A 72089-nucleotide genomic window follows, 5' to 3' on the forward strand; every position below is an offset into this window, starting at 1 on the left:
TAAGATGTATGCACTTATGACTGCATAAGGCTCTGCAAGCCCTGGGGTCATGAGTCAAGGCACTAAGTCAGGGGATTTTTTGATAGGAAGTAAAAGGAATTTTGGTCACTGAAAGTAACTGAGACATTTAGCACCTTAAACACTAGGACAGCCTCTGCAGGTGCAGGTTTTTGGCACCAACAGTGATCTTAAATGAGTTCCAGGCAGGGCTGAAGGTGGAGGATGGTCTGCTCTTATGCAAACTCATGGTTCCCACTAAAATGGAGTGCAGAGCATAAAAATCAGGTGGTACTGGCAATAAGTTAATTACTGAAACCAAATAACTGACATTTAAAGATATATGCAAACCAAAGTATTTAAAATATTAAATGTTAGAAATAAAAATGTTTACGGATGAGACAAATGTTTGAAAATATAGTTTACATTTTTTTAATCTTGTTTTTTTTTTTTTTTTTTTTATGGGGGTGGGGGTCCACAGAATAAATTACATTGTCCTAGGGGAGGCTCACTTGCCCACACCTTGAAAACCCCTGGTCTAGAGGTTTGCTAAAGTTGTCAAATAAATAAAAATGTAAATTCAAGCATAGTGGGTGATTAAAACAAGTGCGTGTTTAAAGGCCACTTAATCAGTGTTATAATAATGCAAGTGATTATTTTACTCTGCTCTGTGCTCACTGCTGAATTACAGCAAAATACCAGAGAGGAAAATATTACATCTGAATAATATAATTACCCCATAGAGCATGCTTTGAAGACTTAATGCCACAGTTCAGTGTAAAATGTCAAATGTTTCTTATGCCTTTTGGTTAAGTAGCTGCAAAAGCGTGCTATTTTAAAGCAGAAAATTCTTTGAAACAAAAACACATCAGTGTGGCAGTGACTTTAAGAGAAGTACACACACAGATGACAGGGCAGAGATGGTTGAAAAGCGTCATCAGTGTGCTTTTTAAAGACTTCTACAACCATTACTGAAGAGTAGACAGCCTTCAAATGGAGTCCTGGCATTATTTCTTTGTCACAGGACAAACAGTGGTGCAAAATAAACATGGGATGAGCTTCACTCTCATCAATTAAGCGCTTATGAAAGACACTTCAAAGCTTTTTGAGAAGCTGTTTGCCACGAGGGTTTTTCACTTCATCATAGGTCTTCTTTTCTGGTCAGATGAAAGCAAGATGAGACGAGCAAGGACCCCGTGCATTTCAGCCCAGATAAAACACAAAAGCTCGTAGCTTTGATGTATGTACTTGTACCATCATTTGCATTCTTAAGTGTTTCTGATTTACATTCATGACTCTGTGTATGGAATGTGTTGTCTGCATGCATAATACACTAAAGCTGCTAAGGTGTGACTGCTGGCCATGCTAAAAGAAAATAAAATTTATTTACATTCTGTGTGAAAATGGGGAAATATTGAATGGTGTCTGCAGCATTGTTATTATTCACTAGTTTTTCAAGGTGCAGCCTTATTCCATTAACTGAGTGATAAAGTAAACACAGTGGAAACTGGTATTAAGACAAAAACAGTGGGTTGTTTAATCCTTTCTTCATTGAAAGCAGATAATGGAACAATAAGCTAGAGCATTAGGAGCAGACAAATTACTCTAAAATACATGGGCATGTGTTAGCATTGTTTTTCCAATGGAGAGTCATCCTTAAAGCCTTTTTAATTGCAAACAAAGTGCAGTTTTAGTAGAGAGGAAAGTAAGAAGTTAATGTAATGTAGATCAAGGTGAGTACAATCTGAAAGATGCATAAACAACAATGCAGTCATTTGACATCACTACCCAGAATGCACTGAACAATGGCATCTTAATTATGAATTTATTTCTTACATTTTCTCAAAAAGCAGACATCTAGTGTCTTTATTTGTACAACATACAATACTGTGCACATAAAAGACATGATTAATCTGTTAAAGACAATATGTTGTAACATGGTTTTATCAATAACATGATTCAGCATAAGTAAACTGAATTTCCCTTTTGTGGTTCAAGTGTACACACCAAACTTGTCTTTAATTGTGATGCACACAATATAGACAAAAGTATCTGGCTTACTTGTTAATCATTGAATTCAGGTGTTTCAGTCAGATACACAGGTGTATAAAATCAAGCACCTAGCCATGCGGTCTCCATTTTCCAACATTTGTGATACAAAATGGGTTGTCCTGAAGAGCTCAGTGGCTTCAAGCAAGGTACTATGATAGGATGCCACCTTTGCAATAAGATAGTTTGAGAAATTTAATCTGCATTGGATATTCTGCTGTGAACTGTATGTGATATTACCAGAAAATGGAAGTGTGTAGGAAGAACTGCATCTCAGCCATGAAACTTAAGATTGTGTGAAATCACATAGTGGGGTCAACAACTGCTAAGGTCTATTGTGCATAGAAGTTACCAACGCTCTGTTGATGCCATAGCTGAAAAGTTCTGAACTTCCGCTGGTATTAGTCAAAGAACAAAAATGGTGTGGTGGGAGCCTCATGGAATGGGTTTCCATGGGCGAGCAGCTGCATGCAAACTTCACATCATCAAGTCCAGTGCCAAGCGACAGATGGAGTGGTGTAAAGTAGACTGACACTGCACTGTAGACCAGCGGAAATGTTCTGTGGAGTGACAAATTAAGCTTCTCTGCTCAGATGGGCAAGTCTGGGTTTAGCAGATGCAGGCTGAATAATAATAATGATAATAATACATTTTATTTATAAAGTGCTTTTCATAAAACTCAGAGGCACTGTACGCTGCAGAAAGACAATACAGACACTTATAAATGAACATTAAAATAGATAAAACCAACATAAACAGACAAACACAAATGACAGAACATCACAAACACAGATTAAAAGCCTGTCTAAAGGGAGGGATTTCAGCAGTGATTTAAATGTAAGTAAGTCTGTGCAGTTTTGAATATGTGTTGGGAGTGAGTTCAAGAGGAAGGGGGCAGCTATGGAGAAGGCTCTGTCCCCCCAGGTTCGGTGCTTGGTTCTAGATGGTGGGGAGAGGAGGTTGGTGTTAGAAGAGCAGAGGGTACTGGTAGGAATGTGAGGGTGGAGGAGGTCAGTAAGGTAAGGGGGGGCTGTTGGTTTAGGCCTTTTTAAGTGAGGAGGAGGATCTTAAATTGAGTATGAAAGGGGATGGGAGCCAGTGGAGTTCTTGACAGGGGTGATGTGGTCATGGGATCTGATGTGGATGAGAAGGCATGCTGCAGAGTTCTGAATGTGCTGGAGTTTATTTAGGACTTTGGAAGATGTGCCATATGGAATGCTGTTGCCGTAGTCTTGTCAGGATGTGATAAATGCATGGATTAAAGTTTCTGCTGCAGGGAAGTAGAGTAGTGGACGGATGCAGGCTATGTTTTTAAGTGGAAGAAGACAGTTTCGGTGAGTTGTGTAACATGCTGTTGAAATGTGAGTTGGGGGTCAAAAATAATTCCAAGATTGGGAATTTGAGGGGGATGAGGTGGATGTGTCAATATGTAGGCTGAAGTTTTGAGTAGATTTGGTGAGGGATTTGGGGCCAATGACATTTCAGATGTACTGTAATTTAGTGAGAGAAAGTTGTTGGTCATCCAGGTTTTTATGGCAGTGAGGCAGTTGTTTAAAGTGGAGTGCATGTCTGTGGTGATGGAGGTGGTGGAGATGTAAAGTTGTAAGTCATCAGCATAACAATGAAAATGGAGACCGTGGTAATGTATGATATGGCCGAAGGATAACAGGTATATAATGAACAGGAGAAGACCAAGCACCGAACCCTGGGGGACGCCTTGCAACAGAGGAGCTGTGGACGAGGAGCAGTTATTAATGTGGATGAATTGTTTTTTTTAAAGATTTACTTTTGGGCCTTTATTAGATAGAGGAAGACAATGGATAGATAGGGAAGAGAGTGGGGAGAGACATGCAGTGAAGGGCCACAGGATGGGTTCGAACCCGGGCCCCCCACATACATGATGCACGGCTCAAACCACTCAACCATCTGACCCCAGGGGGCTGTTTTTTTTTCAGGATTAGGCTAGGCCCCTTATCTCCAGTGAAGTGCATCTTAATACTTCAGCACACCAAGATATTTTGGACAATGCTATGCTTTCAACATTGTGGCAGCAGTTTGAGGAAGGCCTTTCTTTATTTCAACATGACTGTTCTGCAATCACAAAGCAAAAACTATAAAGACATGGTTTGATGAATTTGGTGTGAAAGAACTTGACTGACTGGCACAAAGTCCCGTCCTCAACCCCACTGAACACCTTTGGGATGAACTGGAACTGAGATTACAAACCAGGACTTTTTGTCAAACATCAGTACCTGACCTCATGAATACTCTGCTGAATAAATGGACACAAATTCCCACAAAACACTGCAAAACATTACAGAAAACCTTCCAAGAAAAGTGTAAGCAGTTGTTGCAAAAAGGAGGCCAACTCCATAATAAAGTACATGAATTTGAAAACAATGCCAATACATTCCCTGATGGTGTAATGGTCAGGTGGCCAAATACTTTAGTTTCTATAGTTAATGTAGTTTCAGGGAATGAGGTGTGATTTACATTAATACTCTGGGTCTGAAAGTTTTTATCTGATTAAATTACAGACAAATTAAATTAATGCTAATGTCTTTGTGTGAAGCAAGGTTTGTAATCGCCATCTCTTCCACTGGATCAGTCGGATGACAGTTTTATAGCACTTGGCCCTAAAGTGCAGTGAATTATGATTTCTATGTAAAACAGAGAATAAGTGATATTATAAGTGAGCAGGATGTTTTCAGTTTGAAAACATTAGTTATACATAAGCAGTGAGTAAACGAAGGACCTATCATTTGTTTAGAGGTCACAAAAACTAACACGGAAATAAAGATTCTGAAATTAGTGCCGACTTTTGGCATGACCGCAGCAAAGTTCAAGAGAAAATAGTTATTTTTCAGAATCTCAGTTTTCAAATAATAGGATTTATGGATATGAGATTTATCCCCAGGCTTAATATTTCAGATTCCCTTTAACATTAACACAGGTTGTTCAAAGCTGAAATTCAAGACAGCAAAACAAATTGTGCCAAATTAAAGTCATATAAAGCTACATGTGGCTATTTTTCTCCGCCTATTTACTATCATTTGTTAGTAACAGTTTGTACTGAGCAAAATCTGAAACCTTTATGAGAAGATGCATGATTAGTTTTTGCCATTCAATGGTTTAATACGAAAAAACAGAGCTTATAATAAAAAAGCAGCTCCCATTATCAGAATAGCTGTAAAATAATTTATGAAATTCAATAACAAAACTGCTAAAAAAAACCCAGTTATCTTTATTTTCAGACAGGCAAAGCAACAAAATGCAGGATACAGTATGATGTAATCAAACAGAAACACTTTGTCATGTGCCCTCAGTGAAATCAACAGTAGCCTCACACAGATTTAAGTAGAAATTTGCTGTCTAAAGCACAATCAGTGGAAATGCTGCTTTGAATGGAATAAAGAAAAAAATATTTTAAAACTGTTCATAGAATTCCTTAAAAGGCTTGCACTTACTTCCCTTTACTTACATGCAATTTGCCACACCACCAACATCACCATCACCTTAGTCACACTAATGACTTTAAATGAACAAAAAGGTAACATTGAATGCTAGATTAAAAAAAATACTCTCACCTTAATGATCTATCAAACATCCATGAACATTTCCCCTCCCTCTAGGAAGAAAAGAGTTCTGATAAAACGGCCTGAACCTCTCACTCTCCTCGGGCTCAGACACAGATTAAGACCCTCCCCCTGGTTTAGGCACTGTGAACAAGGCCACCTCAAAACACATCCGAAGATCCCCCACACTCGGCAAGGGAGGGACATCAGCGCTCTTGCTTCTCTTTAACCAAAAGGACTGTGTGCTGCCCCCCACTGGAGGCCATCAGTACTGCACGGTTCTCCAGCTGCTTCCCTGTCATCTTCACGGGGCTCCACTCATCGTCCTCTTCTCCGGTACCCAGCTGCATGTTGGTGCCCATACCCCAGGCGTACACAGATCCTAAAGTTAGTACAGCAAACAAGAGGTAGAGTCAGCATCTTTTGTTCACTCTTGGCAAAATGTCAACCAACATATGAAGCTAACATACAAACATGCTATAATACAAGAAGTCTTGTTATCATTCCATGTGTACTTGTTGAATTAAACTCTTTCCAAAAGTCAGCAATAAAACACTGAGAGGCTGTATTTCCCATTTCTCACCATCTCTAGTGACGGCGTAGCTAACAGATGCTCCACAGGTCACTCCACAGGCCGGCTCCATCCCCATCACCGGTGTCGGCTCGGCTGTCTCCTCAGCTTCTGGGCCAAGACCCAGACGACCGTACTCTGCTCTGCCCAGGCTGTAAACCTGCCCTGAAAGGAGCAGAGAAACAGGATTCATGTCTTGAATACAGACAGAATTCTAGACATAAATCTTTCCCAACAAGTTACTTCACATGGATTTATCAGACAGTGTGAAATTTGAAAATATATTATTGTATTCAGTCTTTTACACAGAATTAACCTGTACCTGGGTGGTGAAGTTAGTGGGTGGGGATGGAGGGCGCTGTACCCTTTTTATATCATGTTCGGTGTTATCCTGATGTTACACATGCAGTTAAGTCTATTAATTATACTTTATTCTCCAATTTATTTCAGTTTGTATCTGATGATCTGCTCGTCTGTGCAAAGAGTGCACTGTGGATTTCACATTCTCCAGATATGGAAGAATGAGCAGACATAAATGCTTAGTCTGCTACGTGAAAGTGAAGTCCTTCAGGTAAGATAAAAAATGGTAAAGGTCTGTTGTCTGTTTCATTTCAATGACCAGTGTTACCATTTAACATGTGACTGTGTTATTCAGTAACTTCACAATGAATGGGCTTTTGATTGTTTAGCTTTTATATAAAATGCATATCTGCTAAATTATTTCATACAAAATAAAAATGTTCAGTTTTAAACATCTGTTCCACCAACATTTTCAGCTGAAATACACCAGTTAACACGGTCACAAGTTAAACCGTAACATCTCTGCTTCTGCAGCATAATCAACTGGCTTTAGATTTTTCATCACAACATTTTTTTCCATGAAGTGTCCAATAAATGGTTAAATTTATGCTTAATTTAATGTTTTTTTTTTGTTTTGACTTTTTGATTTACATTGTTGATTGCTAGTGACATTAGAATATATAGCAAATATGAAGGCTGTATAATAATGAACATTTTATTATGCTTTTAATGTCAAACTATATTTTTCAGCTTCTCAGTGCAAAAACTGGAGGAGATACTGAAAGAAGCAACTGTTTATTATTAATTGGAAATGATGATACATGTTTTATTCCACTGGTTGTCGCTGTTACCACAGGAAATGCTCAGATAGAAGAAGAACAAAAAGAAGAGTCTTGCTGTGTTGTTTTGTGAAAAATACTGAAATTACTGAGTCTGTCATGGATGACAAATTATTTTGTACTTAAAAGCCACTGGCACTTTACCAACAGGAGGGGTACAAGTAAGTGTGGCAAATGGGAATCTTACAATTAGATGTTACCAATATTGCCAGTTTTACACACTCTACCTTTAAATCAACACTGTCAATAACCCCTATAACATAGAGATTGCCCAGCAGCACTGTAAAAAGACCCATCATTATTCCACCTACTTTTTCACTGAAGCATAAAATGGTGTTGACGCTGGTTCCAGTTGATGATCAATACAGGCACGATTTGTAATCAAACGCTGCAAGCTTCAAATACACACATATTATATACCATATATTCATCTAGCTGGCCCTGGTGTTTACACTAGGGGTGTAAAGGTACATGTGTTTATACCGTGCCAGTACCGGCCTCTCGGTACAACACAGACGTGTACTGAACGGATACATGTTGAATGAAGGTCATACACAGACAGAAAACCAGTGACCAACTCACTGTCACACTGTCCTGGCAACGACACAACCACAGCAAACAACAGCAACAGCCTGAATATTCCCAAATGAAAGTGTCCTGTTTAGGAACACTTTGTTTCCCAGTAAAATACAACGGAGGACAAAGACAACAACAGTAGCGCTGACATTATTCAGCAGGTGTGTCACTGTCAGCACATCGTCCAGCAGATCAATCACAGCATTTGAAAAGGCACCACTTAAACAAGACCGTCACTGTCACGAGGAGGAAGAACAAAAAGTGTCACCAGCCGGTTATGACTTTCTCATGTTTTAAGAATATTTTATTATAACAATGGTGCTCTGGTTTTGTGAATCAAATTAATTCTAAATGCGTACCTTCAACTGTCAGCCTCGGAGGGGGGAGAGAGAGGACCCCATCCTGTCTGCAGCTGCATCATTGGTAAAGTTAACCTCAGATTTCACACGGCTCTAAACTCTTTATCCGCCAAGATGGGCTGTGAAAAGTTATCCCAAACTTTGTAGTAGGTCCCATTGGTTAAAAAAGTAATCAGTGCTGAAGTCCATGTTGAAATCGGCAGGACAGACGTTAATTAGCATACTTAATAAGCTAACTTACAGTTGTATGATGATGTGTTTAAGTTGGCTGGGAAATTTAAGTGTTTAAAGAATGGGTAAAAATATGTCAATACATCAATTAAAATATTCTAGTAATTAAAAAACGTATTTATTTATTAATATTTTTTTAAGTGAAGACCTTTTGGAAGGAAGTAGCAGCATTATTAATAATTTAATACAATTTCATACAATAAAAAAATCTATTATTTATAAGCTTTAATAACCGTACTGAAAACGTACCGAACCGTGACTTCAAAACCAAGGTACGTACCGAACCCAAATTTTTCTGCACTGTTACACCCCTAGTTTACACCGATGCTTTTAGCCTCTGTTACTACCTCTTGTACTCGCTCAGAGGCAGAAAGACAATGCTCCATCTCCATGCCTTCTTTTTTACACAGACAGCAAGATGTAAACTAAGTCCTGGTTTAGTCCTGTCTCTAACTGGCTGAGTAAAATGGGCCAGGATTAAGTCTTGAGAACACACTTGAGTCATGCCTGAAGATTTACTAATTGCACTGGTTCCTTGTAATTATCTGCTTACATAAATACCGTCTCTTAGGCATCACACCCCGATAGGCGCACACATCATGTTTACACAGCTATGCAGTGTTATCTGGCGAAGCAGCAACATGGAGCTTACCTTCAGAATCAAGGCAAAGTGAGTGGTGTTGCCCTCCATAGAAGCCCACCCAGGAGGTGGTGGAGTTTTTGAAGCACGTCAGTCTCACAGGGAAGAAACATGGCTTGGTGCTTTTAGTGCCTGAAGGGATTGGTTCAAGAAAAGAGAGTGAGAACACATAATAGCCTCCTGATGGCTGATGCAATTGCTGCAGAACTTGCTCATCTACAGCGATAAAGCAATGTCAGATATGAACACAAGTTTTGACACAATTAATAGACTTAAAGAGGACTAACAGTGTTGTGTCACACTGACCCAGCTGGTGGTAGTTGGAGAGCCCAAATCCATAAACATGGCCTTCACTGGACACAGCAAAGGTGTGATATGACCCACAGAAGGCATCAGTGAAGCAAACCTTTTTTTTGAAGTGGATCATCCTTGGCTGCAGCAAGTTTTCTGGAATCACACATGCATTCACAATACATCAAATATCTGCACCTGCATCATCAAATCTGGCAGTTTTGACCCAGTATGATTTTGGGAGCGTCATTACTCACCAAGACCTCTTCTGCCTCCTCTGTCTGCAAAACACCCAGCCACTCTTCCCAGCTGCCCCTGCTCTGCGTTCCCCAATGAACAGAGATTTCCCTCCAGTGTTACCATTATCAGGTGGTCGTTTCCTGTTGAAACATCCAAGAAACATTTAAAATCAAACAGGAACAGTGTTTAAGATCTTTAGATTAGTGATGCACAATAAGTATTTTTTTGAACCGATACTGATAATTTCCTACTCCTGATGGCCGATAACTGATGATAACTGATCATTTTTTCTCAATTTTTGATTAAAAAAAAAGGTTTATTTGACGTATTCATGCATGTCTGGGGGTAAGAAGAGGTTTAATATGTAGTGAGCAAAGATCTCTATAATGAATTCTAACTGACATCACTCTTGTTTACATCAAAAAACAAAGAATTATTCTGACTTTACAACTGTTTTTCGTTAACTTTTTTTTTGTTAAACATTTGTGTTCCAAAGTACAACATACACAAACAACTGACATATTTTTGCTTGAAATGAATCTAAGTATCTTGTCAAGTGGTCAAATCTCACATTTCAATAAACTAAACAAGAATTCAGCTGACTCATGTCAAATCAGACATAAACCCAAATGGTAACAGGCTGTCATGCTTAACAAATGGAGATGTTTGTTTTTTTTTCCTTTTTGCTGCATAAGTCAGAAATAAAGAGAGCTGATGTTTTACATAAAGATTAAAAATATGCACTGACAGAAGTCATATCAGATATAGATTAAAATGTTAAGTGCACCGTGGTCTGTGGCTAAAATTCGGTTCCTGTTGTCGATCAGACTGAATGAAAGCACATCAAACAGAGAGCAGGCAGGGATATGTCTATGAAAGTAGCGGTGGATCAGGAACCCGTCAGACTGATTTTACCATTTATTAGTGTTGCACCTTTTGGCTTTGGCAAACTTTCGATAATTTCCAATGCCTGTTGAATCAACACTCTGCCTAGCTTTGGCTTGGCCCTAATGCCCGCGGCTTGTGCCTACTGCCACTTCGTTTTAACGTCGTTGGGATCAAGACTTCTAAGTGACTTACAAGATCTGGTGTGTTGAACTTCTTGTGTTAGGACTTTTTTCCACTCTTTGGGATCTTTGTGGGACAAGTTTTACAAACACTGTCCTGCCCATAATTACTGATTAACTCTACTGTTATTAGCCTCTTAGCACTGAGGCCGCTTCCTCTTCTTTTCTGGTGTCTAACAGCAGGTCACGTACCCCGGCGCCACCTACTGTTTCGTAATGTGTAGTCTTGTGAGAAAGAGAACACCGCCTTTATTATTGGTGGATTTTATCGGTTATTATTTTATAATCGGATAATAAAAATATGTAAAATATATGCATACTGGCCGATAATTTATCTGTGCCGATAATTATCGTGCATCCTTACTTAAGATAGGCAGAGAGGACTGCTTCTTACCTGATGTAATTTTCACCACAGTCTCTGTCACGGGGACTTTGACTGGAAGGTTTGATGTTGTCATGGGCTCCAGAAGGCCGATAACACCATTGCTGTCCTGTGGGAAAAAAGGGATTCATCTTTTTAATTGTCAACCCAGACGTATGAAATACCAGTAGTACCTTACTGGCAATAACTTTGATTGAAATTGTATGGTCACCAACCCACTTTGTCTACAGCAGTGGGCCTCGCAGGCCTGTCTGTTTCTAGTGGGTTATTTGGGGGGGCAACACATCTCTGATATTGAAGCCCTAGGCAGACATCCAAATACTTTATTTTGCAGGAAAATTTGTAAATTTTAATTAATCCTCTAATCCTGTAATCTTAAATGGAAATATTTTCAAGAAAGTGAGTTTTCATATGATGATTTGTAAATGTCTTGTCACCTTTCAAAAAAAACAAAACAAAACAAAAAAACAAAACACATTATAATGGTAAAACGTAGTGAAAATAGATGTTTGCATAAATGTCCTTCAAAAGTGTTAGCCAGTCTATTTGTTCAGCTTTTTGTCGTGCTCCTTCCAAGGTCCAAATGTCAGCATTTTCTGTTGAATTAATTGAATAAAAAAAAAAAACATATTTTTTGTAATTTCACATTACAGTAGATAGTGGGTCCTGTGACCAGTTGAGAAACACTGGTCTACAGGTAAAGGGTTATTAGCAACAGGATTTTTCTAAATAGTTTAAATCTCGATGAATCAAAAGAGAAGTCAAAGTGACAATTGACTTAGAAAGATGACTACAAAAGAAACAGTGATGAGAATTAGAGCAAGACTGCAAAACACAGGCAGAAAACAAGCCCACAAGATGACAGAGCCCAGCTGCTTTGAGAAAAGACAGAGGCAGGCAGGACACTGACACAGATAACACAGAACTGAAATACAAACCATGCAATTTAAGAGATCTTTTCCTAAATTCCTTCAGATGCGTAGAAAGCAGTTCTCACACGTAATTAGCTATGGAGCAACAACAAAAGACACTGTTATTACAGCGTTTGTTCACACGATGTTCTGACGATCCCTCTGAATTGTGAGACACAAGCGGGGATGCAGCGTAGGCAGTGTTAATAGAGACCTAATTGCCAATGTGCCATGGAGTATTAATAATGATAACCAAGGAATAATCTAGCAGGAGTGGGATGAGCTGAGAGGGAAAAACAATTAAGAATTTTATTACAAAGGATCATAAGTCCTTTTATATCACATACATTTTCTGTCATCATATATGATGACAAAAATGCAGATATGATAACATTTAAAGATTTGTTAATGTGGTGATAACACAAAGAGATAACACAGATAAGAAATGTGGAAATATGAACCAAAAAAGTCAAAGCTTTGACAAAGGCAGGATGGTTTCTTCAGCAGAGGTTATCAGAGAAGAAGGGGAGTGTTACTAGTCTTGAAAAATTGCAAAGAAATAAAAATGAGATGATGTGCAGCAGACAAGAAGAACCTGGGTGCTCTGTATGCTGTGTTATTTATAGCACAGCAGGAAGGGAGTCTTAACCAGGCAGAGTTCATTTGTTGTTAAAGCAGCAGAGCATCATTATAGTTTAACTGGACTGAGAGGAGAGGTAGTCAATGCAAAAGCTCAGCTGAACAGCAAACAAGCATTAAAATGCTGATATTATCATAAATCTGATTAAGCTGGCCTCAGGTCATAACCTTCTATCTGCTTTCTTCCCTTAAGTGGGTCTTACAAACTTTAAAACAATAAAAAGTGTCAAAAAATGCTGACTACGACCATTCGGTGTTGAATTATTTGAAAAATACTGCTTTTTTCCCTTCCCTGAAAAGTGGTGGTTTTGGAGATTAAGGCCTGACAGCAGCGATATACATATTTGTGTGCAAGAAAGCAATAACACTGGAACTTGGCCTTTTATGTTACAGGAACAAATCAAGAGGGAAGAGCAGGATACTCTACTGTATTCACAGAGACTTAACTAATGTCTAGTGTATGATCAGCACTAGGGTTGAGTAGTGCTGCAGCTCAAGTTTATCTCAGTTGGAAGCAAAGCCTAGCAACATAAACAAATTGCAAGACATTAAATCCAAAAAATGTAGTATGCATTCACACTTAGAACGTGGAGATTAACCAGTCAGAAGGAGGCCTGAATTATTGAGCCATGCAATTAGTGTTTCAGCCAGTGAGATGAAGTTTATCCTAACCCTCACACAATGACTGAGGAAGAAGAATGACAAAAAAGGGGTTGATGAAAGATTTTTTTGGTAAAAAAGGAAGGAATTTCTCTCATTTACAATTCATTGTCATCTATTCATCCTGTTATTGCAGTACAAATAGTTAAAGTGCATATTGCAATTTTTTCTTGTAGTGCTCAAAACTAAGTTGTGAGCATGATTTCACAAATTAAGGGTGTTAAAGCTGGGTCAGGATTTTTTAACCTGTAACATCTAAAAAAAGAACTACAAGCTTGATCAGTGAGGAGCTGATGGACAGAAAGTCTGACGTGCTTTAATTACAGTGAAATAACGGATGCATCATATTAAACTTCTGCCAATATGTCAAATATTTCTAGAAGTGTAAATTGCCAGTTACATCACAATATGATAACAATTCTTAAGCTTGCAATCAATATCTGACAACATCATGAGGACATTTGACCTACTTCAAAGAAAAACAGCCTTCTTTAAAAAGACCTGATTTTTTCACTGTACAGTGCAATTTTTAATGTTGCAAATGCTGTATTTACTTAGATTTGCAGGCCCCTGTTTACCTTTTAGTTCAGAGCATAAATATATGTAAGTTTGTGTTTAAACATGATGGCTTTAAGACAGCAAATATTTAAAGTCTTGAAAATTTCTTTTTCTTCCTTTTCTATGATTCTGATCCGTCTAAAGCACCAAAATGTACCTTTTCTGCAGAGGTGGAAAAAGTACCAGACTATTGTACCTAAGTAAAAGTACTCTGGTTAAAATTTATTTGAGCAGAAGTAAAAGTACTGGTCTGTAAATCTACTGAAGGAAAAGTAAAAAGTAAGTCATTTAAAATTTACTCAAAGTACTGAGTAGCTACTTTTGATACCCAAAAGGCTTTCACAGTGAAATCTGACCTGTCCTTAATGTGCAATAACAAGAAAATATGGACCCCCAACCAGGTTGTTTATTATAAGGTTTGACCTAACCTAAAGGAGAATGCAACAGTGGTTTTAGAAGAAATATGGAATCATTCTTTTGCTACGTGCATGAGCTGACCTTCATGTGTTGTGAAAACCAAATGACTGGTCGTTTTCATGTTGTTGGCAGAAAGCTTAGACCTCCTTTGTGGCTTTCAGTGTTTATTCTTTTATTCAGTACTGGATGCTTTTTAAAATGCAATTAAGTACAATATTCCACTCAAAATATACTTAAGTAAAGGTAACAGTAGTGATTTTAAAAACTACTCAAAAAAGTACAAGTACACAAAAAGCTACTAAATTACAGTAATTTGAGTAGATGTACAGAGTTACTTTCCACCTCTGCTTTTCTGTACCCTTTTATAATCAAGATCAAGTCATCCTTCTTCCTATTCTCAAACTGCCTTTGAAAAAAATCAACTCACATGTGAACATGAACACACATTTCTGCACCATTTCAGCTCTTTATATGTTCCATTTAATTGTGGCGCATTGGCCTTGTGTACTTTTATAGGATATTATGAGATTTTAACAAGATTAAATCCATTTTACATAGTGACACAGTGAAGATCCAGATTGATTTTGTTGTAACATAATCTTGATTTTGATAAATATGGAGATGATAGCAAGAGCTGCTGTCCTGTTTAGATCACTTTGAGTTTGGGAAGATGTTATTTTTATGATAGATGAAAAATGTTGGACTGCAAACAATGCACCCAAGGAGGCATGCACCAGCGGACTTTTCACTCTACTTTTCAGTCTACTCACTTTTCACACTACTTAAGCTTTGGGCAAATAGAACGGGGATAGCGGTGTTATCTGTAGATAATCTTATATTTTGGACATACATGGATTAAAAAATGCTTTGCTAAAAAGATGAGAGTTCAGTCCTTGTGTTGTCTATGTCCAAAATATTTCCACCAAGCCGAGAGAGGAGTGGATAACTTCACCTGCTAACTCTTAACCTTGCTTACTACCAGCTGGTTTTAGATCAGAATGACACAACTGGGCAGAAAATGTCAAACAGGTGTGCAGGAGGAATTTCAAAATAAAGTGTAGCTTAAAGATGACTTTGTACATTGATATTTTAACTTTCTAGTGATTTTAATGGATAACTGATCAACCAATTGATTATCAATCAGTTTCATCCACATAAATTGATTGTTACAGCCCTATACATTTTCATATTCATATTAGCCTACACCGAGATCTGAGTTTCCGTTAGCCGGCATCTGCCGGTCATTGGCCGGTAAAAAGGGCGGAAGTCCGGCAGATAAAAATATAACCAGTCAAAATGTCCAGCAGAAAACATGCAAATGACCAGATAAGTAAATACTGAATACTTGCATATTATATTTCGTGTAACCTAGAAGATATGTTGGGAGAATTCATTAAAATAAACTAAAAGTTGCCTAATCTTACTACATCTACTGTCCTGCGGTGCTGGGGTTGTTTATCTCCTCAGATGGCAAGCACATGGCTATTTATGTATGCACGATGATGTCGAAGCAAATCTATTTCTCTGTGCGTGCTCAGTACTGCTGGGGACTATGCAGGGAAAGTTTGACCAGAGCTTTCTCGTAAAGCAGAATTTTAATCTAAGTGAGGTTTTCCCGGTTAACAAAGGCTTAATATCATCAGCGGTATGGAGGGATTTTGAGTATGTCATCATTACGAGTAATGAAGAGGCTGAAACAAAGGGAACTGTATAGCTGAGTGTCGTAAACACCGATGCAGCAGCAGAGAGAGAGGGGCCTATGCCAGACAGAGTTGTAGTGGACTTGGCTAAACTACCTATGACCAATCCTCAGATAGAGCTGGATTGTAGTCAACACAGAATCACATCATCAAGTGCAATGCAATGCGTCGGATGCAGTGGTGTAAAACACACCGCCACTGGACTCTAGAGCAGTGGAGACGTGTTCTCTGGAGTGACGAATAACGTTTCTCCATCTGGCAATCTGATGGATGAGTCTGGGTTTAGTGGTTGCCAGGAGAACGGTACATGTCTGACTGCATTGTGCCAAGTGTAAAATTTGGTGGAGGAGGGATTATGGTGTGGGATTGTTTTTCAGGAGCTGGGCTTGGCCCCATAGTTCCAATAAAAGGATGCTTCAGCATACCAAGAGATTTTGGAAAATTCCATGCTCTCAGCTTTGTTGGAACAGTTTGGGGATGGCCCCTTCCTGTTCCAACATGACTGTGCACCAGTGCACAAAACAAGATCCATAAAGACATGGATGAGAGAGTTTGGTGTGGATGAACTTGACTGGCCTGCACAGAGTCCTGACCTCAACCTCATAGAACACCTTTGGAATGAATTAGAGCGGAAACTGAGAGTCAGGCCTTCTCGTCCAACATCAGTGTGTGACCTCACAAATGCACTTCTGGAAAAATGGTTAAAAATTCCCATAAACACACTCCTAAACCTTGTGGAAAGCCTTCCCAGAAGAATTGAAACTGTTATAGCTGCAAAGGGTGGACTGACGTCATAATAAACCGTATGGATTAAGAATGGGATGTCACCTAAGTTCATATGCGAGTCAAGGCAGGTTAGCCAATACTTTTGGCAATATAGTGTGTGTGTGTGTGTGTATATACAGTGCTTAAAAAATGTATTAGACCACCTGTCATATTTGTCTCAGAGACCATCCAGCATCACAAAGTGCTTTAATGCGGACTCTTTCATTTTCAGTGAGCTCTCCATGTTTTACCATTTTGAACAGGAATGAGGGATTTCAAACTGACTTCACCCAAATTTGAGCCGGCTCACTGGGCTTTTCTGAGAAGTCAGAAATTAATCAAGCATAACATTCAAGTTTAAAACTCATTTTTCTGTTCAGGAATGCAAGTAAATAACTATAATTTGACATATTAATCAAGAAATATTAATGTGCTTTACTATTTTTTCAGTTTTTTGTAAATCTGTAAATTTGAAAATTCATGGATAACAACAATTATATTTTAGCATTAAAAATATCATTTCGGTTAAAGAGCTTCTACTGGAGGCAATCTCAATGCAGAGACATCGAGATGAGATTCTGCAACCAGATGATATTGTGTTATCAAAGTGATAACACAACAGTGTGCTGATATTCTGTTATCAAAGTGATATAATAGTGTAAAATCTTGTCTTGTTCTCTTGAACCCAAATCTTGCCTTGTCTCTCGATCCAAGCATCTCACCACACTCCTACAAGGAGGATTGAATAAATCTGCATGACTTGCTCCCTGAAGCAATGTTGGAAAAAGCTCTCATACAACCACAACAAGAACAGGCTGAAGGCTACTTACCCTGAAAGAGCCCCAGATGTACACTGTTCCATCCTCTGTGAGTGCAGCTGAGTGGCTGTCTCCTGCAGACACCTGCACCACCTTCCCCTCTAGTGTCACCTTTCCTGGAGCCATCTCAGACCCCTCTCTTCCCAGAGCCCCCTCGTCGTTACAACCAAAAGTGTAAACCTAAAACAGAAACAAAGAATACCCCACCATTATCTTTAATGTTGGTAAGGAATATTAAGTGCAAGTTCATCCTTAAAAGAAGGTTTTGGCTTACATTGCCTGTGTCACTGAGGCACACGGTGTGCATGCCTCCAGCAAACACTTGAACAATTTTCTCTGGGAGTGGCACAAGGGCGGGTTTCTTCCTTTCTATGATGTCCTGGCCAAGACCCAACTGTCCAACGTCACCCTGGCCCAGAACAAGAACCTGCCCAGCGTCTTTGCCATGGCTCCTGTGGGAAACTGGAACACACAACCATTTTCATAACTGCTTTGTTTAATTTGATCTAGGATGTTATCATTATAGCAAGGCAAAATTTGACTCTGGCATGAAAACAATGACATGAAGCAACTGGTCCAAACTGTACTGGTTGGGTGCGGCATGCTTACTAGCTACATTCTTTCTCGACCTAGGCTAGGTGTGTTTGTTACAAAATGGATTTAAGGCTTTTTTTTTTCTTTTTTGAGAAATTCTTTTTTATTTTTTTGTTTTCAAATTAAGTCTCACTCTAAATCCAAACGCAAGCCTAAATATGCATAAACCCTCCCAAAATACAGAAAAAAAAATGTTTTGCTTTACTGACTAGAGGCATGAGTTAAGATAACTGTGGTTTCCTTTCTCCTTTCTGTTTTGGAATAGCCAGTGACATACCTTTCACTTTCTTTGGTCCTGTATCATCTTCCACTATAGCTTCAGACTTCCTCTTGTTGGCCTTTTTACCAGGCATGTCAGAAACAATTGGAGGCTTTGAGGAAACACAGAAGAGAAGATTTTTGTTATACCCTGCAAGTGGCTGAGTCACTCAGTCTTATCACTGGTAAGAGAAAAAAATAAGTTAACTGAAGGGCATCAACCTGTCTTCACATACTAAACTTTAAAGTAGCGGATAAACAATTAAAGGATCAATGGCAAAAGGAGAATACATCCACAAAGAAACCTTAACATATCAGGGATATCAACACTGAACTGCAATGTGATGCCTGTAAAAAAGTAAAATATATAGACTAGACAGCAACAAAAAGTCCTCCATCCCAACATTGAGAAATGCCTTGAAATGATCTCAATCAAAAATCCTGAAAACAAACCCTGTCTAAATTGAATCAATACATGTGCAAAAATGCGGATGTATTTGTGCAATTTCAACAAGTATCGCTCATAATTTAGTAAAACACACCTGTGAATATTAAAATCTCACCACTACTCTCTCACCTTTTCTCTTATGGCACGTTTTGGGTTAAAATCATGACTAGATATCTGCACTCCTAGTTGTTACTGTGGCCAGGAGCGCGTACCAGGAACTGTTGCTGTCAGCTTTATCAATAGCTTTATTCAATGCACAGACAGCTGTGCTTCCTCTGCGGCTGTCGTGAAGTTGACACCCGAAACGAGAGCACACATGGCTCTGAATTAGTTACACTCACAAAAACCACTGCTATAAGCTCCCTCGTGGACTTTAACCTTTGGCAAGATCATGTCCAGAGAGTGCCGTCAGAGCTTTACCATTTCCCATGAGTGAGATGAATACCAGGGTTTAAAATAGGCTACGTGATCCAACGTTGGCAGTGCCCATGTGTCCTAGCTAACATCTACAGAGCTAGGTTACAGGGCGAGTCGCACATGACTGACCTGATTCATGATCGACAGTTTCAGTGTCAACACGAGCGGCAAAACGACAGCTATTTAACTTACATAACATATTCTAAATACATTGCAGTTGTTGCTTAGCTTCAGGTAGTATCGGGGCAATAGCTAACGTCCAGATATGTTTGCTAGCAGGCGCTAAAGTTAAACAGCTAGCGGTGTTAGCATGAAATGCTGTATGAATGAAGCTCAATAACTATTCTTCGAATTCACTGTACATTAATTTCTCAGATGTTGTTTTTATTGCCCATATCTTCCCTTTGAACTCCGTAGAATCTCAGAAATAACAAACCTGTTATAAAAAGAAGTTTCAGCTTGCCCTGTAACGAACGTGCGCAGCCTGTTCCCGGTCTTGATTGAGAAACTGAACTCACGCACGCACGTAAAACGTCACTTTCTTAGACCTTGCGTCTTAAAGAAACAGTAGCACTATCTTTCAGCACTGGAAGAAAAAGAGGCATGCCGTACTTCCATGAAAAGATAAAAGGCCTTCAGACTTTCCATCAATGTTTGGTTTGATGTAAACTAAATAGGTGTTGTCAACAAAAGAATAAACGAATGTGTAGTTACTAATTGTGCAGCATTTTGTCTCCTGAAATTTTTAAACAGAGGTAGAAAGTAACTAAGTGCATACACTCAGTTTTTTTGGGTGAATTTTGAAATCCGTACTAATAGTCCTGTTCTTCTGGTTGAGCTCATGGAGATTGTTTCATAGAGGTGTGACTTCACCTGCAAACGCTGGTGCAGGTCCATATTCTCATGTTATTATTGCCAATAAGGAAAGATCACTTTTCACTGTACAACTCCTTAGTAGCTCCTAAAGCTTTCTAATTAATCTCAGTTTAGATTAAATCGTTATATGTCCTACTGCAGTTTCAAATCGCAGAAATTGTAATATTTCTTTTGCCTGAAATGTGTCAACAAACAGTTTCGTATGATTTTTTGCAGCACCAGCAGCAGAAATGTTATGCTTTACACATTCAGATTATGCTGCAACATTTTTTTCAAGAAGTTTGCGAAAATCCTACTTTTTATTTTTGAACAGTTTTTTTCTGGTAACAGTTGAGAATGACGTAAAATTCATCAGTTGGATATTTGAAAAAATGGTTCAGCCAAAGCTGCCATGATTGTGACAAAGCTTTAAGTTAAACAAATAAGTTAATTTGATACTGTAATCAAAGTAGATACATAAAGATGTGAAATTCATTATGCATCATGCTATATAACCCTAACATACAGGCCCACAGGAAAGAATAGTTTATGCTTGATCTGTTGAGAATGATATAGAACACAAAAGCAATATTGGAAAGAAAATAATTGCAATTTGATTATTTTTAAACCATTCAGCCCTATTAGCTACTCAGTACTTACAATAAACTTTGAATTAAACACTTTTTACGCCTCCTTGAGTAGATTTATGGACCACTACTTTTACTGAAGTAAGTTTTAACCACAATAACTGTACTTTTACTTGAGTAAAATACTCTTGTACTTTCCATCTCTGATTTTAACATGAGCCTTTTGACTCTAATGAGCCCATATGTGTAGTTTTTGTAACAAGCACATTTTTGGTGCCTTGGTTGAGCTTCAGGTAATTTCTAAGGTCATATCTAATTACATTTCAGCAATGCAAATCTGTTCCCAGATGTAAAAACATGGATGTAAAAGAGGGGGTGGTTTTGTAGCTGATTAAAGTAGCAGATTAAAAAAAATGTGTGAACTTTTTTCCCTCTTTCTTATATATTTAATATGGTCTTTTAATATATTAGGAGTGGCAAAAATAAGTTTTTTTTTTAAAAAGTGTCCAGTGTAATTTTAGATTTAACTTTTAAAGCTTCTGTCAGGGATTCTAAGTTTGTGTTGATTTTGGCAACACTTTTAGACAAAGACAACTTACCTCTTTGATACTTTGTCCTGTACATGTAAGCCTAGTATTTTTCTTTTTGTCTGAATCCAAATAATATCATTTTCAATCTTTTAACAGTCAAATGTATTAATCACCAAGAAGCTTTCCTATGGGAAATGTAAACACAGGCTATTAAAGCAACATGCCGTTGATCATTTTTTCGGGCACCAACCCTGCAGCAGCAGTTTCAGGCATTAACAATAAATACCATTTTAGTCAATCTCAATGGTCTTATTTGCTTTTGTCGGTCATAATGATGCATCAAAATTATTTTTACTCTGCCTCAACAACAGCTAAAAAATCTTCACATGAGTTTGAATCACTGACAATAATAAACAGTTTGAGTTTTGTTTTTTTTTTTTGAAAATTTTTTTTGCTACTTTAAGCGATTTTTCCTCATAAGCGAAACAATCTTTTCTCTATGTGAATGAATCTGGGATATCTGTATGAAAAAAAAGCAAGTTTCAAAATACTTATGTATAATACAGCCTGCTGGTTCTTAACTGGGATAGCCTCAGGGCCCACAAACACTTCCTTAATGAGAGACTGTGACCAAAATTTCTGAAAATTTTCAACCATGCAAGTGTATTTACTAAAAAAAAAAAGTTCCACTTTGGTAAGGTTTGGATAAGATGGAACAAATATGTATGATTGGAAAAACAGAATAGAAGGAAAAAACAGATGTTTAAAGGGTGCATCATTACAGACGCCCTTGGAGGATGTGCTTGCATATACTTTTATTCTGTTTTCTCATGATAACCTGTAAGTTTCTGTTGTTCACTAGAGATCTCACAAACGGCGACATCTACTCTTTATCATGGGAAATTGGAGAAATGTGTGGATGTATGTCCACCTGGGACTTCTGTACATTATAGACTTTTTGCTAAAAAATTTTGCCAGGGAGACATTTGGGACCCACTTTTGGGACCCCACACACCGGTTGAGAACCACTGATAAAGCCCATTATATTAAAAGTGTAGTAAACCTGTTTGGTTTTTCTCACTAACCTTACCCACATGCCTCTTAAGTTTAGTTTTCTATTTTATGCTTTGCCACTGAAAGGTGATACTTTCTCATGTTGGGGCATTTTTCAATAAAGATCACATATGAGATTCTGCCTTCCTTGTTGGCACATCACCCCTTAAACTTCTTTTGACAAACCCAATCCACCACTAGGTGTCACTGCAGCCCTTGACTCTTACTTCAGGTATTCTGATTAAAATTATAGCACAAGTTTTTCCCTCAAAAGTAATAAAGACTGAGTCTGGGTTACTGATGTAAGAGTCAGATCCTGAGTCGTAGCACAGTATGGTCAAGGAATTGTAATTAGTTTAATTAGATCCAGATGTGACTATTTACAAATAAAAAGAAAAGTCAGTCCATACAATTCCACATTCAATTAAAAATGAACTTAGTTTTACAGAAAAGTTACACTTTCATATTCCCATTCTTGTAGCATTTAATCATCAACTGATGTTTTGTGCTTAAAAAAATAGCAACCTATAATAGTTTTATATTTAAAATTTTCTTTTGAAATGAAAGGAAGACAAAATATACACAAGCATCGGTTAAACCTATATTAACCTGTACACAGCATGGAGAACCCTGTAAGCTACTGGCCAGACAAGAGATGATAAAAACACTTCTGTAATTTCAAAAGGATCCAGCCAGAATGACTCCCTGTTGACCGTTTACACATATTCTGATTTTTTTTTCTTTTTTTGATAATTCCCTGATCTAAACTCACATCAACTTACGTTCAACTAGCTAGCTTGATCCTATTCAAAATGGCTACAGAATACATTGCATGTTCGATCTTTAAAGGGAAGTACAAAAACTCATAAAAAAGTATAAATGAAGAGAGTATCCAGATGGAGTCTGTGTTGGCTCATGTGGTGGATTGCAGAAATTAGTGGTAAGAAAACCAGTATCCTTTAGTCCTTTAGGCATCGCGTTTGTTGGCACATAAAGAATAAAAGACACAGAAAAAGCCTCCTGACCTTCACACTTTCCTATTTCTTAACTCACGCTTAAATGGCCACCTCACATCACAACCATAAATACAGGCAAGCCAAATCATAAAAAAGCTCAAATAAAACCCGCCACTACTCGTGATCAAAATTACAATATAAAATATCTTGTGCATTACAGAATATTTTGTAATTAGACCTTTCCAAGTATCATCCTAAAGTATAACAACAGGAGTCTGTACACAATTTATATAAAACATACACAATATCCCAGAGATGTCCAGTCCTATAGCAGAGTATCCCAGTCTTCATCCTCCAACCTGCCCTCAGCATTTGTCTCTTATCTATTATTACTGTGTGGAGTATTATAAGTTATCATTATTACTATTGTATGTCATTACATGAACAAGATGAATGAGCTTCTGCATTTACAGTAAAGAGGAAAAAAGGCAACACAGAATGAGGCCGCATTAAAGGTTGTAACTAGCTCAGAGTCCCTGAGGGGTACCACACAACAGCAGACTGAGAGTAAGCCCTGTAGGTCCTCTGCATCTCCTCCTCTTCATTGGCACGTGGTTCCCCCTGTCGCCAGGGAGAAATACTGCATCTGCTCCTCACCCACCTCCTCCTCAGTATAGTGTAAGCGATGTAGTGGGAGGGCGATGGAGGGCAAGCAAGAAGTGTTCTTGTTTTCAGTCAGTTGTAGGCTTTCCCTGATAATCTGTACATTACATTCTGGAAACATAAAAATGTCTATCTGCATAGAGAGCAGCTGTTTGCCTCACAGAGTTAAGTGCTTCATTATCCAAGGAGGGGGGGCTAAGGCCGATGAAACCTAAAAGAAACAGAAGACACCTTAAGTGACATGGAAAAATATTCCAACAGTCTACATTCATATAAAACCTCTTTATGCTTACCATGAAAAACATTTGATATGATTTACTGTGACTGCCATTCAGACCATAATGTCTCCACATCAGGGAAGGGAGAAAGCACTCTCATATACAAGAAATGACTCAACTATATATTGTTGTCCCGGCTGCTGTGATACAATCATCCAATAGCTGGTGACCATTATTGATATTTAAATTTAAAAAAGGACTCTCTTAATGCATTTTTCTGCCAACTAGACTCCAGGTGTCACTCAATCATAAGTTTGCACAATGATGCCAACTGTATGTATGACTGGAACGTGAATCTAAGTTAATATAAAAGAGATAAAGTTGACACCACATGACAGTGAATCAATAAATTGATTTTGTATTTAAAGTTTTAAGGGGCATATCATATTCTTGCCAGATATCCTGATGTAGCATTAAAAAACACAGTAATTGTCTTTAACTATATCAATTATCAAAGAATCACTGTATCATAATCTTATTAATATCATGGGCCACATACAGATGATGACAACATTATTAGCCCCCTTATAAAATTTCCATTTTTTCCCATGTATTTCCCAAGTGCTGTTAAAGAGGGCAAGGGATTTCTAACACAACTTTTCCAAACATCCTAATTTTATTTTAAAGGCTTTCAATAACTTACTTTGCACACAGAAACAAAATGATTTGACAAAAATCAAAAACTACCTGGGACAACATTATCAGCCACTTTGACACTAATAGTCAGTTTTGTCTCCTTTATGCTGGAAAACAGCCTGCAGTTGTTTGTTGTAGTTTTCAACAACTCTCAGACATTTCTCCTGAGGAATCCCAGCCCATTCTACTTTGGCCAATCTCTAAAACTCCTACAGATTTGATGGTTTTCTGGCATTGACTTTGGTCTACAGTTCACCCCACAGATTTTCAATGGGATTCTAGTCAGGGCTTTGCACAGGCCAGTCAGTAACGTTCACCTTGGTCTTCTGGAGGTAGTTCTTTACCAGTGGCCATGGATGTTTTGGAGCACAAAATGATAACCCAGACCCCAAACCAGTTTTTCTGCTGAATGCTTGAGTTTTTTTTTTTTCAACCTGCACATATTCTTATTTCCTCATGATTCCTTCCACCTTTAGGAGATTCCCAGTTCAGATGCACTGAAGCATCCCCACAGCATAATACTCTCACCACCATGTTTCACTGTGGGGATGGTGTTCTTTGGGTTATATGCCTCTCTCCCTTCTTTCTCCAAACATACGTAATGTCTCTGTGGCCAAAGAGCTCTGGTTTGGTCTCAAAGGACATGATCCAGTATGCATCATTTTCTCCAAGTTGTCCTTAACATACTTCAGTCTGGCTTGGCAGTGTCTCTTCTGTAAAAGGGCAGTTTTTTTCTTGGTCTGCAACTTCTCAGTCCATCCCTGTGCAGGGCTCTAGTGATGGTCTTCTTTGAGACTACAATTCCTGACTTGGCTAAGTCATTCACTAGTGTCTTGGCAGTTGTTCTGGGGTCTTTAGACACATTTCCCACTAGTTTTCTTTCCAGAGTCTTTAAAATCTCCCTCTTCCTTCCTCTGCCAGGCTTATTCTGTACTGTGTGGCTCTCTTTGAATTTCTTGATGACACTTCTCACTCCAGTTCTTGACACTTAGAAACGCTGTGATAACTTTGTATATCCTTCTGCTTTGTGGGCATCAACGGTTTTTCTCTATTCTTAACTGTTTTATTTTGTTTTTGCCATAGTGCTTTCTCCAGTGACAGCTCAAACTCTTGCTTGAGTTTATATACTGTGAATAAATCAGAAGATAACCCAGTTCTAACTTGATTTTACAAGCTTTGAGCATTACAAAGTTAAAACACACCTTGCAAAACAGTGGTTTGTGCTATGGCTCAGCCAAAAGGTCAGTACTAAAGGGAGGTAATAATTTTGACCCAGGAAGTTTGGGTTTTTTGTGGAATAATTTTGTTTCTGTGTGCAAAGTAAAATAATGTAAGCATCCAAAATAAAACTAGGATGTGTGGAAAAGATGTGTTAACATTTCCTTGCTCTGTTTAACAGAACTTAAGAAATACTTGAGAAAAACTGAAATTTTCATGGGGGATCTAATTAATTTTTCCTCATCTGTATTTCACATCAAATTTTATTATGTTGTGTTGAATCTTGGTTAACCCTGGGATTCCCCCCATTCACCATATTGTAGTTCTCATTTATGGTGGTGGAGTCCCCATTTCTGTACTGAGTTATGACATTATGAAATAATTATGTGATAACAGTGACTTCAGCTACATAGTTTATTTAATCTCTTATTGAGTTCTGTTAATGCAAATTTTCCTATTATAAGTGCTTGAAGCAATCTTTTACTCTAAAGTAGTCACAGGGAGACATACAAATACAAAAGAGGTTAGTGCTGTTTTCCTTTTACAAGAAATTTGTTTCAAGTACTGCAGGAAGAAGGGGAACGGACAGTTAATTGCAAGATGAACAGCTTCAGGAAATAGGAAACTGACAACTTCTTGCAAAGTAACTAATTCTGCTTCCAAGTAAATGGAAAACTACACACTGCAGTAAGCCCAATCTATTACAGTTTGTTAGTGGCAGTGGTTCCAAAAACTGGATTCACATATATTAACTAAAACTATGATAAATCCTTTAATAAAGTGGGGGTATTATGCTTTTTTTCAAGGCTTTACACCATCTCTCTGATACCCACATAGTAGCATTACATGGTTTACAGCTCAAAAAAACTCATCACCTTTCTCACACTGGCATCTTGAAAAACCTTATTGCAGCCTTTGTAACCTCTGCCTGAAACGCTTTGTTTTTGCTGCCCTTTGCCCTTTCATGGATGACATCAAGCAGGACTGAAATCAGAAAAATTACATGATTACAATTAAACTGAGAAATGCAAACCTTGTGTAGATTCTGCTCTCTTCATGGACCTCCATTTCAGTGCTCTTATAGTCGTTGAGCTCCTTCCTGATAGCCGCCTGGATGAAACAAGACACCGTCAGTTAAATTTAAACTTAAAAGGAAACCTGTGCTTAACATCAAGCTTGATGCTAATATGATGTGAAGTTCAATCCACAGCAGTGAGGTGAGCTGAGTACATTTAGTGGGTTTGCTAAGTGCTCGCTGGAGATGGCAAACTGAGCAAGTACCTTGTCAGCAGGAGTCAGCTTAGTCCACGGCTTGTCTGCTCTGCGATCGTAGTCTTGAGCATCTGTGACTTCCACATACTCGTGGAAACGCAGGATTTTCCTTGCCTGTAGTTCTGCCACCGTGGGTCTTTGACTCAGCTACAACAAGCAGAGATTTAAGTCAGCTTAATATCCTGCAAATACATGATTTTACACCAGGATGTCTGTTGTGGATGTGTTGCTTCACCTTCCGGGTCAGCCGCCGCTTAATCTCTCTGACCTCAGCCTGTCTGTCAGCCTGGTTTTTGGCTGAAAAGATAGAGAGAGAGGGAATAAAACAGAGCTTTTTTTAGAGGCTGCATGAAAGTGAGTACTGTGCACCAAAGGAAGAGTAAAGGCAGTTTCCAAAATTAGACATCTTAACTGTAATCCATGTTTCAGAGTGGCATATAATGAGTTATATCTAGTGATTAATGCATGTGTAAAATGCAAGCAACTGCACAATGTGAATGCTTGGGTCAACAATGTCAAATAAGGGCTTTATCATTTACATTTCACTTTGACTTGATAAGCAATACCATAATGACTATGCCTTTATTTAACACATCATTAACATAAATGATGAAAAACAAAAGTAGAAAGCAAATAAAGACAGGATACTAACGCTGAAGGATGTTTCTTTGCTCCAGCTCCTCAGCAGTAGGTCTCTGGCTAAGTCGCCTGAAGTAGAATAAAGACAGGGACTATTTTTACACAGTTTCATCACTGTGTCATTCAAGCAGTAAGTAGGACAACGATCTAAGAAATGCTCTGATTTTTTCAGAAAATACACATTGCGTGTTGTCAGTTTCAAATATACAGAACTAAAAGATGAACATAGGTTCATTGCTGCCTATCTTTACCTTGTGAGCGCGGTGCCGATTTGTGTGCGGATGGCCTCCCACTGCTCCCTGCTCTGCCAGGTGAGGCCAGTCTGGCCTGGAGGTTGGTCGTCCCTGCTGCTTCTGTCCTGGTTGAACCTGTCCCTGTCTGGGGCTGAGGGACGGCTGCTCAGCTTCAGAGCCAGGGTGTCCTTTCTTTTGACCCTGCTGGCCAGAGCACCTAAGGAGCAGCCAAGCAGAGATGTAATCGTGTGTGAAGGAGCAAATAAATAATAATATGGGATGCCCCGATCAGGTTTCTTGAGGCCGGTCACCATTTGCCTCTCAGTGAGACCGGACAATCACAGAAACATTGTTGATAATTTTATGTGTTTTCATATATCAGCTGCTCTGGCTGTTGGTCAGTCTACTTAGCTTTGAACTATACTAAAACTTCCTACAGGTGGAAGAGTAACCCAAATAAAAGGAGATCAAAGGAGCACTCCTTTGGTTTTACTTTCTTTGTTCAACAAAGCATTATAAAACTTCTCAAAGAGCAACTCAACAAATATCCTGCAGTGAGGGCAAATTAATTACACAACATGATGATTCATTAATTACATGTGTGCATTCATGTAAATTAATTAGGCCTGACACCTTCTATTTGGTTGGTCGGTTGGTTGGATGATATGCTCTCATCCAACTAAGATCCTGCTCGTAGGTTGCGTGTGTGAATGTGGGTGTGAAAACGAAACAGCAGGAGCATGCAACTGTGAGAGTCGCACAGCAGGAGAAAGAGAGGAACAATGCAGCTCTGGGCAATACACGCAGAGAGGCGCCCAGAGTGATGCAGAGCATGTTATCTTCTGCTTGTTTCACAGAGGTTATGCTGCAAATAACTTGGAAACACATCTTAAACTTGACAAAGATCCAGGACGTTTGCATTGAAGTGGTGCTGTTGAGAGTGTCTGGACTTTGTAGGTTTTTATCAGCTGGATCTTCAATGCATCATAATTTACATTATGTCAGCTAATAAGCTAACAGCTAATGGGCTCTAATCTGCTGGTTTCGACAAGGATTTCAACATTGGATTAATATTTTGATCCAAAAGGAGTCAAAACAAAGTTTGGGAGGTTTTAACACAACTGCTTCAAGTGAAGGACTGAGCATTAGCAGACAACAGAGTAGATCCTTGACTTCATGCACTATTTTTGTTCATGTATTTTAACAAATATTGGTCAATCATGATCAGCTGGCAATCAACTATAGTGACACTAATAACAATACAAGTATTTACAATACAAGTTTTTTTTTACAGAAAACTTGAAATTAAAAAAATATGAAATATTGTTTACATCTTTCAATAAAATAATGTCCTGCTTACTTGGAGGCGGCTCATCCTCTTCATCTTCATCTGAATCGTCATCTTTATAAAGCACAGGACCTTCAGAGTCACTGTCATCATGCATGTCATGCCCTCCTTCCTCATCCTCATCCTCATCCTCTTCTTCCTCCTCCTCACTACTGTTTCCCCCCACACAAACACCAGTGTCTCCCACCAAGCATCTGCGACTCCGGGGTTCCAGCTCTGGCTGGGGGATCTCCCCATCGTATTCTTCCTCTTCCTCATCATCTTCTTCTTCTTCTTCTTCCTCTGAGTAGTCATCCTCAGATCTAGAAAGATGTGGAATATTAGGACAAGTATCTGCACTATACAGTTTAGCTTGGTTAAGTTTGAGATGAAGCTGCAATAAAACAAGGCCAACACATTTATGACTAGTTCTAGCAAAGCAAATTAACTAAAGCATGTGGCGGCTGATCACGTACATGTGAAAAGAGGAGTTTTATGTTGACACAAACACCACAGAAAGCATTTCTTCAACATGCCTCTCTGTCAAGTTACCTTGTCTCTTCTGATATGGAATTGTCATATCATAGTCTTGTTTAAATAAAAGAAAACCTTCTATTATTTATCAGATAAGAGACTCACAGTTTCAGGGGTTGGATGCTGACAGGAAGAGGACGCCCACGGTCTCCTTGGTACTCAGGAGGCGTTTCAAAAAGCAGCGTGTGAGCTCGCTGTAGCCCGTCTGGATGTGGCTGAGCTGGGCCGGGGCTGGACAGGGCTCGCTGGATCATGATATGCAGCGGGACAGGTGCTGGCCGCTGAGGAGACTCATTGGTTGGACTTGGCGGGTCAAACAGCATGGGAATGGGCTGAGGGAGGGGGTGGGGGTAAGAGTGCTGATGGTGTAGATGGTGGGTGTGTATGTGTTGGCGGGGAGGAGATGGTGGTATATGTGTTGGAAGGGGAGGTGAGGGAGGAGGGGGGGGCAGCTGGAAGCTGACAGAGAGGCTGCTGTGGTCTTCCAGAGAAAGTGGCGAGGGGTTAATGGAATGGCTTGAAACACAGGAGTCCTCTGGCGTGCGTTTGGTGACCGGGGTGGTTCTTTTAGGAGGCATGGGAGGAGAGGGCTTGGCTGGCACAAGACTGGCTCCTCCTTGTATGAAGTCACCTGAAAATGATGACAATAAAAAATATTTGTCCTGTGAGCGAGCTGCTAAATAGATATTTATTTTCTATCCAGTTTGCTGTTGTGACATGGGTGTACATGCATCAGCTCTGCATGTATAATGTACCCAACATGACAGAGAACAGGTAAACAAACAGAAATACTGGGATTGCATGTGTGGCTGAAGATTATTGTGCACATACACAGTGTGTAAGATCACATGACTGAGTCAACATGAATGCACACGCTGCTCTTATAAACCAGTGTGCAGCATGTGCCCCAGGTCACATGGGGGAAGGAGACATACAGCCTACATGCTCTACATAGCAACAATCTAAACCTGGATAAAAAAGCATCCTTTAAGCGCAAAAAGCTCCTGACAAAAGCTCAAATGCAGATCCTCCATTTCAATGCATGCACATGAGAGTATGTGCAAAGAATTCTTAACTTTCTCAAAAGTGTCCTTAACAGCCACATCAAGCCTTAGCTGTGCTATTGAGGCATAATAACAGGTAAGTGTCATAAGGCTTGAAACATGCAGCAGCATAGACAGAACTAGATACCATTTTCCTTTCTAAATTAAGTCAAGCCATTATGTTAGAACCATTTTACTCTCCATCCATCAATCATCCATCCAATCATATCCATCCATCCATCCCAGCTGAGCAGCAGCTAAGTGGACATAAAATTCACTCAGCGCACTAAAGGCCACAGCAGGGACCTGCTGAAGAGTCTCCCTCATTCACATGCCAAGAAAGAAATTACAGCATTAAGTCAAAGCTACTCGCACACACAGCTGTATCTCATACTTATTATATACAACCAGACCACCTATTATCAGCCCAGCATGTGCATGCAGCTCTTATATACAGCATCTCAGAGGAAGCAAACAAGGCCAGATAGCAAGCTAAAGGCATTGGGGGAAATGTGTTGGCATCTAGAGAGGATATGATGAACGCAGACTCTGAAGGAGCAGAGGGGAATGGGGGCATTCCAGGCACTGGCACTTAAGCCACAGAGATACCAGGAGGTATCCTTTTACCTGAGCGCAGGCCTCCGGCCCGCCGGCACAGGTACACAGGTAAGGACAGGTAGACATCGTAGTCGCATTCTCGCTTCCAGCAGGACCAGTAGAGTGGAAGCTGAGCGTTCTCTCCCCCCTGCAGGGCGGAGACTAACAGGGAGGAGACGGAGGCTTTCAGCTGGAGTGTTTTATTAGTGCAATGTTAAAGTTAAATGTACTTGAGCTTGTATAAAGGCTGAGCAAAAAATCAAAATTCACATTAAATCTCAAGATAGCCTACTACAATTTTCAAACCACAGAAGGTGCAGTATTTCTTTAACCTGAATAGTTTGTGAAAATAACAGTTAAATGCAATGTTTTTGCAGCAGAGACGTTACGCTTTCAAGTGTCATTTTCTCAGAAAAGTTTGCAAAAAATCATACTTTCCTTGTTTTTATATATTTATAAAAATGTACAACATTTTAGCCCTAGCTTGTATGGCACTTTTTTAGTTGTCAAACTTAAAGTGCTTTAACAACCCAGGTCACACTTACCCAGTCGCTCCACATTCATACACAACGATTGCCCTGTAGAGTATCCATCAGTATTAGCTCATACTCAATCAGATGCATCCATACACATTAACACACCGCTGACACAGCAGCAGGAGAAAATGGGGTTTAAGTGTCTTGCCCAAGGAGGCAGACATGTGACTGTAGGAGCTAGGGATTGAACCCACAATTTTCCTGATTTTGAGACAGCCCACTCTACCTAGTTAGCCACAGTTGGTTCAGGTGAAACTGTATATGTATGTAATATAAATAGAGAGGGATGCTGTTTCACTGTATGCTATCACTTTCATAATCTTGCAGTTTGTAGATTTAACTTTCTTATACTGTGGATTGAGGGACACTAGAAGAGTCAAAGTAGTCACCCCCCACCTTCTTGAATGCAAAAGTAGAGAGGGTAGAAGACACTTGCGATGCTAATGTATTTCAAAGGCTTTACACAGATGTGCAGATGTGTAGAGCTGCTACTACAAGTGTGTATCCAAGTGCCCTGGTCAAACTTCATTACTGCAACCAATCTTGTGTTAACAAGATAGTCTGGAAATCTTAAATCTTAATTTTAAATAAAGAAATTTTGTGGCAAAACCCCTTTTTTTCAAAATGATTTCCTACAAGTAAATAAATAATTTTGTATTGTATTGTTCAGTACAATTGTCCTCATGGCAAACATCAATTTTTGGTGAAAACTACTTCTTGTGCCTTCATTTTAATATTATTAGGTCCCACTTGTCCCAGATAAGTGGGAGAAACTTCAACTGCATTCCAAACAAAAGTTTGGGTCTCAGGAGGTTAATATAGGCATAGCATGCTGTTTACTGAAAGCTATCTTATGGTGTTACAGCTCCATAAATCACAAATATGATGCAGAACTCTAAAATGCACATTAGCCTATTTGAATTTGCATTTTCCAAGTTTTATTTTGTCATGACTCAGGAGATGTGAGCCTAGTCATTGCTGTGTTGCTTTTGATTTTGAGTCGTTTTTTTCCTGTTTTTTTTTTTTCTTTTTTCATGTTCAATACATCACAGTCTGTACCAGTAGTCACAGCAGTAGTCCTAAATAACACTAGATGGAACAAACTGTAGCTACACTTTAGTCAGTTAAAAGGAACAAATGAGGGAAAGCTAGAATTATAAAATTGGGATTTTGATTTTTTTTCACCCAATGAACTAAACCATGACCCCAAAACTGTACCAAAACCAAAACCGTGACCTCTGTGAACCGTTACACCCTCAGCTTCTACAGCTTTCTGTTTTCTTTTTTAGGTTTTATGTTTTGTCAGCTCTCTTCAGTCCAAAGTAGAAAATAGAGTTTGTTTTCAATTGAGCTGCATTGAACTTTAACCACTTAAGATTACCAATGTCTGCCTCAAGTGAAAACTAACAAGTCATTTCTAAATATTTTCATAACTATCTGATGACATGACTGATAAATACCTTGCTGTATATCATATAAATAACATAATTTAATCATAAAGACATAACTAAAGGCATTAAAGGAAGTAAACAGAGCATACTGGAAATCATCACTTGGCTAATGAGATCAAAAAGAATCAAAGTAGACAGTCTGCCCAAGTGGGAATTATGGCAAGATCCCAGATGAGAAAAACACACAGTAAACAACAACAACAACACTGTGTCTGTGAGAGCAACATCCACAGACACAGGAGTCCCTGTTATCTTCATAGTGTAAAACGTAATGAAAAAGTTGCAGCTAAAATAGTCCAGGCGTATTAAATAATTAGCAGGGGAGAAGCTGCTCAAGCTGTTCAGATAACATCATTACCCGGATAAGTCTGTGTGTGTGTGTGTAGCTAACTTTGTTAAAGAGTTCTCTCTGACATCAGTTGTGCACTGACTCATAAATGTACATATTGTTTCCAGCAGTGGGAGAACTACATGCTAACTGAGCAGACATTTCAGTGTTCATAATGCACATTGCACATGATGTGTGCTGCATGCAGATGGCCTTCATCACCTGTGAACAGAAGCACACAATCTGCAGCAGAGCTTACCCAGCATGGCAGCGTTGCCTCGGTTCACGGGCTTGGGCGGAGGCAGCGGGGGCTGCTTGGTGCCCTGAGAGGAGGATGTAGGGGCTAAAGCTGAAGACTGCTGGGTAGACGCTCCGGCTGAGGAGACAGAGCGCACGGGTTTGGAGGAGGAGGAGGAGGAGGCGGAAGGAGAGGGGTACTGGGTGGTTGGGTGGTTGGACGGGGTGCGAGGTGAACCTTTGCTGCCAGGCTCAGCGGGTGAGGTCATCAGCCATTTTGGAGGCATGACGGACTGTTTAGGCGGCAGAGGTTCACGCAGAGTGTCACGTAGGGCCTCCGGGTCAGGGATGAAAGGGCTCTCTGACTCTAAACACAGAATCATATGGAAATGTTACATAATTAAATATCATATCATCAAAATAACTACAGCACTCCATCCAACTCAGAGAAATTTAGATAAAGATGTCAGAAATGCTTTTAAATCAGTATCCAGCTGTGAAGCAAACACAATATCTTACTTAGCAGGAGATTTAAAAACACTTTTTTATCTCCTTCATTATTGAATTAGTGATCTCATTATAAAATACCTCTCCACACAGCTATAAATGTTTCAGTTCAGGGACCCAGCAGTGAGCCATTTTCTGCTGCTTCACCACTCTGAGCACTCTCTGTGATAGCACTTGTTTGAGAACTGCATTATCTGGGGATCAGCTGTGAAGATAAACAGAGTAGGCGGCTGCAATTACCACTGAAAACCCACATCTCTCTGCCCACAGAACAACACCCTCCCACGTCGCTCCAACTCCCACGCCATTCCTCAAACCTGCGGCTCTGAAGTTCAGGGTTATTTATTTACTGACAGGTTTTTATCGCCGTGACATCATACAGCCAAAGAGGAAATAATCCGGAGGAAAGGAGGAAGTGAAATGTAGAACAGAAAGAGCTGGGGATGTGATAAAGATAGAAAGAGAGTGGGAGAGGGATAGAAAAGCAGCATCAGAGAGGGAAGGAAAAAAGGAAAATGCAATGTGAGACAGAGAGAACAGCTGAACAGCATCTCATTATGGAAACATTTTGCAAATTTGACACCAAAAAGAAACTGTGTCTCTTTTCATGTTTGCAGTCTAAAACTGTAACATTTTACCTTCGAGATGCACCAACGCATCAGTTCGATATGGGTATCGGCCCTGTTGACAAACATCAGCACATCCGCAAATTACGTGGCACATAGAGATGTCAGTAGCAGATTTTTATCTGTTATATGGAAACGATTTAGTTCGACTAACTGCTGATTTAGAGAAGAACTTTGTTTTATCAGGTAGGAGAAGTGACCTCTTGGACAAACTCTGATCTTTGAGAGAAAATGTTGGCATTTTTGGAGTCTCACACCAAAATAAGTGATCAAAAACACATCAGCATGGGCTATCAGCTATCAGCTAAAATGTTATTTTAAAAATCAGTATTGGCCCGAATTTTTTATTTTAGTCTTTAATTTCATGGCGTTAAAGAGACAGGGGACTTGGAGAAGACAGGGCAGGGACTGGATTGAAGACACCACTGGACAGGGTTAACCTGATACACCAGATAGACTGTTTCCATCCTGCAGGATATATTTTTTCCAACTTCAGGAGATTCCCAGTTCCAAATGCACCAAAGCATCCCCACAGCATAATCCTCTCACCACCATGTTTCACTGTGGGGACGGTGTTCTTTGGGTGATACGCCTCCCTTCTTCCTCCAAACATAAGCAATATCTCTTTGGCCAAAGAGCTCTAGTTTGGTCTCATTTGACCAAAGGACACGCTTCCAGTATACATAATCTTTCTCCAGGTTGTCCTTAGCATACTTTAGTCTGGTTTGAAGGTGCCTCTTCTGCAGAAAGGGAGTTTTTCTTGGTCTGCAACTTCTCAGTCCATTCCTGTGCAGGGCTCTAGTATTGGTCTTCTTTGAGACTACAATTCCTGACTTGGCTAAGTCCCTCACTAGTGTCTTGGCAGTTGTTCTGGGGTCTTTAGACACATCTCTTACTAGTTTATTTATCAAAATCTTCAAAATACTTATCTTCCTTCCTCTGCAAGGCTTGTTCTGTATGTTGTAGCTCTCTTTGAACTTTCTGCATAAACAATTATTTTTCTTAAGTCTCAAACTGATTTATCTTGTTTTTGCCATGATGCCTTTCAAATGACAGCTCAAACCCTTACTGCAGTTTTTATACTGTGTGTAAATTGGAAGATAACCCTAAGTTTAAACTTGATTTTTCAAGCTTTGAGCATTACAAAGTTAAAACACATCACTGCACAACAGTGGTTTGTGCTATGGCTCAACAGAAAGGTCAGAGGTCAGTAATATTTTTGACCCAGGTAGTTTTTGTTTTTTGTGAAATAATTTTTTTTCTGTGTGCAAAGTAAAATATTGTAAGCCTTTCTTATAAAACTCAGAGGCTTGGAAAAGCTGTGTTAACAATCCTTGCTTTGTTTAATAGCATTTGGGAAATATTTGGGAGAACTGAAATTTTCATAGACAAATAATGTCTCCAATGTATCATTACAGTGATATAATACTCAAAAAATATCAACACCTCTTAATAAACAATGCAAACAGAAAGAAAATAGGAAAAAGCTCACCAAACTTGCAAGGAAATTTCTTTACACTGTAAACTTGACAAATTTATTGGAAATACTGTGTCAATCTTATCCTAATCTTAAACCTTATTATCTTATCTACAACCTTATTCAAAACTGAGGCCCCATTCTTACTGTAGGATTTCTACAGTAACAGTTTGAGTTTCTTATTTATCATAGAAGTTATATTGGTATTACTTGGACCTAAGAACAACATCAAAAACACAGAAGCTTCTCAAACTTTAATGTTTGGTTTGAATCACTTTCTGTATCTCTTAACCAAGCACTAGTGGGTTGACAGTGACAGCGTTAAAGGGCAATAATGGGTATTATGATGGTGTCATATTAATTAGGAGCGGAGAAGAGAGGACAATCTATTCCCTCATGTTCCTGAATAAGAAGCTGTTAGCTGGAGCAGGGCTCATGGGAGCCGACAGGAGCCCGTCTATATCTGGGAGGACACCACAGAGGCAGGAGAATGACAGGAAGGAGTGAGAAGATTAATATACCTTTAAGAACTGCTGATTATTTTCAAACATGAATGAAAGAGGTGATGCTGTAAAAAAGGCACCTTTTCTGATTCTTTCTCAGCAGAAATTGTGTGATTACAATTTTTTCAGACCTGGTGTGAAGTTTTAAGATGAGGAGATAAAAATAAAGGAATATCTCACCTCTGCGGGCTCGTCCCTCCTCAGCAGATGCATGTCGAGGGAGCGTTGGCCTCCAGTCTGCTTCAGCAGGCCGGCTCTTCCTGCCGTCTTCTGATGGGGCCTTCTGCAGCCCAGGTCTCTTCTGGCCATCCTCGGGGTGAAGTCTCCCCCCTCGTCTGCAGTCCTCCATCTGGCCGTGAATTTGGCCCTGCCAGACCATGTTAGGTTTCCACTCGCCCTCAATATGAGCCCGTGTCCCTCCCCCTCCCCCTCTCCACCCGTCTTCATGCAGTCCTGTTCCTCTGGAGCCCAGAACACCCCGACGTTCACCGTCTGAGGGAGAACGACCCCTGCCTTCATCCGCCTGACTGAGCCAGGCTGGGTTCAACCGATAGTCCGACTCCAAGGGTAGTTTGCCCTGGTTACAGGGGCTCCTTATATTGATCACACCTCCTCCGCCTCCACCCACTCCAGAGCTCAGAGGCAGAGTGTGTCCGTTCTTAATGTAGGGCTGTTTTGGGGTTTGTGTGTCTGCATCTAAAAAGGTGAACAAAGAACATGAGATCAGATCCAGCATTTTCTGAGTCATCAAGCCAGTCGACTTTGAGACAACAAATTATTTATTCTAGCTAAATTATTCAATGTCTTTTATACTGACAGGGTCTTTGTTTGGTACTGAAGAACACTTCGGTGTTTTTTTTTTTTCCTTTCCTCTTGAACCTGGATACCCTAGATAAGTGATGAAACAATTAGTCCAAACTTCCATAAAAAGAAACTAAACTATGGCAAAACATTTTTAAATTTGGGCTGCCCTTCAACCGATTTCAAAAATACTTTTTATTCTTTAAAAAAGCAGAGGTGTCCTTCACTCATGCCAAGCAGACAGTTTAGTGTTTGTGCCTTTCAGCAGGTGTAGGTTTTTGTAAATGAGCCTCTGCAACAGCGGGCCTAGCACTATGCTCACACACATCCCTCTCAAAGCTATTTTGCTGCAGGGCACAATTCGTTCTACTTTCCCTCAGCTCCAGAGAGCAGCGTGCCATTTTAAACAGATATTAATATGAAACGCAGCAAGGTGAAAGTAAATTTGCTGTTTAAAATATGTCTCAGACACCTGCTAGTTAGGAGGACAGTGTTCCTGCCATAATGCACACTGATGACTTCATGGTACTGTGTGTGTGGGCGTGATAGCCTCAGGGCCTGTGCTGTGCAAAGAGATCAGATGAATCACAGAGACATCCTTACCGTTGTCCGGGACCTCCTTCAGCACTCCCTGTTCGATAAGCTCCTGCCGTGTACGCCTCGTCGACATCTTTCTCTCCAGCTCTGCCGTCAACAAACACAACTCAAGTTTACACACAAGTTTTTTTTTTTTTTTTTTTTTTTTTAAAATTTCAAGAGCTCTGCAAGGAAGAAACACTGTGGTGAAATGGGTCACATTTAGCGTATGACCTCATGTTCCACACACAAAGATTTAAATATGGAGCTCAGGATATTTTGTTAGCAGCTTATTGTCTTATAGTAACTTGTACTGAAAACTGTATGAGAGCCAAAGGAAAGCGATAACTCCGGCAGGAACTGAGAAATCTTGATGAAAGCTGCATAAAACTGAAAAACCAGCGAGAAAGGAAGGAGGTTCATTTGCTCCACAAACAGAATGAGTTCACGCCACAAACCTTCTGAAGTTTCCTTGAATCTCTCGCTGCTTTTCTTCTTCCGCCACTTCCACGGTTTGAAGATCTTTCCAAGGGTAGAGAACTTGCCCTTGCGCTTTGGGGTGCTGTCCCCTGTGCTGCCACCTTCTCCCACCATAGTGCTGTGGTGCTGCTCAGCGTCATCATCTGCAATAAAAGCAGTTAGTATAGAGTTAAATACACAGTTTATACCACTTACATTAAAACAAAGTTTGGACGACTGACCTTTAACAAATGTTTTTGCACCAGGCTCAGCTATATAGTAATGTGAGTATTTTATGCCTTGTAGACTCATTGGAGGGGCACTAACAACTTGAAACATATCTGATATTTAAGAGTTTAAATATCAAGGATTATAATTTAAGGGAAGGACCATAGCTCCTTTATTCAAAGTAGAGGTAAATATCATTGCATATCAAAGTGTTTCCCAACCATTTTTCCTTGGAGTCCTCCCTAAATGTAATGAGGAAAAGCAGAGCGAGTTGTCATGATATCAGAATTTTCCACTAAAACCAGATTAAAACTATAAAGGGTAGATCAGTGTTCATTTTGACAGTTATTTTGATTTTAGTCTCAGTTTTAGTCTTTCAATTAAAAACCTTTTAGTTTTAGTCACATTCTATGTCATTTCTACCCTTTATAGTTTTAGTCTAGTTGTAGTCGCCAAAAACTCAACATTTTAGTCAAGTTTTAGTCCATAAAAAGTCCTATAATTTTAGTCTTAACTTTTAGTCCAAGCATTTATTTTCATGCCTGAATCTGGAACCAAATCATGGTAGTGTAATCTAGGCACCCTGCCTAACCTGGGGTCTTTGCTTTCTACAGCTGAGAGGCAGAATAGCTACAGATGCATTGTATTTTGACAGATTTACCCACAGTGGAGAAATATCATGGATTCTGAATGTCTGACAAAAACTAAATTACATTTTAGTCTAGTTTTAGTCATCTTGATGAAAACTAAATTTAGTTTTAGTCAGTTTTAGTCATCAAAGATTTTTTGACTAGTCCTAGTCTTATCTTTATCATGGAAAAAAGGCTGTTGACAAACATTTTTAGTCATAGTTTCAGTTGACAAAATTAACGCCAGTAGAAATTACTAAAATGTGACTAAGACTAAGGCCGGCCACACACTACAGGATTTTAAGCCCGATTTGGGCCTCCCCCAACGATCGTAGGGGCGTATCCCAAGAGGAGCCACTTCCCAAATGACTGTTTGTCTGAGTAGTCTGCATGTGTTGTGTCAACACAATTGTTTTATTGCTCCGAATCGCGTCGTAGCCTCCAAAAATCGTAGTGCTGCTGACGGAGTACCCACGACAACCAATGAGAGCGAGCAGACGGGGTAGCGTCACAGCCAGATCATATGTACTTTCACCACTCACAACCACGAACACAACTTTAACTTAATTTCAGCCAAGATTTCATCCCGAGGGTCTCCCTTGTTTTATGATTGTTGCTGCACCTGTACCGCATGCCAGGATAGCCTGTTGAGGAGAGACAGCAAGATGGTATCGACAGACATCAGTGTTCTGTTTGTTTTCTGAAGTCACGTGATCACGCGAGGTCGTAGGCAGGCTGGCAGGTGTGTGGTCTCCAGTGATCTGACAGTCTGGCTGAGTTGTCTAGTGTGTGCGTTCAGAGGATTAAAGATGAAAAATCTTTGGAAATTGTCCCAAAGTCTGTGGTCTCTCACAGTTTTAAAATTGTTTCAGATTAAAAAAATCGTCTAGTGTGTGGCCAGCCTAAGACTGAGACTAAATTTAAAAATAGCTGTCAACATTATTACTGGTCTGAAAAACATATTTAAATATCCGTATCGATATTGGTTTATGGCTATAATGAATCTGTATATCAGCATATTGGATGTTAGCAAAAATCAAATACTGTGCACCACTAAATTTCTAGTTTTCTCTCATTTGGATCATCCAATGGGAGTCACTGATAGTGTAGGGCTGTGATGCTGTCGTCAGTCTCCAGGTTGGGATGTGAAAGAAATCTTTTAGGGACCAGGAGACGTCACTGTCTCTCTCTTCTGCTCTTTATCCCTATGTAGAAACACAAACAATATCTCATGCATCTTTAAGCGATGCTAAAGAGACTTAACAAAACTACATTAAACAGTGTGGACAGAGGCTGTGGCGGAGTTGAGTGGGCAAAAAGAAGACATTCTGTATCAGTCCTGAATCTTCCTTCATGTCCATGCAGAGGTGTTGGTGTGTTTCTAACTTCTTTAGAGCATAACCACTGTGAAACAATCAAGGAAAAACATCTCTGTATCAGCACTCTGTTTTATCAACAGGAAACCAACCAATTCACTCTCATTTCACTGTACTGTGCACTGTCTCTCTCCTTTTATGGTAGCTTTGGGTTGAACATACAGTACAGTAGTTCACAAAATGATCAATTTCATTTAACTTTTCTGTCATCTTTGAGCAATTGCTTTTACATTTTTTTTTCTTGTGTGTGTTGAATGCTACTAGTTTTTCATGTTTCACAATAAAAAGATAATGAGGGGTTTTATGTCGCTCCCTCTGGCAAACAAAATATTAATCATAACCAAGTAGTGACAGGTGTGCTACTATGCTTATATATTATCCAGTCTTGCCTTGTGATGGTTTCAAATTCTTTTGGTATTCATTGTATAGTCTTGTTGTTTGAGTCTGGCCTTTTAAGTATACTGTGGATGAATCAATAGTCACGGTCCTCTGATAGACAATCTTTGTACAGAGAGTGTCGTGCTCATTAAGGCTGTTATTATCTTTAGCTGTTAGTTCTCGGGGACTCAGTGTGCTTTGGCAGGGTGATGCTGAGAGCCCATGGACTCCTCCACACATCCACAGTAAACAGGAGAGGTCTGACGCTGGCATTCAGCCACCATTTCTCACTGTCAAGTGCTCACATTCCTCGGCTGGATGGAGAGTAGTGCCTTATCAGCCTTTCACCCCTTGCTGCCTCTACAGACACAGGAGGCTCACACATGCATGCAGCCAAACAGTAAAGAAAAAACATACACAGTACTAACAATCAAGAACTATATTACTTCAAATAATCACTAGGATGTGTTATGAAGGCTGTAAGTCGTCCACAAAGTATCATCCTGCAGCTGCAGTCGCACACTGTGGTTAAATGTGATTGACAGGTCACCTGACAGGGTGCTGAGCTCAAGTAGGGTTTCAAACATTAGCTCTGTCAGGGCTGCAGCTGCTGTCTTCAGCAGACATAATATTTAGAAGTTTAGGAAGAATAGGGTCCGATTTAAAACATCCAGTCTCATGCAAAAACAGGAAGTCTTGACAACAACAATACGAAGCAGTTTGATTCCCACAGCAATATCCTCACACAATGGTAACACTACTGATGCAGAATACTTCGAAGCCTAATGAGGAATGCAGTTTGATTGTTATAACAGTATCATTCCTGACTGGAAACTGAGTCTTCGTTTGACACAAACAGTGGGGCTTCAGGGTTAGCCAAGGACCAGCACCCCTGGAGCTGGCAGGGTTTCAGTTTCTCGCTAAGGGACATTTTAGTACAGTGGACGGTTGCTGACACAGGATTCAAACCCATTTTTGCAGCTGAAGGACAGAGTCTTTAACCGCTGCTCTACACAGCAACCTCCATGCTGCTGGCAGGGTAAAATTTGAACTGAGTGCTTACATAGTGTTATAAAAAAGCCTGACTATTTGTAAAACCTCGAAAAAGCTTAAATCAGAACCAAATTAGAGCAAAGCTGCCAAGTCAAAAACAGGAATGTTTTGTTTCCTGGAAGTTGAAGATTTGAAAAACCTTTGGAAAAAAGGCATCAGACTACCTTGAAGAGGTGTGTCAAGCGTCCAGCTTCCATGGTGGCGGGATTTGAAGCAGCATGCCATGGGGAAGCAGAGAGCATTTGGAAAATCACAAAGCAACAGTCCAGTATTTATCCCAACACTGGAAGACAAGTAGCAGAGAGCTGTTTGAATCTACAGCAGAGAGGGTCCAGGTTCAACAGACATGTCCGCACCATGGAAATCCAGCTTATCTTGGCAAAGTCGAAATCTGAGGATTCAAACCAGCTGCCATAACATCCAGATTAAGCTTTGTTGCTGGAGGCAGTTTCCCTGTGAACCAGAGCTGAGGTTCTCAAACAGCAGACTGCTCTGTCACAGCAGCCGCTGACACTGTGGCTCAGCTGAAGCCAGTGAAGCAGGATAAGAGCTGCCTGTGCCAGGCCCGCACACTCCAGAGCACTGCAGAGATGATGATCACACAGAACTCAGCCCATACAGCAGGCATCTATTTGAACAAGATGACTGCACACATCCTAAGGAGACCTGTACATTAGTCAGACTCCTGGTTATAAAAGGCGAAAATCCAACGACACAAAAAAACACAAAAAAGGACAAAAAGTGATGTACATCCAACTTGATTATCACATTGAAGAAAGCTCAGATTTGTTCTTCACAGACACAAATAACAACTCCCAGCGTGTCATTGTTCCTGCAGCATTGAGAGGCAGTCTGGTGTGCGGTGGCACTACAGCTGAGTGTGACTGAGGGTCTGAGAATGAGAGTAAAGGGGAAGAGAGAGCGACAGGAGTTATGGGGCTGGAAACACAGGGAGGAAACGACACTCCACCCTGACTCTGTGACCGAGAACAAAGACAACCTCTTCCCCTCACATGAAGTAGCACACTGCACTATACTGAGCACAAAAACCCAGAGCTGCAAAGTCCAGAGACACAAGGGGAAAAAGAGGAATGAAACAGGCAATCTGACTGAATATTAACATTAGTATTTGTTTTTATTTAGAACAAAGCCAGAACCATGATTCTTATAGTCATGATCTGTAACCAGAAGCTATGCCAAGATAAGGCGTACCAGTTAGGAAACATAGAGGGACTGTGTCTGCTGACGTACCCCTATGCAGAGGCCACACCCACACCCTGTCTCAGAGCTCTCCCACAGGGGCCAGATTTCCCTCTAACCTCATGATTTAATGAGTCATGGCAGGCCCGGTCAGGTGAGCATGTGGTTAAAGGAGATTGTTGTTTTAAAGGACCCGGCCAACCTGATCACTTACTTGCAGCATTTGGGAAATACCTTCAACCTCATTATGACCCCAGCTCTTGCCAGGCCATGTTATAAATCCTAATCCCGTTAATTGGCAGCACAAAGACGTTATAATCACAGCAACAGAGACTTGTGTAAAATTCTTAAAATCATGCAACCATTTAAACCTTGAAACAGAGTCACAGTGCATCTTATAAACACATCAACAGAGAGGGCTGCTTAAAAACTGAAGGTCAAATTGAATAACTCAGCACTGATTGTGTCTACAGGTTCACAGAATTATGATAAAATCAAAGATAAAATTCCATTGAGTTTCACCCAGTCTGACAAAATATTTTACTTACAATATATATATTTCGTATCATCTGATTTCCCTGAACAGACAGTCCTCGTGTGCCAAAAATAAGTGTGTAAAAAGACAGCTGAGATTTGTGATCTCAGTAACTTTACTTTCTTTGAGCTGCTGAATGTGACACAGGAGAAGAAAGTCCATCAAACAACCTGAAACGCTCATCTGTTCTTGTTCCCTTAAAATAATCCACAGTCGAATTCTGTGCATGTTGCTGTCGAGGAATTCACAACTGTAAATATGAAGGGAGCATGAGTGAGTCCAGAAACTCACCGCCATTGTTGTGTTGTTGTTGTGGGTTCTTAGCTGGTGTCTCCAAACGAAGACTCTGTCCCATGATCCAGCCCCTGAGGGGCCTCTACCTGAAACGTGCTCTCTACACTGGACGTATCAGCAGATGCACCTGCTGCACTCCGTCTTCAACAAACTCCCCCGATCTCCTCTCTCTCTCTTCTTCTATGTTTCTCTCGTCTTCTCTCCCTCTCTGTCTTTCACTTCAGTCCTTCCCCCATTCCTCCTTCTTGCAATCTCCTTAAGATGTTCCCTCCCTTCAGGAGCTGGACTCCCTCTCCCCCCCTTGCTTGCTTGCTCACTGACCCTCCCTCCTTGGCTCACAGCACAGGTCAGCACTCACTGAAGGATGCCTACCATTCCAGGGAGGAGGACCAGTCATGTTTTCAATTTGATGTGTGTGCTGCGGTATGCCGTGTTATGTGTGCTTCCACTAATGTATGTGAAAAGTATGTTCGCTTTATGGAGCTGTGGTTCTCAAGAGAACAATAAACTGTTTGATCTTAACACTCTGAAACAGGCCAGAGGATAAAACAATCATTCAAAACATTAAAGAAACTTAAAACCTCAGAGCTCAGACTACACTGTATGCCATTGAAACATCACTGTTTCAGTATATTCTTACCTCCAGTAAGTTGAAAACAAGAACATAAGAATTAGGACAAAAACAGTTACCCAAGTTAGAGAACAACTGTATTAAGGTGAAGTTTGCCTTTGATGCACCTATATCAACACAATAGCAGACGTTCTTTTAACACAGAAGGCAGAGGGATCATAAGTCCATCTGACATAAGAGATATGTTGGTCAGAAAGTACTCTATTCCTTTAACCAGCTTGCACATTTGTATAAGAATACTACTGTCATGAGGGCTGCAGATCACCTCTTAATGCCTCCCCAGACACAATTTTATGCACATCTCCAGGTTTCTTATCACAATCATAACAGTCCTGAATGCATTAGTCTGACTTTGAAACATGTTTACCAAGGAAAACTACACAGTTAAGAGCTTGAATATAAAAAAACAGGGCAGGAGAAAAAAACAGACCAGTTTCTCTAAACAGGTAGACAAAAGGAGTACAGACTGGACCCCTGAATTAGAGCTTTGATTCATTTCGAAGCTTGTCTGTCTTCAAAAAACCTTGTTCTCTCCTCAGAGGAATCCAGAGCTTTGAGCTGTTTCATTATGCCTGGTAGATCAGAGCTTTCTGAGCATTTGGCTGCATCTCGGGCTGTTTCTAAAGATGGAGAGTGAGTGTGTTCGGCAGCGTTCCTTTTCTCTCCCCGTGCCCCACATACAGGCTCCACACCGGGCCTGCTTCCAGAGAGAGCTGAGCCAATCTGCATGAGCCCAGAACCTGTTGGCCTGACCTGGATAACAGACTGGGCCAGGCCCCTTCAGCAGGCAGATTGGGGCAGGTACGTATGCCCACGTACAAGGCCCTGTTCAACATGGACAAGTACAGAGCATGACCTCTAGATGGTTCTACAATGCTCTTTGTACATGCTGCAGAGCCTTTTATGACCAAAAAGTAGAAAAGTAAAACTGAGTTCAATCAATGGTAAACTTGCTATTTTTGGCAAGTTCTTCATAATAAAAGTCTACTGTTGTTATTTTGAACTGGTACTTTAATTGTAAATGCCCACATCAGGACATGTGTGCCAGAAGCAGCTTGGCCCACCTCAGCAGGAGAGAAATGAAACGTAACACTACAGGTGCATGGGGCGCAGGTGGCCTAGTGGTTTAAGGTGCGCACCATGTAAGCGGTCGGCCTGGGTTCAAATCCGGCCTTTGGCACCTTCCCGCATGTCTCTCCCCTGCTCTCTAATCCCCATTTCTGATTCTATCCACTGTCCTCCTCTATCAATAAAGGCATAAAAAGCCCAAAAATAAATCTTGAAAAAAGAAAAACTACAGGTGCAACTACAAAGACAAAGACACAAAGAGCCTTCTACAGTATTTTCTGTGATCTTATGCTCAGACATGAGTTCAGTATGTCATCAAAGGCTTGTTTTAGAGGGAGAAGGGGGTTGTGGCACCTAAATATGCATTTAAATGTGTTATCTCTTCTAGTTTTGTAATACTGTGAGATCGTAGGTATAAAATGTTAGCAGCGCTAGCACCACAAGCCTTTGATTTCTCTCGCAGGTTAATGTCCTCATCCTTTAGCTGGATATCGTTACTCAATGCTTCATTTACATGTGAGTATAATCTGACATACAATCCAATTTCCACATACAGCGGCTGTCCCGCGATCCACCAGCGAATCATACTGCGGTGCAAATCCCTCTCTTTCTAGTCAATCAGAGCAGTTCCACTGCCTGCGCTCTTGTCCTTGTCAATTTCCATCAATCAGAACGCTCCAAACAGGAAGTCAAAAGCATAAAGTATCTGGTACTCTCAAAATACAACACAACACATGGGTTCCAGATCAAAAATCATCTCTATATCAACATTATGTCTCTGCAGCCAGAGGTCACTGGAAGGTCAGTGGGTCACAGAGCTACAACAGCACCATTGACTAGGAAAGTTAACTTCTGAGCAAAAAAGCCACAGAACTTTAAATAAAACCACACATCTTTAAACAAATATTAACCTTTTAACTTCCTAATGCACTCACCAATGGCTGAAGCAATAATATTATGGATCATGCCAGAATGAATGACAAATCAATCCAAAAAAGGCAAAATAACCCCCTTTTGACAGACTATTCCAGTGTGAACATGCAATCCTCCCATTATTTCTGCCCTCTGATCAGGGCTGCGCTTTGTTGTGCAGCGCTCTAGTGTGCAAGGTCGCTCGCCTTTGGTCGGAGCAAAACCGCTGCAGAGCGTAGGGCAGCAGTTGTATGTGGAAATTGCCGGTGGCGTGGCCTCTTGACAGCTTTATCCCCATTTTAGATCAAAACAGTACTAAACCAAACTGCACCTACAAGATGCCATAAATTCTATAGCAGTTAGCGGTTGTTTATATCAGATCAAAAGGCATTGTGGAAGCAAGGCAGTAATCATTATGAACAGCTAGTGGCTACTAGTGGTGGGCAGCTGAGTTACAGTTAGACAGAGCGTCTGATTGGGATTGTGGGCCTGAAATATAAAAGTTCATTAGTTAAGTATTCTTGTGCCAGTAACAAAGGGATGCAAATTTAACCATCTAGCTGGCTAAACACACACACATTCCTAACTGTGGCATTAATACTGTAACCACCAAGGGCAAAAAAAAAAAAAAAAAAGGAAAAAAAAAAGGGCATGATACGAGTTATAGGCCACTCAGCTCAGCACTACATACTGATAGGAAAAAAATAAACCTTGATGAGCTCAAATAAACCTGGGGAACCTTCCTGGTCATTTTCTTCATATGGGAAACACTGCAGTAAAGCACATTTCAGCCCTTTATAGTGCCCTAAAACTGTGCATTGCTTTTATTATGAAATAGTCACAGGAAGTCCTGAATGACAGTTACTAAAGATGGCTTAGTGTGTGTGTAATTGGACACTTAAAAATGCTTTTTTTGCAGATTAGTTTGACAAAAGGAAGTTGTTAGCTTGGATGCTAACAGTTAAAAAAGACAGCAGACTTAATTAGGGTTAACACTTCCTTTTCCTACACAGCTGCTAGATTTACAAGAGAGGAAGAGTGAGTGTTGCTATGTCAACATTTCAAAGTATTAAAGCAGCTCATCCAACACACGACAACTCATGTTCTCAATTTCACACTTGCAAATTAAACGTAACTATGAGACAATAGATCTGCACTCATTAGCTCCTCCGCAGACACAAGTAGCATACAGATCCATGACTTCCAGAGAAACTCAGCTTTGAGAAGATGTACGGTTGATTCTTGAGTGGCTCATAAAACACCCGGAGGACTAAACAGACCTCCATAAACACAGTGGATGTACAGCGAGATGAGTGGAGCTACAGCTCTTTCCACAGCATTAACACTGCACTTAACAAACCACAAAGAGCGACTTGGTACTCACCACGATTTTCCATTACAGAGTTTGAGGCACACCAATCAACGGGTCCTGAAAAACAACAGTTTAAGCGTCAACAGCAGTTTCAGATGAGAGCAGAGACACACACTTTGAGATAAACCAGGGTAGAAGAAACAGTAATTCTGCTTTTCTCTGAAACCTTTTTTAGCACGTGATGCTCCAACAACATTGGTGCTGTGGTCTGGGATTCATGAGATATTTAGTCTTAAATGTTTTCATTAAAATTTTCTTAAAGCCATAATTAATCCTTTCATGATGAAAGTATCTGAAGCATCTAAGTCGAACTCATCAGGGAGAGATAAACCCAATAATCCCCAACTACTTTGAGGCCACATTTAAAACCAAACATCACACATTAAATACAGTGTATTATTCATTAAATACACTTTTGATTGAAATTCATTATTCTCTGCTTTTAAAGGACAACTCTGTACTGTCATTAGCTGGTTATTTCTCTAAAACAAATTTCATTTTGATGATGAGCTATATAATGGAACCTAAAAATCTCAAAGCTTACTACTCAAATGTACAAAATAATTCATCTTAAAGCTCCTGTGAGAATGTTATTGTGTTGATTTTGGCGCCCCCTGTGGACATAGCAGTGCTATAATGCTTATTTTGTGCTGTACATGTGTGCAAGTGTCATTTCATGACTAAATATCCGGTCAAAAAATCCCATCTTAAAGGTGCAGAATGAAAAATTGGGGAATATTGGAAACATCCAACAGTCAGAGTCTAGGTTTCAATGCTCACTTCTGGTGTTAACGGCTGCAAACAGTGGAATTAAAAACCTCATATCTGTTATTTGGTCTCTTCTGTAGAAACATGCAAGCCTTATTCAAAGGTAATGAAGAGGAAACAATTGTATACATTCAGGTGATTCAATGTTTATCTAGATAGGCCTTTATAAAAATCTTATTTTTAAGTTTTACCAACTTCGTTCCACTCAGTGCTACTAGGTTAAATATTACACACAACAACTTTAAGAATCTTTGCTTTGCCAAAAGAAGTTGGCAAAAATTACACTACAACATAATTATTTCTGGACTTCTGTGAATATAAAAGGTTTAAACATACACTACAGAAAGTCATGGGTGGGGTGGGAGTGGTTGAGGTCTTCAGCAGCAGCAGATCAGTATATTTCAGGTCTCCAGCATATTTGAGATGGCTGCTCCACCCATCTTAACCCCTCTGAAACACAAAAACAAAGATAAGATCATAATCGCAAACAGAAGCAAAAGGTTAAAAAATATTTTTTACCACACAGAGCACTGATATATTAAATAAGGGGAGGCCTGGGAGGAAAGATGCTTTTTAGCTCATTTATAGGAGCCTAAACAGTGAGGATACTGGATATAAAACCTCAGATGAATTTTAGATTTAATGACATTCTGCCTTAAACACACTTTTCTTTCAAGAGCAACAGATGATATGTCAAAAACAGGTGCATATACATTAGTGTGGGTTAAAATAATTGAGTCAGGTGACTGCATTTGCAGAGCTTTTCGTAACATGTTGGTATCCAAGTAAAGAAGGAACAAGAGTGAACAACAGAGAACTTTAAAAGGAGAAATACAGCAGCAGTGTGTCAGGACATCTCTGGACACACAATTTGATCAAACATGAGCAGGACTGATTTCATCAGATTGATTTCAGATGCTAAATACCAGACAACTAAGTTCAAATCGACTTTTCATTCTTTCAGTGCTGTTTTTGGCCGACCACACACTACAGGATTTTTAAATCTGAAACGATTTTAAAACTGTGGGAGACCACAGACATCAGGAAAATTTCAAACGATTTTTCATCTTTAATCCTCTGAACACACACACTAGACAACTCAGCCGAACTGTCAGATCACTGGAGACCACACACCTGCCGACCTGCCAACGACCTTGCATGATCACATGACTTCAGAAAAACAAACAAACAAACAAACAAACACGGCAATCTGTCAATACCCTCTTGCTGTCCCTCTATAACAGGCTACCCTGGCATGTGCTACAGGTGCAGCAAATTCATAAAACAAGGGAAAGACTCAGGATGAAATCCTGTCTGCTTGCTCTCATTGGTTGTTGTGGGTAATCCGTCAGAGGCACTATGACCTAAAATCATAAATATCAAACGTGTTTGATATTTACGATTTGGGAGGCAACGATGCAATTTGGAGCACTAAAATAATCATGCTGACATCACACACATAAGGACTATTCAGACGAATAGTTGCTTGCGACGAGGCTCCACTCGGGATACGCCCCCGTGATCGTAGGGGGAGGCAAATCTCGCCTCAAATAGGCCTTAAAATCCTGTGGTGTGTGGTTGCCTTAGTCTCATAGAAGAACCGTTTTCTTGTATAGGGTCAGACCTACTGTTCCATATGAGCGCTCTTCAAACTATTCACATGCAGAAAGTCAAACCCCTCTCACAACAACACTTCAGCCATTCAATTAAACACTTCTGTCAGATGAGTGCACCACTTCAAAACCATGTTATGACCCTTACAAGCACCTGAAATGGCAATTTAGGTAAGGCAAGTTTTAGTTGCTGTAATTTAATTATTCTCTAATTTCTGCAAAATACACTTTTAAAACTGAAAATGTGTTTTTAAAAGTGGCAAATAAACACTAGTTAAAAAAAAACTGTCATAAGGCATTGAGAAAAGGAGCATCTTACTCTCCTAATACTACCGGGCCTGTTAAAAAAATTATCATTTGGGAAAAAATAAATGACAACATGTCGCATTGGCTTAAACAGAAAAGATGATGAATTTAAGGCTGGTATTGAATATGATCTTTTTGTTGAAGTTTGATGGTTTTTCTTTGTCAGCTAGCTGGCTCACATGCAGATGAACTTCTAATGGTTTATTCAGGAAATTCCCTATGAGTCTGCAATATTTTAATAGTTGATTTGAAAATCAGATGTTTACTTATAGTGCAAAGCAGTTAAGACTATCATTCAAAACAAGAAAAAAATACTAGGTGAAGCTCAAATCTTTGCAAGATTATATCAAAGCCAAACTACTGCAAATTTAAAATCCATTCTTCCCAAGTCAAATAGCTATAATACAGTGAAAACCACATCTTTAAAGGCAACTGAGACAAACAAGGACAGTCATTTGGTTTGCATGTGAAAACCAAATTGCATAAATGTGAAAACACTGCTGGTTTTAAAGATTTGTGAAAACTTCCAGTGACCCAGACTCCAACCCTCAATGAGGCCACAAAATTCCTTCAGTTTCTCTCCAACATCACTGATGAATTAGATTTTTTAGTGTCTGTTCTGTGGTCTTATGGAGCTTCATATCATCTTACATTCAGTCAATTACTTCTCTAAGAAAACTGCTGCATCTCTGGACTGATAATAAACATCATTTTCCATGAGATGTCAGATCAGATCAAAAGCTATTTTAGATGGAGTGATGGCCTCCAGGACAAAGGAAACCCTTTACAGGGTCTGACTGAGATGAATGATTAGGACTGATAACAATTTCAAACTGGTATCAGCAGCCATTAAATGATAAATCTAATGCAGGATTTTTTCACTATAATGAACAGAGACTACCAAATGACAAGTATGAACCAATCTTTGCACCAATATAATACTGTAAGGGATGTTTCTTGAGTTATTTGTTAGGTAAAACCGGCATGTATGGAAAAGCCCATAACCCCACTACGTGCATCACTACTCTACATTATACATGTGATAATTAATATATTACAAGAAAATTATAGAATGATCCTTCACAATATCTGACTAACTGATGAAAAAAAGTAAAGTGCAAAATTAATGTATTTACTCACTTCAATTTGGTGTCAGTTTCACCTTGAATCCTGCTTCATCCTTGAACTTTTTTTCACCACTGTCCATTATTGCCCTAAATACATCATCTTTGTCTTCTTTTATCCCATTGTCCTTCTCTTCCATTGATGTAACCTTTTACAAACCCCACTGTAAAGAGTCATAAGTTGGTGATGCTGCACCAACAATTAGGAATGGGTACGTGTATTTGAATACTCAAGTACTAAATGTGGCTTTCATTACTTGGGTAATGTTTTAAAACCTGCAAGCTGATCACATGCTGTTTAAAGCCATAACAGCCAAAGATGTGTGTCAAGCGAGACTAAAAGCCACCATCAAGGCTGACAACAGCTATGAGAATGGAACAGATTTATGAAAGAAGAGCAGCACGTCTAAGTGACTGCTATGACTGACATGTGGACATGGAGTCATATGTTGCTACTTTGTCATAAAGGCAGTGGAGTTGATGACGATGACTCAGTAAAGTATCAACCTCATCGTTCATATTCAGGAGCTCTGTATTGATGCTTTCTTCATATTTATACATTTGATAACGCTTAGTTATAATATCATATCTTGTTATTTAATTCAGGACACAGATTTGAAATGCTGATGGGTAGCACACCATAGAAAACGTGGTGGTTTATCAGAAGGTTGGTATGTTTTTATAATAGTAATTATGATTAGCTAGTACTGTACTCGTTCACAAGGTCATGCAAGCACTAGCATCCAAAAATGAGTGTAAAATCCCATCCCTACCAGCATGACAACCTGCCATTAGTTAACAACCCCTCACAAAGCATTCTGGGAAAAATATATGGCCCTTAGCATTCAAGCTAACGGCAATAAATAAGCAAAAAAAAGCTAAAAAAACAAAATGATTAAAAAAAGATGCATGATATCAGATCTAATAGTGTGGATTTAGTTGTTTAAGTCCCTGAAAAGTCACCAAAGCTCCAGTCTCAGTTGAAATGCTTCTGTAAGGACTACGGAGGCACACATAGAATCACTGAGCATTGCACAGCTAGCTTTATGAGGGGGAAAAAGAAGAGGCTACAATTTATGGTTCAAAAGTTATTTAACTTTTTATAACCTGTGTCACTTCTTGTCATATACAACAACGCCATCCTGGAAGGGTTTTAAACAAAACTGTATTGGACCGGTGCATAAACATGTGTACCCCCTGATCACAATACCCACATTTTCAGCAGTATCACATAATTTGGACACTGATATCAGGGTCAGAATGTGCTTCTTTACTACTATCTTTTGATATCGATATAATGCCAAATAAACTGGTTAAAGTCCCATAAAAGATTGACAAAATCAGCTCAGCTGACCAAGACATCGGTCTAATGCTACCAAAATGTAGTTCTTGATTAAAATCCTATCATTAAGTTAAACTCAGACTGTACAAGGCACTCATGGAGTTGAGATAAACAAATCAGAAACTGTTTCTAACAAGCACAAAAATCTGTTTTTCATGGTCCTTTTGTTTCCTTTCTAGGTAAATCCAAAGGCTGAGTCTAAGCCTAACTTCCCCATTCACAGAACAACTATGGGTAATGACACACACTCACATCAATCAGACCATTCATCCAGCTCTAAACCACCTGAAGTTGGCTTTTAAGTGTTACAGTTGTAGTGTAACGACCATACAAACAGACTGGAGGAGAACCCTAACACCACTGAGAGGAGGCAGATGTATCTGTGGTCGGAGATGAATTTTTTTACACTCCCGCCCAGCTCCACAGCTTTGGCTGGATGACTCAAAATAATCGAGCTGAGTGGTGAGCGTTTCGCTCTATCCAGGGAGAGAAAAAATATCTTTGGTGTCTGAAAGTGAGAGTGGATTTGAGGCAGTGAGGGGGTAGAGCTATAAAGATTTTTTCAAACATTCAAAGCCACTGCCTCATATGTTACATACAGACTTGAATGCACCACTGCATGTCAGGAACAACATGAATGATCCAACGAATCAGCCTCAGGAGAAAAATTCCACCTTATAATGTTTGTGTTTCTACCACACTAAAATACTTCCCACCTGTGAATTTGCCCATAAAAAAGGATGTTGATGGTGGCCTACTTCTCTTTTGAGTTGTTAACCCTCTCTCTGCTCTTCACTGTACAGGACACATCAATGAAGAAGATGAGTCTGTCCTAGCTCACTGTCAAGAAAGACACTTTCTCTGAAGCCTCTGACAGCTGCAGCAAGTCACTCCACAGTGTTGTGCAAACAAATCAAAGAAGACATGATGCACAAAACACACTGACAACCAACTAAAGATTAAACATTCTGGCTGAGATGTCAATAAAAAAATCAAATTGTCACACTGCCACCTCTTCTATCACTCCTCACACTTTAATTTTGTCTTCAACTCTACACAATCAGGATGAATCACCTTGTTTGAAAACTCCAATTACAAAACCACATCCGCACCACGGATGATACTAGCTGGGATGCGGTCCTCTTCCCTGCTTCCGTCCCACACATGCACTCACCAAGTATAGGACAGGAGCCACCAAATCAGGTATTTGAAAGTAGAAGTTACGGACTGCCTAGAAGTCTCAACTGTATAATCTTGTGTGGCATGCACACACCCTCACACTGGCGCACTCCAGTCACTGATTCAATTACAATGGGAGCAGAAACTGCCACAGCTGGGTGAGTTATGCCATCTTGAAATAGCATTGCATTTCTCGTTTTGGTTTTGGGAACAAGAAGCATCTAAGTAAGGGAAAGAAAATCATTAAGAAAAGAGATCTAACAAGTACCATTCTTACAGAAAAGGTGAAAAAAGCTTGAAGTCTTAAGCCAGGTGGAATAAAGTGAAGCATACTCACTCCTGCTCCAGAAAAGTAAAGAGTTGAATAAAAGAAAAACCAGCTATATTTAAGGAAAAGTCGGGTCCAAGGTATCTCAGCTTGGACTTCTTATGCAGTGTGTATCCAAGTAGCTCAGTCTCCGCACCCGTCTCCGAAATGGATGGACCAGGGCGTCTGTTCCCAATCCGGGCTGGGTGAGCGTCATCGCCGAGCCTGCCCCAGAAAAGCATCGCTCACCACAGGGACCAGTGGCCCACTTTTTTTTTTATTTTTACAAGGAGTCCAACACACTCCTTGCCTTTGCTAAACTTTTCTTCCTCAGTGTCCCTCTACCTGTGTGAAGGCAGCACTGCAAGGGGCGAGCAGTACAAGGCATCTTCACTCCACCCCAGGTAGTCTTGGTTAGCTCTCTTTACATTCAGTGAATAAACCTTGAAGCCGGGACACCCACCTCTGCTTCCCTGACAGAGGCTGGATGGGGGTTGGACGAGAGGCATTCAAGCCCAGTGGTCTGGGGGAATCTCAAACGCAGAGCGGTCTCATCTGTGGTTTTACCGAATCAATCAGGCCCTGCTGACAGCTTAACCATCCTGGGTGCCTCTTAATGGCCCATTAAAGGAGGGGGAGTGCACTTCCAATGGGAAGTGGAAAGAGCTACAACACAAGACATGAGGCAGCATTTTTTTTTCCTTGGAGGACCACAAAGCTATTGCACTGAAGTCAGATTAAATCAGAGGAAACCAGTGTTAGATGTTCAAAGAGATTCAAGATGGAGAGGAGGCACTTGACCAGCTTATCTAGATAAAGATGTCCTCATGTGGCAAAGTAATTATTATCAACATATATAAGGCTAACATTCTTCAACACTCTTCAGAGCCTAAGACCACACAAAGCTACCCACAACTGGTTTTCTAACAGGGATGTGTATAAGAAAGCTTACTCTTGAACTGACACTTGTGCTCAGAAAACCGTTGATGCATAATAATTTTATGAGAGGAAGAGACAACTCTCCACGGTCAATAATACAACTAATAATTATAATGTGTGAAAATAGCCCTTGCTAGGCTACCACCTCCCGTATTACATTTTAATATCGGAGTCATGCACGCGCTTCATCACCGTGGAAACGAATGAGCAAGTGTATCACGTCTTCCATCTTTGCCCGTTCAGTTCATGTCCTAATTATATCTAAATGGAGCGCTGATTTCTAATTGTATCGTCGAAATAACCATGACTATTAATTAACCACTTAGCTTCCTGAGGCAAAATTCAAATTACCTGGCAGGTTGTCTCGGTCTATTGTGAGAAAAGCATCAAATTACAGCAGCTGTTACTCCCGGCAGACAGAGAAAAACGGAGCCGTGTGTAACGGACCTGCCTCCTTTTCTCCGCGAGCGGATCTCGCGCCAGTGGACTCAAGATGCTGATGAGTGCACGTGTCAAACCAGCGACAACGGTTACAACAACTTCCGGTGCTATTGTTCACAATAAGAGCACAGTCAATGAACGTATTTTGCGACGTTTTGACATTACTGTTAAGCAGGTTGGGATGGTTTAGACTGATTCGCGTTTTGTTATGTTTTCTAAAACTGCCGCTTCACACACAGGCGAGGCATATCGAAGCGGATTTGCCAACCTTATTAAAAGTAGCTAGTTTGTAAACCTCAAAGCGTAATATCAATCGTGTGCCGTTGAAATGAATTCAGTATTGAGGTGGAAACTGGTTATTTTATATACTCAGTGTGTTTCCTCCTGTCCTAACTGGAGCCAAAATTGTGTTTTTTTCCACTACGTGACGCAACGTAATGGAAAAATCGCCATACGGACCTTTTAGCTGCATCCCACTGACAGTCAACCAACTCCATGCAGTCACTGACTCACTCCATCTACATCCCGGGTATCACACGCATCCTTTGTTGTGCATGGACGCCTATACTGTTCAGTGGGAAATGGAGTTGCAGGTGGCGAAACTGTGGCAGTGATTTTAGCAAAACTGCTGCGGAAAAACGTACATCCTATAGCAGCCGGACTTGAGGGAAACACATTAAGTCACAAGCAATTGTGTAGCCCGAGCATGCAGATTGCTACTGATACCGGCTTGTTTTGTATCGGCTAAGTTGGGGCACAACTTGGGTTATTGTCTGCAGAGAAACCATCCCTCTAAGCTCAGAGACTGCGGCTCAAAGCCTCAGCCCTGACATTAGCTCCCCCTGATTCACCATCCTCCGCCTCCTGCATTCAAAATGGTTCAAAAATAGCAATCCGGTCATTTTCTCACCTCACACTTTCTCCCTCTTCCAGCACCCGGTCCAAACATTTTACGCATTTACCGGAAACCATCCCGAGCTGAGCATTTCGGTACCGGTAGTTCTCGATGGAGGCTGCGGATCCTCTGTGGGCGTTACGTACACGGCACCTCTTTGTTTTGTCAAGACTTCATTGCCCAGCAGGCATTGCGCTTCATAGATCTGAGGTGAGAAGGGGGGCGTAGGAGCATTCCGTTATATTATGCTTCTTCCCACAGTAATAATGAACCGTTACAAAGCTAAAGTCTCCTATCTATTACACTTATATATATGAACAGAATAAACTCAGCGCCTACTTTAATGGTAAAACATGGAGTCTGTTGGCGTAATCTACGTGTATAAACACTGTGTTGTGGTCAAACACTAGCTAAGCAAATGTTAATGGAATAGGGTCAAATGAAAAAGTAAAGATGCTTTTGAAATTTCGTTATTATATGACTTCGAAATAAAAGGGTTCCTGCCTGTTTACTTAAAAGTAACTAGTAGCTGCAAATACATTTAATTTTTCGATGTAAATATAATACTTCCCCTACCTTTTCAAAACCATTTAATTTACAAGACAAATTTCAGCAGGGTTGGAAAAAAACAAATTATATCTATTCAAATAACTGCGTTAATGTACTTTTGGAGTACTTTTACTTGAGTGATTATACTTTTACCAAATATATCTTGGGGAAGGATTGCACACCATCACATTTTAAAAAGCATCAAGTACTGAGTTAATAAAAATCTAAAATCAAAAGACAGAGGCTCAAACTTTATGTGATCACATGGAACAGTAGACTGGTTTTATATCAACATGATAGTCTGTAGCACCTGAGGAGAGACTGATTCGACATTACATCCCAAAACAGCAGTTGCATTTGACTTTAGGCAGGTCAAAGATTTTCCATGAGCGTTCTTTCAGAAAATATGAGTCAAAATTCTTAATTAGAAAAATACATATATATAATTGACGTTCAATGGGTTTATGGGATACATTTTATTCTTGAATGGGGGATTCCAAGGGTGGAAGTTACTAATTACATTTACACAAATTATTATAAATAAAAAGCTCATTGTCTACTTGTACTTTTGTGTGTTTCGGTGGAGGTATTGTATTCTATTACATTTTAAAAGGCATTAGCAGAGATTGAAAAGTACACAACCACTGTACTCATGTAAAAGTACTGGTTAATGAATTTACTCATGTAAAAGTAAAAAGTATTTGATTTAAAGTTTACTTTAAGTACCGGGTACTATAGCTGCTAAGGAGTTGTAGTAAGATATAATATTTCCTTATTTTCAAGAGCAACAAGAGAATAGATCTCTAACCAGGTCGTTCAGGTAAAGCCACACCTCACCTGTGTATAATTTGGTCCACATTTCATATAGTTAAACTACACTTTTAAAGTATTAAATATTTTACTACATGACAGGGCTGCAGGAATTATTGAAAATCTGTGGCAATGGGGGGTCTCTGGCAAGAACAAAGCAGAGAGTCAATCTCATCGCACTGGAATTCATTCTGATAAAGTATATGCTATACATCCTTAAGGAGCAACAAAAGTCACAGGCTGGAACTCTAAATCAGTGGATAACATCACACCTGGTGCAAATGTGTCTCACATAATAAACAAGAGTCCTCTAGAAACATAACCAAAAGAACCTCAGCAGGGACCATTGTACAACAGGCAACATTCAAACAAAACTAAACACAGCTAAACACTCTGCCCAAGGGCATGATGGGAAACTCTGCCCACACCCCCCCCCCCAGATTTGAAATTGCAGTGGTTGGAGCTTAGAACAACTAACTAACACTGGTGGTTCAACACTGACACACATATAACTTCAACACTGAAGACCATTTAACCATCTCTCTCCATGAGACTGTGTAGTCAACAGAGGTGGAAATAGTGCAAGAGTATTGTACTCAAGTAAAAGTATAGCTGCTCTAGTTACTTGCTTAAGTAAAAGTAATGATTCCAACATATATTTTTTAAAAAAGTACGAGTACCCCCCAAAAACCGACCCAAATTACAGTCATTTGAGTAAATGTAATTAGTTGCTTTCTATCCCTGGGCATCTAAATGAGGAGGTCCAAATTCAGTCAACACCAAGAAACTGGCCAGTAGTTTGGCTTTAACTGAACTTAACAGTCAGTAATACAGTGCTTAACAAATTTATTAGACCACCTGTCATATTTGTCTCAAAGACCACCCAGAATCATGAAGTGCTTTAATGTAAACTCTTTCATTTTCAGTGAGCTCTCCATGTTTTACCATTTTGAACAGGAATGAGGGATTTCAAACTAAATTCACCCAAATTTTGGTAATTACCAATGCTGTTGATTTAGGGCAGCTGTGGCATAAACCTTACTTTGGTTAGTGTTAGGGTGGTCTAATGCATTTGTTAAGCACTGTACATAGTAACAGCTGTTGCATTTGACTTTGTTGGAAAGGCATGATTGATATTTTCTTGTTATTGTCAACAAGTGAAGATCATATTTTACTGTTCAACTCCTCAGTAGCTACTCAGTACTCAGCTCTTTGACTAAATTTCAAATGATTTTTTTTTTATTTTAACTTGAGTGGATTAATTTTGCTTCTGCTTAAGTTATTTAACCAAAGTAACTATACTTCTACCCGAGTACAATATTCTTATATTTTTCCACCTCTTAGGAATTCAAATAGTACAATGACTACCTTTACATTTTGCAATGGTAATCTTCTTTAATGCTAACACCTTTCTGCAGGTATTTTTACTCTACTGTTTAATTGTCTTGAAGCTAATTTTAGTCCATGAAATAGCAACACCTTTGTGTAAAAACAATCCTATTTAAGACATGCATTTGGAAAGGTGGAGCATGCCAATCAAATGTCATTTTCTATACATGTACTAATAGTAAACTATTGAAAAATGAACATCCTAAATTAAAACATATATATTTTTGTCAAAAAATTGTAAAGTTAGGTAATTTTGCTGTTAAATGGCTCAGTAGATGATGATATTGCAGACGCTGCATTAGCAGAGTGAGTGAGCCAAGTGAGAGATCTGTTGTAGCCAGAGGCCATCTACTGGACAAACTCAGTGCTAGCAGACTTTATAGCAGACTGAAGACTTTAAGACATTAAAACATATCCAGTGTTAGTTCAACTTTGTCCTGCACTTCCTGTCTTAAAGGATGAAACAAACAAATCCACCACTGATAAACCAAAACCAATAAAGATTCTTTTTCCAAGTGAGTGTTTGACAGCCATTTTTTTTGTGAGGCACAGCTGAGCCATATCTTATATCATATCAATTTTCCACAATAAAAAGTGTAGCTCCAAATCTTATCTTAATTTCCTGAATGTTTGAGATAAGAACAAGAGTCTGATAAGATGTTGGTGCTTGTCGTGTTAGCATTCATATGATATGATGAGTTAAATTTCAAGATATTTTTTGTTTCATTGTAATAACAACATCAACACGTGATTGTTCATCACACCATGTGGTATGTAGGTGAAAACAACAATGTATTTTAATTTCAATCACATGCACAAACTTTTTTTAAAAAAAGTTGGGACGCTGTGTAAAACTGCATCATTATATGATTGTGTTGTATGTATGCTTTTTGTAACTGAAGGACAGAGTCCAAGTCAAATCACCCTATGGGTGCATTAAAGTATGCATTATCTTATCTTATCTTATCTTATCTTATCTTATCTTATCTTATCTCATCTCATCTTATCTTATCTTATCTTTCTTGTCTTTGCATTCACTGGAAAAGTCAAGATACAATCTTGGAAAATAACACCTGAGTTGCTTTTTAATGAGTAAAAATGACTACCAATGCAACAAGCCGAATTTCTTACTTATGTTTCATGAATGAAGATGAAAATTTGCAAACTCTGATAACTTAACAGATATGTTTTGTGAAAACAAATTATACATTCTTTGACAAGAGATTTTAAAAATACATTTGAAAGATTGTTGCGGTTCATCAAAGTAAAAGTAGAGTTAATGGCAGAGCTTTGTTTTGGTTTACGTTGATTAACATGTGCTCCTAATGTTGTGACTGGTGTTCTTTAATGTTGGAGATGTATTTTTATATTTATTGCTCTTGTCATGTTACATTATTAATAAATAATTAATTGACTTATCAACCATAAAGCAATTGAGCTCTTTCTTTGGAAGAGCCGGCAATGACAAGACCTTTCTGTGACCCTTTATCAAGGGAGTGACAGCAGCAACAGTACTTCACTATCACTGTTTATACTATCCATTCCTGGATACCTGCCTTTACACTTTGTTCTCAATGTCACACCTGTGCTGCCAAGCCTGTGAACACTAAGGTATCACACAGTGTTGCACAGTGTGGGATTGTCATCCATGTGGTTCAGTTCTGTGGATGTTGACATAAACAGGACAGGCAGCTGTCTGTGCCTGCAGACAGAAACCTGATCCCTGGTGGTGAAGAATCGTTGCAATGCACAGTGGAGGGTTAAATGCATACATGTTCTGCTGTAAGGTTTGGTTTATGTTTTTGACTGCAGGATCCACTTTTCTTTGCATAATACAGCACTGTCTCTTTTGAGAAAACACCCCCTACAGTACACCTCCAGCAGCAGTCGTATGTCATGCTGTTGCTTCTTTGTGCATTCTTCAGAAACAGATGTGGAATATTTCACCACTGTGTGCATTGTTATCATTTAAGAGCAGGTTCACATCTCTGTTCGATTTATCACTCTATTGCTATGGCTAAGTTTTGATTTATGAATTTATTGCTAGCTAAGTGGGCAGTTATAAAGTCTTATTTATGCCTGAAGGTTTAACTACTTTTTAATCACATCAAAACAAGATACAGGAGGCATTTCAGATTTATGGTGAGAAACTTTATACTTTTACATTTTGTGCATTTTTTCTTGAACTGATGCTGAGCTTTTTAATGCAGTTTAGCTTAAACCTAAATGATGCAGACACCTTCATACAGGTTGGAACATGCTGTAACCAATCACAATGTCAGCTCTACAGAGAAAAAGCTCTCTGATTAAATCAGCTTTCTAAAGAATGTAAGGAATGTTTACTGAGTGTGTTGAATCAGCAGAGGGAGTATTTAATGTATCATGACCATTTCACACATTATATAGGGTCAGTACTGGATATGAGCCATTTAGAGGATTCACTGTCACTGAACTGTAGCGTGCACATCTTATGTACCAAAACATAAAAGCTTCACTCTGACACACTCCACTGAAAAATTGGGTCATGGGCTCTTGATAGATCGGAGTAACTTCCCTCACTGAAAAAATGTAAATGCAGGAATTCAGTATCTTAATGAAAAGATAGGGCAAATTCTTCTTTTGAGAAAAATTCTCATACATAAGATCCAGACCACAATTTAAACAAATGTATCTGTTACATAACTTACTGTATATTTGTAGTGCTGCCAGGCAAAACATCACAGTGTTCACAGGAACTACATGACTGATAGTAGCAGTGGAAAACTTTCCGTCAAACTTCAGAAAGCACTTTATTTTCTCCAGGAACAAACTGTACTTGCAGTGGACGATTATCTCTGGTGCAAAACCCTGAAGTTTTTAATGACAATGTTTCACTTTAAGATAACATAAAAATAAAATAACTACACTATATCCATATTAGCCTTACTAAAAGAAAAGTATTAGCATTAGAAGTATTACTAACTACTAACTTAACTCATCAGTAAGCCAATCTTGATGTCATATATCAACATTATTATAAATGCTTAATTTTTAGTAAAAAGTTAAAACATCATTCATAAATCATTTCTAAACAGATTTATGTTTCCCAAAATCAAAACTATAGAGGCTTTATTAATGTATAATTGAAGCATTAGTAAAGGAGTAGTGTAGGGTTAGGGTTAAGGAAGGTCATGCTTTACTTACACATCAGTTAAGCATTTACGGTTTTATTTATAAATTATATGTACAGTTATTAATAATGCTCTGAAGATGACAACCAAAACTTTCCTGATACCTTACTAATGCATCAGTATCTCATTTATTAGTTTATAAATGACATAAGCATAACTGATAATACTTTATAGATGATAGTTAAGCATCAACGAATGGTTTATTAATTAATGATTATGATCTTTGAACAAGAAACAGCAGTAAAACAGAAGCATATAAAACAGTGAGATCATTTGTAGAATTCAGGTGTATTTGGAACAGAAAAACAGCAGATACTAAAGAGTTCAAAATCAGATTATTGAAATATTTTTTGGAGTTCATAGGAAGAGCTAACCTTGCAAAGCAGATGGATACGCCCGTTTACATGTTTCTCACTGGTGAATCCATGTTGCAAAGCTCCCGTCTGAACAGTTTGGGCCCGGTTAGAAAGTGACAGGACCAATCAGCGACAGGGGGGCAGTACTTTTGGGCATGGTGGAGTCATGACGTAAGCAAGCTGCAACAAGAGGCCGATGCAGATATGGTGGAAGACATTAGCGTGGATGCTGCTAAAGCACCAGCTTTATCAGAACTTGACATTTCTTTGTTAAAGGAAGAACAAAAAACAGCATTGAGTTTTCTCTTCAAAAACAACCAAAGTTGTGTACTGACATGTCTACAGTCGCCATGGTTCACGTTATACTGTTCTCTATGGAGTTTACTCCTCATTTGGTGGTGGCTACATCACATGTTTTGTTGCTCTGATTGGCCCATAAAGATGTAACAGATAGAACATTCATCCAATCACCCATCGGGGTTTTTTTTTTTTTTTTTTTTTTCAAAGGCTCTGCCCTTTCCCGGTTGCTTTCTATGAGAGGTTTAAAAAATGGGTGTGTGAAACAAATCCATCTGGCGTGTCAGGTTAAGGAAGAACAGGTTTTGCAGAAAATTGCATACAATTTTTTTTTCAGACTAATTATTGGCTGATTATGTGGCATTTGAACATCCATATCAACATTTAATTTGACTGATGATCAATTAAAATTATTTATTAAAAGGTGCACTACTTTAGCTCCAGGATGTGTCTTCTTCTCTGGCTTTATTTTTACTCTCCACAGTCTAACCAAATGTCCTGAATACAACTCAATCTGATTGGCTAGACGTCACGAATACCAGCCAATTAGCACTTCAGCCTGGGTGCCACCGACACAGAGGGCGTGTGGCAGCACTTTCTGTTTTCCAGCTGCTACTGTGTTTCTATTTGTGTCATTTTTCATGCTGATAGAGCTGGCCAAAACTCTTTATTTTTCCTAATTTTTTGATCATGCTATTTCACTTTCACAAAGTACATTTTTTACGTTATAGGCCAATAGATGCGTATCAGTTCCACATATCGGTTAGTGGTATCACTACAAATAACGGATATCTATATCAGCCCTGAAAAACAATTACTGGTTAACCCCTAGTTTATTTTTTATAATATTCAAATTGAAAGGCATGCTTTGTAAGACTTCTACCTCTTTTTCATTTATTTTTTCATTGACATTTAAAGAATATGCCCTGTCAAATCAGTTGGCCCCAGTATGATTAAGATATGGGTTAATAAAATGAACAGTCCAAAAACTCCTTGTATTGTTATGAAGTCTGTGATTAGTTATTTTCAAGTAAGCCAAATGCATTACATATGTTACATAAAAACAACTTAATTAACCAAATATTATTCAAAGCAAATACACTGGGGCAACATTATTTGTGGACTAATAGAAGACACAGGTGCTCAATTTCTCTAAGTTAATTAGTATTAAAAACTCTTTTGATTCTATAGTAAGAAAAATAGTTGGAGGCACCAAATGTTGGGTAAGCTCAAATTTTAGATACCTGAAGTTTCAGGCAAAATCCTTTAAAAAAGCATAGGCAAAGTTAGTATTGCAAATATGTGGTGCAGTCAAGTCAGTTTGCTGTAGTTTGCCTGTAATTTTGTATAGATTCTTTCATCTTGTTTCTGCCCTTTTTAAATGTTAGGAGTCAAAGAGAATGACAGAGGTTGTCTTATTTTTATATTGTGTTGACAAAAAGTTTCAGAGTCTTTAATATGTATACTATCTGAGTAATTTTTATCAAATAAGATGGATTTTTAGGGAAATTTATTAGATCTTAGGATTTGACATTTTTCTTAAATGAATTTGAGTTGGTTATGATACATTAAACTGATGTAAAAATCGTTGGGTCTTGCTTTTTTTGAAAATTGCATACTTACTAATACTAAATTCCCAGTGATACAGGGCCTCCTTTCTGTTGAAAAGTGCTGGAACTTCTCCAGTGTCTTAAAAAAAAATACAGTTGCATTGCAATCTAGACTTTTGTCCTTTGCTGTAGTTTTATTGTGTTAGGGGCTGAAATGCCTCAAAGATTTAATATGTCCATTTAATATTTTAAACATTAACAGGTAATAAAAGCTACAGAGGTAGTGAAATATGTTCCTGTTGCTGCAGTGATTTATGAAGGTTATGTGTTCAGATTTGTTTTTTGTTTTTTTAACAAGGAAGCATGAATGTTTTAATCTTTAAAACTGAGGGACAAAGTCCATGGCAGGTTGATAATTTTTGCACTATTACCATCGATCAACAGTGAACAATTTATCAATGTTTTGTTTACCTATTTCAATTAATTATGGCAATTTCACAAGGTTTAAAAAAATCACTGAAAGTTATCTGTGCTTGGATAATGACAGCATTATCTTCTGCATCATCATTTTAGGAACGCTTTTGTTTTTCATTTAGGTTTTTGTGGTCCTCAGTTGATGTAGGTCATCTCTACATAATGTAGATTTGAAAGAACCAAAGAAGCTAAACAGCACAATGTGAGATGCAACATAACAAGAAATTTGTGTTGGGTATTAAATGAAGAACAAAGAGGAATTTGGTTTTTTGGAATAAAAGGAACCTTCTGCCTTTGGAGATAAGATTTTGCTGAAGCGGATACAAAAGTGATTTGTCAGGGACAGCCCCATACAACGCTCTGCATGCTACAGTTTCTAATAAAAATCTTATGACTCAGCAGTAAAGGTCAAGAATATTATCTGAAGGGGATTTTCTTCTTGATAAACAAGGAAGAGTTACTCACAGTATGGCTCTGTTCTATTTAATTGATCTAGATGACCTTAATAATTCACACTTGTACTTTTCTTGCAATGCTGTATCAACATGTGTCCTGATTATATGTCCTCTAATTTGATGAATCTTAGACCAACAAGTACAAATAGGATTCAGATCAGCAAATAACAATTTTATCTTTCAAATTTGTCTTTACTTTTCTGTCCATGCAGTTCACACTAAACGGGGAACTGATAAAACTGACAATGTGCAGGACTTTCTACTTTACACCTTACTACAAACTATACCATCTGACTCAGTAAATTATACCCATCTGCAGAAGAAGGACCCTGCACACCTGTGATTTCTACCTGTGTTTGCTGGCAGCAGCGTTGTTGTTCACAGGACTCTCAGCTGTTCCAGCACCATGGACAGAGTTTGACACTGCTCCTTAATTCTGAAGTCCTCGCTGACACAGTTGGTGTTTTTTTCATTACCTCAGTTCAGTTAATCATTTATAGGACTTTGTCTGTTTTCACCGAATGTTTATTTCTTTACAGTCTCCAAGTGCTTCAGCATTAAATGACTCATCATATTTTCAACCTCCATGAAAGCATTTCCGGGGGTTGACCCTCAAATGGCCTGTTGCTTCCTGCCTGCTTGGATGACCATGACTGGTCTGTAGGAAACAGATAACAAAAGAACTATAAAGGGAGAGATGTGGTGGAAAGAGTAATAAAGATCACTTTAAAGCAATGTTTAACATGTTTGGTGAATAACAAAAAGTGCAACAATAATAAAAATGTGACACATTTGGGCGATGTGAGTGCGTTGTCTATTCATCGTCTATTCAAAGAGTGAGGTATCCAGCATCTGCTAAACTTAAAGACTGTATACAGGGATGATTTTTAGCAATAGCCAGAGACCAACATGAGATCCTTCCCCATGTAGCTAAAAGCAACCATAGCAAGTGAAGGACATATTTAGAAGCATCTCTACCCATCAGCAGCTCATCCCTTATTAGAGGAGCACCACAACTCAAAGTCAATATATCTGTTTATTTCTAACACATCTGTAGGTCAGGTGTAACTTATGAAAACACAAATACTCTATATGCTCACTACTGTTGCAATGTCTGGTATTCTACTGCAAATCATGGATTTTTATTCACGCTATGTCATTTAAACAAAAGGAAATCCACATATTTATTTTTCCAATATGTCAGTGGGGATCTACTTAATATAATTTGCTTGATATGATGATTTCTTTTTAGCTTTCTGAGGGGCTTGTACTTTGCTGTTGGGGCCAGGAGTCCTACCCTAACTATTTTGATAGGCTACTATTTTATTCACTTTTATATACTTTCAAAACACACATTTCAGTTATTTATTTATTATTTTGAATCATATTGGATTTGTTCATGCCTTTTTTTGCAAATTTAGGACAATATTTATTTGTGTGGTTAACTGACAGTTATAAAAAGTTAGTGCTGCAGCATTACACTGTGTCAATTTCCACTTACAATAATCATGTCTGTGAGAAAATTAGCATAGCCTGCTTCACTCACGATGCCTGACTTGTTAGCTAAGTGTTTTGTATTGTCTTGGGTCGACATTGTTACTATGTCTATGGTTAGTACTCTAAAGAGAGACAGGGCTTTAGTATGGGAGGACTAGTTTTCTGATGTTACATGCTATATTCCGTTTACTGAACACTCACCAGAGATACGGACGAGCGATTCTACTGTCACTAGCTTCTTTATTTGATAAAGTACCTACTTTATTAAGCTTAAAAAGCAAAAACAGTCACATTCAGCTCATTGGTCTGTGAGGCCTTCAATAAAGAGGTATGTGCCTTTCCAAATCATGTCCAATCAGTTTAATTTACTACAGGTGGACTCCAATCAAGGTGTAAAATCATCTCAGCAAAGACTGAGAGAAATGGGTTGGAGTCTGAGCTCCAATTTTTTTCTAATTTGGATAAATTAACCAAAATTTCTAAAATTCTGTTTTTACTTTTGATACTGAGTGTTGATTATTGAGAGTAAAAATGTTTTTTTTTTTTTCCTGGCTGCAGCATCAGGCTGCAACATATCAAGACTAATATGTGTCTGAGTTATCAATTTGTGAAAGGGAAATATGATTCATAGCAAATCATTTAAATTTACTTCTTCTCTGACCCTAAGCTGTTAAACTTATCCAAAATTTACCCCATGGATCTGATGCTCTATTTGCTAGTCCAAACTTTTGAAAACCTTTAAATCTCATGAGTTATAGAACAAGTGCAGTCTTATCATTTAAATCAAATCACTTGTGCAAAAACTTACATCAAGCCTTGCAAGGACATCCAAACACATCGCCATAAAGTGTTGGATGGCACCAAATTGTACCTTTCAACTGTCCTTGGGTCAAACAAACAAAACAAAACGAAACAAAAAGTCACTCTCAACTCTGGCTGCTGCTGCATTTAGACACATATTAACTGCCACTGTTGCTTCAGACTCTAATCAGTCTACGCCAGTAATATTCAAATTAAACTCTATCTCATCTTTTCATCAAATGATAGAAAAGTATCAGTAGAGCATTGATAAGGACTCAGATAAAACATATTGATGGGTACAAGGGTACAATGAAGTTTAACCCATCCCTGACTGCACAAACTTTAACTTTTGAAAGGGAAGAAAAGACTTTTTTGTATTGTGGCCCCTGCAAAATTCATTATTGTAAATGTGGCTCCTGAGTAGGGCGAGGTGTGGCAACATTGTTGCAAAATTACTCCAAAAAGTCAGTAGACATTGGCTGAGCCAGGACCTTCATTAGCACACACCTTATACAAAGGTGTAAAGGTGAAGTACGACTGTTGCATAACTGTGCCTGATGCTGTCCTTCTGTGGAAGCTGGCAGCCTGTTTAAAAACTAGATTACAGTTTTGCTCAGGCCTGTCTTGAAAAGATGGCTGTAGGGGTTCTCTCAAGGAAATGTTGGAGGAGAAGTATGACAGGAATGAAATGAAACACGATGAAACATTGGAGCCTATTAATGAAATTAGAGCCACATTAAGTCTTTTTATTTAATCAGACAGCAGAAACAGGTCCCTTCTCTATCAGTTTATTTATAAGATGAGAGCTGGTTGTCTGTGATTGTACCTCCCTGCATATTCAGGTGTTCATGGACGGTATGTTCAGTACAAGCAGAGAGGAACATGGGGTGACAGGGCATTTTGTACCTCTCTCTCACCCCTGAGCAGAGTAACAAAACGCTGCATTCTTTCCACAAATCCTTATGATAACAGCGGCCTTGCTGCCTTTGAATAGCCCATAAACTTATTATTGATGCAAGCCTCAAATTCCTGGACCATTCATCCATCTCAGGCCTCCTTTTCAAGTCAGAGATGTGTTTGCTTGTCACACTGTTGAATCACACAGGCTGCTTTTCTGACAAGTTACTACTAAGCTGCTGTTTCTTTTCCATAAAAACTTTATTTACACAGTGTGAGTAAACATAATAGCATATACATTAGAAAAGACAAAAAAAAAACACTTTTTTTTTTGTTTTGTTTTGTGCATCCACATTTTTGAGACATATGAAGTTTGGCTGTCACAACATCAAATTTTAAACTTTAGAAAGTTACTAGTAAAGATCAAATAATATCCATTACAGTTTTAATACCATGGCAACAAAAACACAAAAATTGTGATTTTTCTGTTTTGAATATTTAAAAAATTGCAGATAAAACCATTCATACTGCCTAAATTTACCAAATGTACTGGCAGAGTTTCAGTACTGAAACATAGCCAATAAAGATTTTTTTTTTTTTCACTTTTTACAATTTTTGATGGACTTTTTATTCTCCAAAATCCATCCATTCTATAATAGATGTTTATTTAAAGTGTTGGTACTATCAGTAATATTGGTAAATAAAATAGGGGGAGACTGAATCATTTTAGGTCAAGTGGTATCAAAAAAGGCTGAAGTATCACAATTTTAGACAGCTTGAACAGGTAGTAAAGGTGATGCAGTGTTACAAAAATAATATTCTTTGCATTGTAAATATATATTTTTTCAGCATAGATCACTCATAATACAAGCAACATATAAAAAATGTGAAATAACTTATTTGTTTATCCAACAAAAGAGGAAAACAAGTATTTTTATGACAAGATAGATATTTTTTCTTTAGGTATTAGTGAAAACATGCCTAGTATAAGTGACATTCCTGCACATGTCTGTACAGTATGCATGTTTCTTTTCCTTTCTAACATCCATCTATGTCTATGCTGGCCTGTACTGTCTGTACTGAGTCACAGCTGCTCCAGCTTTAACAACTCAGAGTCCAACATGAGTAGGCACATCTGTCCTACAGTGTCTCCTCTCAGTGCCTACCGTCTACATCTCTTTCTGTTTGCAGATCCCGTCACGTTTCCACCACCCTCGTATTTGTGCGGCTTGTCTGCCTTTCTGAGTCGGATCTTTCAGCAGACCTTTGTTTCCCCCTCTTTGATCAGAGAGGTGTCATTTGTTCAGGTGCTCGCTGCTCGCCTTTTCTCGCTCTCGCTGCATGAAGCTGTGTTGTTTAGCGATCGTTCTCCCTCTGAGCCTCGGATGATTTGTCTGAGTCAGGTAAATAAAGAGCTTGCTTGGACCTGATGGCTGTTGCCCTGAGGGGGAGAAATCAATCATGTAAGGAAAAATACGATCAAAATAAGCCGACTTTCTGTTTTTTTCTTGTCATTCAAAGCTCACCTCAGGATGTTGAGTATGTCAAGTTTCTTTATGGATCTCTCTGGGGGAGTAACTCCAGCACTGCAAACAAGAAAACAGCAAAGTCACTAAACTTGACCAGAACCTTTAGCATAACTTCTTTGTCACGCGAATTATTTTATAGATATTGCTTTAGTTAAAGAACACCCCACTTAAATAAGAGGCACACAACACTTTTCATGCTTTGCCTTCTTTGTAACTTCAAAACCTCTTATCTTTACAGTCTCACTAAAGCTTTTATGCCACTGTAAACAAGAGGCTTCTTTGACCTCACATGACGCCTCCAGCTCTCTCAGTGGTGACAGCATTTGTTTGGCATTTCTCAGAAACACAGTCTTTACATAGCTTTTAATTGCTTCCGTCTCCTACACATTTCACTCCTCTGTCATCATAGCCAATCAGAGACAAGCTTTGAGTGCCAGCGAGATTAATCTACTCCCTCTGGCCTCAGCTGTTTTGTTTTGTTTTGATGATCACACCCTCAGA

General features: G+C 39.1%; 3 protein-coding genes across 10 annotated transcripts in view; all 3 read right to left on the reverse strand.

Moving 5' to 3' along the window:
• Positions 1–5270: 5270 nt before the first annotated feature.
• rcc1 (regulator of chromosome condensation 1) lies at positions 5271–19856 on the reverse strand. Its single transcript, XM_041792454.1, has 10 exons — positions 19739–19856; positions 18457–18550; positions 17860–18047; positions 17598–17765; positions 11130–11226; positions 9686–9808; positions 9444–9584; positions 9150–9269; positions 6205–6357; positions 5271–6003 (listed from the first exon to the last, which is right to left on the reverse strand). Exons 2-10 carry the CDS (start codon positions 18530–18532, stop codon positions 5828–5830), a joined length of 1242 nt encoding a protein of 413 aa, XP_041648388.1. The 5' UTR covers positions 18533–18550; positions 19739–19856; the 3' UTR covers positions 5271–5827.
• A 2808-nt stretch (positions 19857–22664) lies between these two features.
• On the reverse strand, positions 22665–57916 carry phactr4b (phosphatase and actin regulator 4b). Of its 7 annotated transcripts, none has more exons than XM_041793735.1 (16): positions 57830–57916; positions 50005–50118; positions 48913–48957; positions 39224–39388; positions 38793–38873; positions 37569–38084; positions 34298–34642; positions 31754–31885; positions 30189–30714; positions 29583–29872; positions 28241–28439; positions 28003–28058; positions 27586–27647; positions 27360–27497; positions 27112–27188; positions 22665–24157 (listed from the first exon to the last, which is right to left on the reverse strand). In XM_041793735.1, the coding sequence occupies exons 3-16, from the start codon at positions 48923–48925 to the stop codon at positions 24142–24144; spliced, it is 2616 nt and encodes an 871-aa protein (XP_041649669.1). In that variant the 5' UTR covers positions 48926–48957; positions 50005–50118; positions 57830–57916; the 3' UTR covers positions 22665–24141. The 7 variants fall into 7 exon arrangements, with proteins under 7 accessions (XP_041649669.1, XP_041649668.1, XP_041649670.1 ...); XM_041793734.1 differs by lacking the exon at positions 57830–57916 and adding an exon at positions 56830–56950; XM_041793736.1 differs by lacking the exon at positions 57830–57916 and adding an exon at positions 55570–55672.
• Positions 57917–69920: 12004 nt separating this feature from the next.
• Positions 69921–72089, reverse strand: part of LOC121512992 (endothelin-2) — a 3714-nt gene continuing 1545 nt past the window's right edge. For both annotated transcript variants that reach the window (XM_041792439.1, XM_041792440.1), the window contains exons 4-5: positions 71586–71645; positions 69921–71500 (exon numbers count right to left, since the gene is read on the reverse strand). In XM_041792439.1, coding sequence (XP_041648373.1) covers positions 71416–71500; positions 71586–71645 — 145 coding nt within the window. In that variant the 3' untranslated portion in view covers positions 69921–71415. The remainder of the gene's footprint in view (positions 71501–71585; positions 71646–72089) is intronic.

This window comes from Cheilinus undulatus, linkage group 8 (genome assembly GCF_018320785.1).
Source record: "Cheilinus undulatus linkage group 8, ASM1832078v1, whole genome shotgun sequence".
Lineage (NCBI taxonomy): Eukaryota > Metazoa > Chordata > Actinopteri > Labriformes > Labridae > Cheilinus > Cheilinus undulatus.

Bases quoted from the DNA above. Each gene is read 5' to 3' on its own strand.
- rcc1 (XM_041792454.1), bottom strand. From the start codon at position 18,532: ATGCCTGGTAAAAAGGCCAACAAGAGGAAGTCTGAAGCTATAGTGGAA. The intron at 17,766-17,859 runs GTAAGCCAAAAC...TTTCTGTTTTAG, and splicing joins GCCTCAGTGACACAGGCAAT to GTTTACACTTTTGGTTGTAA. The intron at 9,270-9,443 runs GTCAGTGTGACA...CAATCCCTTCAG, and splicing joins CTCCAACTACCACCAGCTGG to GCACTAAAAGCACCAAGCCA.
- phactr4b (XM_041793732.1), bottom strand. From the start codon at position 44,978: ATGGGACAGAGTCTTCGTTTGGAGACACCAGCTAAGAACCCACAACAA. The intron at 31,886-34,297 runs GTAAGCTCTGCT...CCTCCCTGTTAG, and splicing joins AGGCAACGCTGCCATGCTGG to TCTCCGCCCTGCAGGGGGGA. The intron at 29,873-30,188 runs GTGAGTCTCTTA...ACATCTTTCTAG, and splicing joins AGCATCCAACCCCTGAAACT to ATCTGAGGATGACTACTCAG.